Source organism: Hyla sarda, chromosome 9 (assembly GCF_029499605.1).
Source record: "Hyla sarda isolate aHylSar1 chromosome 9, aHylSar1.hap1, whole genome shotgun sequence".
NCBI lineage: Eukaryota > Metazoa > Chordata > Amphibia > Anura > Hylidae > Hyla > Hyla sarda.
In genome coordinates, this window is record NC_079197.1 from 76,948,699 (window position 1) to 77,020,787 (window position 72,089).

Consider the following 72,089-nt stretch of genomic DNA (forward strand, 5'->3'; position numbering starts at 1 on the left):
GGTGCGTGTGTGTGCATGTGTGTACCCCGATACACTGCTTCTCAACCCACAGAGCCCCCAGGAAAGGCAGGGGGAGAGAGGCCGTCGCTGCCTGCTTCTCTCCCCCTGCCTTTCCTGGGGTCTAGATCCCTGCTAACGCCGCTTCTCTCCCCCTGCTATCGGCGCCGCTGCCCCTTCTCTCCCCCTGGCTATCGGTGCCGCTGTACCATTGCCAGCGCCGATAGACAGGGGGAAAGAGGCGCCGGTAATGGGGCAACGGCACCGATAGCCAGGGGGGCATAAGGGGCAGCGGCACCTATTGCCGGCGCCGCTGCCCCGTTGCCTCCCCCATCCCTAGTTGTATAATTACCTGTTGCCGGGGTCGGGTCCGAGCTGCTTCAGGCCTCTGTTGTGCGTCCCCTGCATCATTGCTATAAGTTGCGAGACGCAATGACGAGTGACGTCTCTCGTCATTGCGCCGCGCCATGCAAAGCATAGCAATGACGCAGGGAATGCACACCGGAGGCCTGAAGCAGCGCTGACCCGACCCCAGCAACAGGTAATTATACAACCGGGGATGGGGGAGGCAACGGGGCAGAGGCGCCGGCAATGGGTGCCGCTGCCCCTTCTTTCCCCCTGTCTCCGACATCGCTGCCCCATTGCCGGCGCCGTTTCTCTCCCCTGGCTATCGGCGCCGGCAATGGGGCAGCGGCACTGATAGCCAGGGGGAGAGAAGGGGCAGCAGCGCCGATAGCAGGGGTAACCATCATACACTCATACTGTTTTCACTTTGCCAAGTTATCGGACAACCTGGCCCCAAAATTATGGATTATAAAAGCATAGCAGCATAAGGGAAAAATACACATTTTGAACCCAAAAACCCATTTGAGTTTTTAAGTTCAAAATACAGGCCTACCTCCTCCCCTACAGCCTGCCTGTCCATCTCCAAAAATACCCTTTTTAATAATTATACGCTCCTCCTTTGCATTGAAAAAAGCAAACAGTAAAGTTGCCAGATGCGGCCATCCTTTCATCCATTTGTCCTTCTGCATCTATTTTCCCAAACCATGCACTCATACTGTTATTATGTCGCCAAGTAATTAGACTACCTGGCCCAAAAATTATGGTTTATAAAAGGATAGCAGCATAAGGGAAAAATACATATTTTGAACCCAAAAACCCATTTGAGTTTTTAAGTTCAAAATACAGGCCTACCTCCTCCCCATCAGCCTGCCTGTCCATCTCCCAAAATACCCTTTTTTAATAATTATGCACTCTTCATTTGCTTTGGAAAAACAAACAGTTAAGTTGCCATATGCTGCTATCCTTTCATCGATTTGTGCTTCTACACCTATGTTCCCAAACCATCATACACTCATACTGTTTTCACTTTGCCAAGTTATCGGACAACCTGGCCCCAAAATTATGGATTATAAAAGGATAGCAGCATAAGGGAAAAATACACATTTTGAACCCAAAAACCCATTTGAGTTTTTAAGTTCAAAATTCAGGCCTACCTCCTCACCTACAGCCTGCCTGTCCATCTCCAAAAATAGCCTTGTAATAATTATACGCTCCTCCTTTGCATTGAAAAAAAGCAAACAGTAAAGTTGCCAGATGCGGCCATCCTTTCATCCATTTGTCCTTCTGCATCTATTTTCCCAAACCACGCACTCATACTGTTATTATGTCGCCAAGTAATTAGACTACCTGGCCCAAAAATTATGGATTATAAAAGGATAGCAGCATTAGGGAAAAATACACATTTTGAACACAAAAACCCATTTGAGTTTTTAAGTTCAAAATACAGGCCTACCTCCTCCCCTACAGCCTGCCTGTCCATCTCCAAAAATACCCTTTTTAATAATTAAACGCTCCTCCTTTGCATTGAAAAAAAGCAAACAGTAAAGTTGCCAGATGCGGCCATCCTTTCATCCATTTGTCCTTCTGCATCTATTTTCCCAAACCACGCACTCATACTGTTATTATGTCGCCAAGTAATTAGACTACCTGGCCCAAAAATTATGGATTATAAAAGGATAGCAGCATAAGGGAAAAATACACATTTTGAACCCAAAAACCCATTTGAGTTTTTAAGTTCAAAATACAGGCATACCTCCTCCCCTACAGCCTGCCTGTCCATCTCCAAAAATACCCTTTTTAATAATTAAACGCTCCTCCTTTGCATTGAAAAAAAGCAAACAGTAAAGTTGCCAGATGCGGCCATCCTTTCATCCATTTGTCCTTCTGCATCTATTTTCCCAAACCATGCACTCATACTGTTATTATGTCGCCAAGTAATTAGACTACCTGGCCCAAACATTATGAATTATAAAAGGATAGCAGCATTAGTGAAAAAAACACATTTTGAACCCAAAAACCCATCTGAGTTTTTAAGTTCAAAATACAGGCCTACCTCCTCCCCTACAGCCTGCCTGTCCATCTCCAAAAATAAATTTTTTAATAATTATACGCTCCTCCTTTGCATTGAAAAAAAGCAAACAGTAAAGTTGCCAGATGCAGCCATCCTTTCATCCATTTGTCCTTCTGCATCTATTTTCCCAAACCATGCACTCATACTGTTATTATGTCGCCAAGTAATTAGACTACCTGGCCCAAAAATTATGGTTTATAAAAGGATAGCAGCATTAGTGAAAAATACACATTTTGAACCCAAAAACCCATTTGAGTTTTTAAGTTCAAAATACAGGCCTACCTCCTCCCCTACAGCCTGCCTGTCCATCTCCAAAAATACCCTTTTTAATAATTATACGCTCCTCCTTTGCATTGAAAAAAAGCAAACAGTAAAGTTGCCAGATGCGGCCATCCTTTCATCCATTTGTCCTTCTGCATCTATTTTCCCAAACCATGCACTCATACTGTTATTATGTCGCCACGTAATTAGACTACCTGGCCCAAAAATTATGGATTATAAAAGGGTAGCAGCATAAGGGAACATTACCGTATTTATCGGGGTGTACCACGCATCCGCCTATAACACACACCCTCATTTTACCAAGGATATTTGGGTAAAATAATTTTTTTACCCAAATATCCTTCATAAAATGAGGGTGCGTGTGTGTGCATGTGTGTACCCCGATACACTGCTTCTCAACCCACAGAGCCCCCAGGAAAGGCAGGGGGAGAGAGGCCGTCGCTGCCTGCTTCTCTCCCCCTGCCTTTTCTGGGGTCTAGAGCCCTGCTACCGCCGCTTCTCTCCCCCTGCTATCGGCGCCGCTGCCCCTTCTCTCCCCCTGGCTATCGGTGCCGCTGTCCCATTGCCAGCGCCGATAGCCAGGGGGAGAGAAGCGGCGCCGGTAATGGGGCAACGGCACCGATAGCCAGGGGGGCATAAGGGGCAGCAGCACCCATTGCCGGCGCCGCTGCCCCGTTGCCTCCCCCATCCCTAGTTGTATAATTACCTGTTGCCGGGGTCGGGTCCGAGCTGCTTCAGGCCTCTGTTGTGCGTCCCCTGCATCATTGCTATAAGTTGCGAGACGCAATGACGAGTAACGTCTCTCATCATTGCGCCGCGCCATGCAAAGCATAGCAACGATGCAGGGAATGCACACCGGAGGCCTGAAGCAGCGCTGACCCGACCCCAGCAACAGGTAATTATACAACCGGGGATGGGGGAGGCAACGGGGCAGCGGCGCCGGCAATGGGTGCCGCTGCCCCTTCTTTCCCCCTGTCTGTCGACATCGCTGCCCCATTGCCGGCGCCGTTTCTCTCCCCCTGGCTATCGGCGCCGGCAATGGGGCAGCGGCACTGATAGCCAGGGGGAGATAAGGGGCAGCAGCGCCGATAGCAGGGGTAACCATCATACACTCATATTGTTTTCACTTTGCCAAGATATCGGACAACCTGGCCCCAAAATTATGGATTATAAAAGGATAGCAGCATAAGGGAAAAATACACATTTTGAACCCAAAAACCCATTTGAGTTTTTAAGTTCAAAATACAGGCCTACCTCCTCCCCTACAGCCTGCCTGTCCATCTCCAAAAATACCATTTTTAATAATTATACGCTCCTCCTTTGCATTGGAAAAAAGCAAACAGTAAAGTTGCCAGATGCGGCCATCCTTTCATCCATTTGTCCTTCTGCATCTATTTTCCCAAACCATGCACTCATACTGTTATTATGTCGCAAAGTAATTAGACTACCTGGCCCAAAAATTATGGTTTATAAAAGGATAGCAGCATTAGTGAAAAATACACATTTTGAACCCAAAAACCCATTTGAGTTTTTAAGTTCAAAATACAGGCCTACCTCCTCCCCTACAGCCTGCCTGTCCATCTCCAAAAATAGCGTTTTAATAATTATACGCTCCTCCTTTGCATTGAAAAAAAGCAAACAGTAAAGTTGCCAGATGCGGCCTTCCTTTCATCCATTTGTCCTTCTGCATCTATTTTCCCAAACCATGCACTCATACTGTTATTATGTCGCCAAGTATAGCAGCATTAGTGAAAAAAACACATTTTGAACCCAAAAACCCATTTGAGTTTTTAAGTTCAAAATACAGGCCTACCTCCTCCCCTACAGCCTGCCTGTCCATCTCCAAAAATATGATTTTTAATAATTATACGCTTCTCCTTTGCATTGAAAAAAAGCAAACAGTAAAGTTGCCAGATGCGGCCATCCTTTCATCCATTTGTCCTTCTGCATCTATTTTCCCAAACCATGCACTCATACTGTTATTATGTCGCCAAGTAATTAGACTACCTGGCCCAAAAATTATGGATTATAAAAGGGTAGCAGCATAAGGGAACATTACCGTATTTATCGGGGTGTACAACGCACCGGCCTATAACACGCACCCTCATTTTACCAAGGATATTTGGGTAAAAAAAGTTTTTACCCAAATATCCTTCATAAAATGAGGGTGCGTGTGTGTGCATGTGTGTACCCCGATACACTGCTTCTCAACCCACAGAGCCCCCAGGAAAGGCAGGGGGAGAGAGGCCATCGCTGCCTGCTTCTCTCCCCCTGCCTTTCCTGGGGTCTAGAGCCCTGCTACCGCCGCTTCTCTCCCCCTGCTATCGGCGCCGCTGCCCCTTCTCTCCCCCTGGCTATCGGTGCCGCTGTCCCATTGCCAGCGCCGATAGCCAGGGGGAGAGAAGCGGCGCCGGTAATGGGGCAACGGCACCGATAGCCAGGGGGGCTTAAGGGGCAGCAGCACCCATTGCCGTCGCCGCTGCCCCGTTGCCTCCCCCATCCCTAGTTGTATAATTACCTGTTGCCGGGGTCGGGTCCGCGCTGCTTCAGGCCTCCGGTGTGCGTCCCCTACATCATTGCTATGCGTTGCGAGACGCAATGACGAGTGTCTCTCGTCACTCGTCATTGCGCCGCGCCATGCAGCGCATAGCAACGACGCAGGGGATGCACCCCGGAGGCCTGAAGCAGCGCTGACCCGACCCCAGCAACAGGTAATTATACAACCGGGGATGGGGGAGGCAACAGGGAAGCGGCGCCGGCAATGGGTGCCGCTGCCCCTTCTTTCTTTCTTTCTACCTCCTCCCCTACAGCCTGCCTGTCCATCTCCAAAAATACCCTTTTTAATAATTATACGCTCCTCCTTTGCATTGAAAAAAAGCAAACAGTAAAGGTGCCAGATGCGGCCATCCTTTCATCCATTTGTCCTTCTGCATCTATTTTCCCAAACCATGCACTCATACTGTTATTATGTCGCCAAGTAATTAGACTACCTGGCCCAAAAATTATGGATTATAAAAGGATAGCAGCATAAGGGAAAAATACATATTTTGAACCCAAAAACCCATTTGAGTTTTTAAGTTCAAAATACAGGCCTACCTCCTCCCCATCAGCCTGCCTGTCCATCTCCCAAAATACCCTTTTTTAATAATTATGCACTCTTCATTTGCTTTGAAAAAACAAACAGTTAAGTTGCCATATGCTGCTATCCTTTCATCGATTTGTGCTTCTACACCTATGTTCCCAAACCATCATACACTCATACTGTTTTCACTTTGCCAAGTTATCGGACAACCTGGCCCCAAAATGATGGATTATAAAAGGATAGCAGCATAAGGGAAAAATACACATTTTGAACCCAAAAACCCATTTGAGTTTTTAAGTTCAAAATACAGGCCTACCTCCTCCCCTACAGCCTGCCTGTCCATCTCCAAAAATAGCCTTGTAATAATTATACGCTCCTCCTTTGCATTGAAAAAAAGCAAACAGTAAAGTTGCCAGATGCGGCCATCCTTTCATCCATTTGTCCTTCTGCATCTATTTTCCCAAACCACGCACTCATACTGTTATTATGTCGCCAAGTAATTAGACTACCTGGCCCAAAAATTATGGATTATAAAAGGATAGCAGCATAAGGGAAAAATACACATTTTGAACACAAAAACCCATTTGAGTTTTTAAGTTCAAAATACAGGCCTACCTCCTCCCCTACAGCCTGCCTGTCCATCTCCAAAAATACCCTTTTAATAATTATACTTTCCTCCTTTGCATTGAAAAAAAGCAAACAGTAAAGTTGCCAGATGCGGCCATCCATTCATCCATTTGTCCTTCTGCATCTATTTTCCCAAACCATGCACTCATACTGTTATTATGTCGCCAAGTAATTAGACTACCTTGCCCAAAAATTATGGATTATAAAAGGATAGCAGCATTAGTGAAAAAAACACATTTTGAACCCAAAAACCCGTTTGAGTTTTTAAGTTCAAAATACAGGCCTACCTCCTCCCCTACAGCCTGCCTGTCCATCTCCAAAAATAGCCTTTTAATAATTATACGCTCCTCCTTTGCATTGAAAAAAAGCAAACAGTAAAGTTGCCAGATGCGGCCATCCTTTCATCCATTTGTCCTTCTGCATCTATTTTCCCAAACCATGCACTCATACTGTTATTATGTCGCAAAGTAATTAGACTACCTGGCCCAAAAATTATGGTTTATAAAAGGATAGCAGCATTAGTGAAAAATACACATTTTGAACCACCCAAAAACCCATTTGAGTTTTTAAGTTCAAAATACAGGCCTACCTCCTCCCCTACAGCCTGCCTGTCCATCTCCAAAAATACCCTTTTAATAATTATACTTTCCTCCTTTGCATTGAAAAAAAGCAAACAGTAAAGTTGCCAGATGCGGCCATCCATTCATCCATTTGTCCTTCTGCATCTATTTTCCCAAACCATGCACTCATACTGTTATTATGTCGCCAAGTAATTAGACTACCTTGCCCAAAAATTATGGATTATAAAAGGATGGCAGCATTAGTGAAAAAAACACATTTTGAACCCAAAAACTCATTTGAGTTTTTAAGTTCAAAATACAGGCCTACCTCCTCCCCTACAGCCTGCCTGTCCATCTCCAAAAATACGATTTTTAATAATTATACGCTTCTCCTTTGCATTGAAAAAAAGCAAACAGTAAAGTTGCCAGATGCGGCCATCCTTTCATCCATTTGTCCTTCTGCATCTATTTTCCCAAACCATGCACTCATACTGTTATTATGTCGCAAAGTAATTAGACTACCTGGCCCAAAAAAATATGGTTTATAAAAGGATAGCAGCATTAGTGAAAAATACACATTTTGAACCCAAAAACCCATTTGAGTTTTTAAGTTCAAAATACAGGCCTACCTCCTCCCCTACAGCCTGCCTGTCCATCTCCAAAAATACCCTTTTAATAATTATACGCTCCTCCTTTGCATTGAAAAAAAGCAAACAGTAAAGTTGCCAGATGCGGCCATCCTTTCATCCATTTGTCCTTCTGCATCTATTTTCCCAAACAATGCACTCATACTGTTATTATGTCGCCAAGCAATTAGACTACCATGCCCAAAAATTATGGTTTATAAAAGGATAGCAGCATTAGTGAAAAATACACATTTTGAACCCAAAAACCCATTTGAGTTTTTAAGTTCAAAATACAGGCCTACCTCCTCCCCTACAGCCTGCCTGTCCATCTCCAAAAATACCCTTTTTAATAATTATACGCTCCTCCTTTGCATAGAAAAAAAGCAAACAGTAAAGTTGCCAGATGCGGCCATCCTTTCATCCATTTGTCCTTCTGCATCTATTTTCCCAAACCATGCACTCATACTGTTATTATGTCGCAAAGTAATTAGACTACCTGGCCCAAAAATTATGGTTTATAAAAGGATAGCAGCATTAGTGAAAAATACACATTTTGAACCCAAAATCCCATTTGAGTTTTTAAGTTAAAATACAGGCCTACCTCCTCCCCCTACAGCCTGCCTGTCCATCTCCAAAAATACCCTTTTAATAATTATACTTTCCTCCTTTGCATTGAAAAAAAGCAAACAGTAAAGTTGCCAGATGCGGCCATCCATTCATCCATTTGTCCTTCTGCATCTATTTTCCCAAACCATGCACTCATACTGTTATTATGTCGCCAAGTAATTAGACTACCTGGCCCAAAAATTATGGATTATAAAAGGATAGCAGCATTAGTGAAAAAAACACATTTTGAACCCAAAAACCCATTTGAGTTTTTAAGTTCAAAATACAGGCCTACCTCCTCCCCTACAGCCTGCCTGTCCATCTCCAAAAATACCCTTTTAATAATTATACGCTCCTCCTTTGCATTGAAAAAAAGCAAACAGTAAAGTTGCCAGATGCGGCCATCCTTTCATCCATTTGTCTTTCTGCATCTATTTTCCCAAACCATGCACTCATACTGTTATTATGTCGCCAAGTAATTAGACTACCTGGAACAAAAATTATGGTTTATAAAAGGATAGCAGCATTAGTGAAAAATACACATTTTGAACCCAAAAACCCATTTGAGTTTTTAAGTTCAAAATACAGGCCTACCTCCTCCCCTACAGCCTGCCTGTCCATCTCCAAAAATACGATTTTTAATAATTATACGCTTCTCCTTTGCATTGAAAAAAAGCAAACAGTAAAGTTGCCAGATGCGGCCATCCTTTCATCCATTTGTCCTTCTGCATCTATTTTCCCAAACCATGCACTCATACTGTTATTATGTCGCCAAGTAATTAGACTACCTGGCCCAAACATGAATTATAAAAGGATAGCAGCAATAGTGAAAAAAACACATTTTGAACCCAAAAACCCATTTGAGTTTTTAAGTTCAAAATACAGGCCTACCTCCTCCCCTACAGCCTGCCTGTCCATCTCCAAAATTACCCTTTTTAATAATTATAAGCTCCTCCTTTGCATTGAAAAAAAGCAAACAGTAAAGTTGCCAGATGCGGCCATCCTTTCATCCATTTGTCCTTCTGCATCTATTTTCCCAAACCATGCACTCATACTGTTTTTATGTCGCCAAGTAATTAGACTACCTGGCCCAAAAATTATGGATTATAAAAGGGTAGCAGCATAAAGGAACATTACCGTATTTATCGGGGTGTACAACGCACCGGCCTATAACACGCACCCTCATTTTACCAAGGATATTTGGGTAAAATAAGTTTTTACCCAAATATCCTTCATAAAATGAGGGTGCGTGTGTGTGCATGTGTGTACCCCGATACACTGCTTCTCAACCCACAGAGCCCCCAGGAAAGGCAGGGGGAGAGAGGCCATCGCTGCCTGCTTCTCTCCCCCTGCCTTTCCTGGGGTCTAGAGCCCTGCTACCGCTGCTTCTCTCCCCCTGCTATCGGCGCCGCTGCCCCTTCTCTCCCCCTGGCTATCGGTGCCGCTGTCCCATTGCCAGCGCCGATAGCCAGGGGGAGAGAAGCGGCGCCGGTAATGGGGCAACGGCACCGATAGCCAGGGGGACTTAAGGGGCAGCGGCACCCATTGCCGTCGCCGCTGCCCCGTTGCCTCCCCCATCCCTAGTTGTATAATTACCTGTTGCCAGGGTCGGGTCCGCGCTGCTTCAGGCCTCCGGTGTGCGTCCCCTACATCATTGCTATGCGTTGCGAGACGCAATGACGAGTGATGTCACTCGTCATTGCGCCGCGCCATGCAGCGCATAGCAACGACGCAGGGGATGCACCCCGGAGGCCTGAAGCAGCGCTGACACGACCCCAGCAACAGGTAATTATACAACCGGGGATGGGGGAGGCAACAGAGAAGCGGCGCCGGCAATGGGTGCCGCTGCCCCTTCTTTCTTTCTTTCTACCTCCTCCCCTACAGCCTGCCTGTCCATCTCCAAAAATACCCTTTTTAATAATTATACGCTCCTCCTTTGCATTGAAAAAAAGCAAACAGTAAATGTGCCAGATGCGGCCATCCTTTCATCCATTTGTCCTTCTGCATCTATTTTCCCAAACCATGCACTCATACTGTTATTATGTCGCCAAGTAATTACACTACCTGGCCCAAAAATTATGGATTATAAAAGGATAGCAGCATAAGGGAAAAATACATATTTTGAACCCAAAAACCCATTTGAGTTTTTAAGTTCAAAATACAGGCCTACCTCCTCCCCATCAGCCTGCCTGTCCATCTCCAAAAATACCCTTTTTTAATAATTAAGCACTCTTCATTTGCTTTGGAAAAACAAACAGTTAAGTTGCCAAATGCTGCTATCCTTTCATCGATTTGTGCTTCTACACCTATGTTCCCAAACCATCATACACTCATACTGTTTTCACTTTGCCAAGTTATCGGACAACCTGGCCGCAAAATTATGGATTATAAAAGGATAGCAGCATAAGGGAAAAATACACATTTTGAACCCAAAAACCCATTTGACTTTTTAAGTTCAAAATACAGGCCTACCTCCTCCCCTACAGCCTGCCTGTCCATCTCCAAAAATAGCCTTTTAATAATTATACGCTCCTCCTTTGCATTGAAAAAAAGCAAACAGTAAAGTTGCCAGATGCGGCCATCCTTTCATCCATTTGTCCTTCTGCATCTATTTTCCCAAACCACGCACTCATACTGTTATTATGTCGCCAAGTAATTAGACTACCTGGCCCTAAAATTATGGATTATAAAAGGATAGCAGCATAAGGGAAAAATACACATTTTGAACCCAAAAACCCATTTGAGTTTTTAAGTTCAAAATACAGGCCTACCTCCTCCCCTACAGCCTGCCTGTCCATCTCCAAAAATACCCTTTTTAATAATTATACGCTCCTCCTTTGCATTGAAAAAAAGCAAACAGTAAAGTTGCCAGATGCGGCCATCCTTTCATCCATTTGTCCTTCTGCATCTATTTTCCCAAACCATGCACTCATACTGTTATTATGTCGCCAAGTAATTAGACTACCTGGCCCAAACATTATGAATTGTAAAAGGATAGCAGCATTAGTGAAAAAAACACATTTTGAGCCCAAAAACCCATTTGAGTTTTTAAGTTCAAAATACAGGCCTACCTCCTCCCCTACAGCCTGCCTGTCCATCTCCAAAGATACCCTTTTTAATAATTATACGCTCCTCCTTTGCATTGAAAAAAAGCAAACAGTAAAGTTGCCAGATGCGGCCATCCTTTCATCCATTTGTCCTTCTTCATCTATTTTCCCAAACCATGCACTCATACTGTTATTATGTCGCCAAGTAATTAGACTACCTGGCCCAAAAATTATGGATTATAAAAGGGTAGCAGCATAAGGGAACATTACTGTATTTATCGGGGTGTACATCGCACCGGCCTATAACACGCACCCTCATTTTACCAAGGATATTTGGGTAAAAAAAGTTTTTACCCAAATATCCTTCATAAAATGAGGGTGCGTGTGTGTGCATGTGTGTGTACCCCGAAACACTGCTTCTCAACCCACAGAGCCCCCAGGAAAGGCAGGGGGAGAGAGGCCGTCGCTGCCTACTCCTCTCCCCCTGCCTTTCCTGGGGTCTAGAGCCCTGCTACCGCCGCTTCTCTCCCCCTGCTATCGGCGCCGCTGCCCCTTCTCTCCCCCTGGCTATCGGTGCCGCTGTCCCATTGCCAGCGCCGATAGCCAGGGGGAGAGAAGCGGCGCCAGTAATGGGGCAACGGCACCGATAGCCAGGGGGGCATAAGGGGCAGCGGCACCCATTGCCGGCGCCGCTGCCCCGTTGCCTCCCCCATCCCTAGTTGTATAATTACCTGTTGCCGGGGTCGGGTCCGAGCTGCTTCAGGCCTCTGTTGTGCGTCCCCTGCATCATTGCTATAAGTTGCGAGACGCAATGACGAGTGACGTCTCTCATCATTGCGCCGCGCCATGCAAAGCATAGCAACAATGCAGGGAATGCACACCGGAGGCCTGAAGCAGCGCTGACCCGACCCCAGCAACAGGTAATTATACAACCGGGGATGGGGGAGGCAAAGGGGCAGCGGCGCCGGCAATGGGTGCCGCTGCCCCTTCTTTCCCCCTGTCTGTCGACATCGCTGCCCCATTGCCGGCGCCGTTTCTCTCCCCCTGGCTATCGGCGCCGGCAATGGGGCAGCGGCACTGATAGCCAGGGGGAGATAAGGGGCAGCAGCGCCGATAGCAGGGGTAACCATCATACACTCATACTGTTTTCACTTTGCCAAGTTATCGGACAACCTGGCCCAAAAATTATGGATTATAAAAGGATAGCAGCATAAGGGAAAAATACACATTTTGAACCCAAAAACCCATTTGAGTTTTTAAGTTCAAAATACAGGCCTACCTCCTCCCCTACAGCCTGCCTGTCCATCTCCAAAAATACCCTTTTTAATAATTATACGCTCCTCCTTTGCATTGAAAAAAAGCAAACAGTAAAGTTGCCAGATGCGGCCATCCTTTCATCCATTTGTCCTTCTGCATCTATTTTCCCAAACCATGCACTCATACTGTTATTATGTCGCCAAGTAATTAGACTACCTGGCCCAAAAATTATGGTTTATAAAAGGATAGCAGCATTAGTGAAAAATACACATTTTGAACCCAAAAACCCATTTGAGTTTTAAGTTCAAAATACAGGCCTACCTCCTCCCCTACAGCCTGCCTGTCCATCTCCAAAAATACCCTTTTAATAATTATACTTTCCTCCTTTGCATTGAAAAAAAGCAAACAGTAAAGTTGACAGATGCGGCCATCCATTCATCCATTTGTCCTTCTGCATCTATTTTCCCAAACCATGCACTCATACTGTTATGTCGCCAAGTAATTAGACTACCTTGCCCAAAAATTATGGATTATAAAAGGATAGCAGCATTAGTGAAAAAAACACATTTTGAACCCAAAAACCCATTTGAGTTTTTAAGTTCAAAATACAGGCCTACCTCCTCCCCTACAGCCTGCCTGTCCATCTCCAAAAATACCATTTTTAATAATTATACGCTCCTCCTTTGCATTGAAAAAAAGCAAACAGTAAAGTTGCCAGATGCGGCCATCCTTTCATCCATTTGTCCTTCTGCATCTATTTTCCCAAACCATGCACTCATACTGTTATTATGTCGCCAAGTAATTAGACTACCTGGCCCAAAAATTATGGTTTATAAAAGGATAGCAGCATTAGTGAAAAATACACATTTTGAACCCAAAAACCCATTTGAGTTTTTAAGTTCAAAATACAGGCCTACCTCCTCCCCTACAGCCTGCCTGTCCATCTCCAAAAATACCCTTTTTAATAATTATACGCTCCTCCTTTGCATTGAAAAAAAGCAAACAGTAAAGTTGCCAGATGCGGCCATCCTTTCATCCATTTGTCCTTCTGCATCTATTTTCCCAAACAATGCACTCATACTGTTATTATGTCGCCAAGCAATTAGACTACCATGCCCAAAAATTATGGATTATAAAAGGATAGCAGCATTAGTGAAAAAAACACATTTTGAACCCAAAAACCCATTTGAGTTTTTAAGTTCAAAATACAGGCCTACCTCCTCCCCTACAGCCTGCCTGTCCATCTCCAAAAATACCATTTTTAATAATTATACGCTCCTCCTTTGCATTGAAAAAAGCAAACAGTAAAGTTGCCAGATGCGGCCATCCTTTCATCCATTTGTCCTTCTGCATCTATTTTCCCAAACCATGCACTCATACTGTTATTATGTCGCCAAGTAATTAGACTACCTGGCCCAAAAATTATGGTTTATAAAAGGATAGCAGCATTAGTGAAAAATACACATTTTGAACCCAAAAACCCATTTGAGTTTTTAAGTTCAAAATACAGGCCTACCTCCTCCCCTACAGCCTGCCTGTCCATCTCCAAAAATACCCTTTTTAATAATTATACGCTCCTCCTTTGCATAGAAAAAAAGCAAACAGTAAAGTTGCCAGATGCGGCCATCCTTTCATCCATTTGTCCTTCTGCATCTATTTTCCCAAACCATGCACTCATACTGTTATTATGTCGCAAAGTAATTAGACTACCTGGCCCAAAAATTATGGTTTATAAAAGGATAGCAGCATTAGTGAAAAATACACATTTTGAACCCAAAATCCCATTTGAGTTTTTAAGTTAAAATACAGGCCTACCTCCTCCCCTACAGCCTGCCTGTCCATCTCCAAAAATACCCTTTTAATAATTATACTTTCCTCCTTTGCATTGAAAAAAAGCAAACAGTAAAGTTGCCAGATGCGGCCATCCATTCATCCATTTGTCCTTCTGCATCTATTTTCCCAAACCATGCACTCATACTGTTATTATGTCGCCAAGTAATTAGACTACCTTGCCCAAAAATTATGGATTATAAAAGGATAACAGCATTAGTGAAAAAAACACATTTTGAACCCAAAAACCCATTTGAGTTTTTAAGTTCAAAATACAGGCCTACCTCCTCCCCTACAGCCTGCCTGTCCATCTCCAAAAATACAATTTTTAATAATTATATGCTCCTCCTTTGCATTGAAAAAAAGCAAACAGTAAAGTTGCCAGATGCGGCCATCCTTTCATCCATTTGTCCTTCTGCATCTATTTTCCCAAACCATGCACTCATACTGTTATTATGTCGCCAAGTAATTAGACTACCTGGAACAAAAATTATGGTTTATAAAAGGATAGCAGCATTAGTGAAAAATACACATTTTGAACCCAAAAACCCATTTGAGTTTTTAAGTTCAAAATACAGGCCTACCTCCTCCCCTACAGCCTGCCTGTCCATCTCCAAAAATACGATTTTTAATAATTATACGCTTCTCCTTTGCATTGAAAAAAAGCAAACAGTAAAGTTGCCAGATGCGGCCATCCTTTCATCCATTTGTCCTTCTGCATCTATTTTCCCAAACCATGCACTCATACTGTTATTATGTCGCCAAGTAATTAGACTACCTGGCCCAAACATGAATTATAAAAGGATAGCAGCAATAGTGAAAAAAACACATTTTGAACCCAAAAACCCATTTGAGTTTTTAAGTTCAAAATACAGGCCTACCTCCTCCCCTACAGCCTGCCTGTCCATCTCCAAAATTACCCTTTTTAATAATTATAAGCTCCTCCTTTGCATTGAAAAAAAGCAAACAGTAAAGTTGCCAGATGCGGCCATCCTTTCATCCATTTGTCCTTCTGCATCTATTTTCCCAAACCATGCACTCATACTGTTTTTATGTCGCCAAGTAATTAGACTACCTGGCCCAAAAATTATGGATTATAAAAGGGTAGCAGCATAAAGGAACATTACCGTATTTATCGGGGTGAACAACGCACCGGCCTATAACATGCACCCTCATTTTACCAAGGATATTTGGGTAAAATAAGTTTTTACCCAAATATCCTTCATAAAATGAGGGTGCGTGTGTGTGCATGTGTGTACCCCGATACACTGCTTCTCAACCCACAGAGCCCCCAGGAAAGGCAGGGGGAGAGAGGCCATCGCTGCCTGCTTCTCTCCCCCTGCCTTTCCTGGGGTCTAGAGCCCTGCTACCGCTGCTTCTCTCCCCCTGCTATCGGCGCCGCTGCCCCTTCTCTCCCCCTGGCTATCGGTGCCGCTGTCCCATTGCCAGCGCCGATAGCCAGGGGGAGAGAAGCGGCGCCGGTAATGGGGCAACGGCACCGATAGCCAGGGGGGCTTAAGGGGCAGCGGCACCCATTGCCGTCGCCGCTGCCCCGTTGCCTCCCCCATCCCTAGTTGTATAATTACCTGTTGCCAGGGTCGGGTCCGCGCTGCTTCAGGCCTCCGGTGTGCGTCCCCTACATCATTGCTATGCGTTGCGAGACGCAATGACGAGTGATGTCACTCGTCATTGCGCCGCGCCATGCAGCGCATAGCAACGACGCAGGGGATGCACCCCGGAGGCCTGAAGCAGCGCTGACACGACCCCAGCAACAGGTAATTATACAACCGGGGATGGGGGAGGCAACAGGGAAGCGGCGCCGGCAATGGGTGCCGCTGCCCCTTCTTTCTTTCTTTCTACCTCCTCCCCTACAGCCTGCCTGTCCATCTCCAAAAATACCCTTTTTAATAATTATACGCTCCTCCTTTGCATTGAAAAAAAGCAAACAGTAAATGTGCCAGATGCGGCCATCCTTTCATCCATTTGTCCTTCTGCATCTATTTTCCCAAACCATGCACTCATACTGTTATTATGTCGCCAAGTAATTACACTACCTGGCCCAAAAATTATGGATTATAAAAGGATAGCAGCATAAGGGAAAAATACATATTTTGAACCCAAAAACCCATTTGAGTTTTTAAGTTCAAAATACAGGCCTACCTCCTCCCCATCAGCCTGCCTGTCCATCTCCAAAAATACCCTTTTTTAATAATTAAGCACTCTTCATTTGCTTTGGAAAAACAAACAGTTAAGTTGCCAAATGCTGCTATCCTTTCATCGATTTGTGCTTCTACACCTATGTTCCCAAACCATCATACACTCATACTGTTTTCACTTTGCCAAGTTATCGGACAACCTGGCCCCAAAATTATGGATTATAAAAGGATAGCAGCATAAGGGAAAAATACACATTTTGAACCCAAAAACCCATTTGAGTTTTTAAGTTCAAAATACAGGCCTACCTCCTCCCCTACAGCCTGCCTGTCCATCTCCAAAAATACCATTTTTAATAATTATACGCTCCTCCTTTGCATTGAAAAAAAGCAAACAGTAAAGTTGCCAGATGCGGCCATCCTTTCATCCATTTGTCCTTCTGCATCTATTTTCCCAAACCACGCACTCATACTGTTATTATGTCGCCAAGTAATTAGACTACCTGGCCCAAAAATTATGGATTATAAAAGGATAGCAGCATAAGGGGAAAATACACATTTTGAACCCAAAAACCCATTTGAGTTTTTAAGTTCAAAATACAGGCCTACCTCCTCCCCTACAGCCTGCCTGTCCATCTCCAAAAATACCCTTTTTAATAATTATACGCTCCTCCTTTGCATTGAAAAAAAGCAAACAGTAAAGTTGCCAGATGCGGCCATCCTTTCATCCATTTGTCCTTCTGCATCTATTTTCCCAAACCATGCACTCATACTGTTATTATGTCGCCAAGTAATTAGACTACCTGGCCCAAAAATTATGGATTATAAAAGGGTAGCAGCATAAGGGAACATTACCGTATTTATCGGGGTGTACAACGCACCGGCCTATAACACGCACCCTCATTTTACCAAGGATATTTGGGTAAAAAAAGTTTTTACCCAAATATCCTTCATAAAATGAGGGTGCGTGTGTGTGCATGTGTGTACCCCGATACACTGCTTCTCAACCCACAGAGCCCCCAGGAAAGGCAGGGGGAGAGAGGCCATAGCTGCCTGCTTCTCTCCCCCTGCCTTTCCTGGGGTCTAGAGCCCTGCTACCGCCGCTTCTCTCCCCCTGCTATCGGCGCCGCTGCCCCTTCTCTCCCCCTGGCTATCGGTGCCGCTGTCCCATTGCCAGCGCCGATAGCCGGGGGGAGAGAAGCGGCGCCGGTAATGGGGCAACGGCACCGATAGCCAGGGGGGCTTAAGGGGCAGCGGCACCCATTGCCGTCGCCGCTGCCCCGTTGCCTCCCCCATCCCTAGTTGTATAATTACCTGTTGCCGGGGTCGGGTCCGCGCTGCTTCAGGCCTCCGGTGTGCGTCCCCTACATCATTGCTATGCGTTGCGAGACGCAATGACGAGTGATGTCACTCGTCATTGCGCCGCGCCATGCAGCGCACAGCAACGACGCAGGGGATGCACCCCGGAGGCCTGAAGCAGCGCTGACCCGACCCCAGCAACAGGTAATTATACAACCGGGGATGGGGGAGGCAACAGGGAAGCGGCGCCGGCAATGGGTGCCGCTGCCCCTTCTTTCTTTCTTTCTACCTCCTCCCCTACAGCCTGCCTGTCCATCTCCAAAAATACCTTTTTTAATAATTATACGCTCCTCCTTTGCATTGAAAAAAAGCAAACAGTAAAGGTGCCAGATGCGGCCATCCTTTCATCCATTTGTCCTTCTGCATCTATTTTCCCAAACCATGCACTCATACTGTTATTATGTCGCCAAGTAATTACACTACCTGGCCCAAAAATTATGGATTATAAAAGGATAGCAGCATAAGGGAAAAATACATATTTTAAACCCAAAAACCCATTTGAGTTTTTAAGTTCAAAATACAGGCCTACCTCCTCCCCATCAGCCTGCCTGTCCATCTCCAAAAATAGCCTTTTAATAATTATACGCTCCTCCTTTGCATTGAAAAAAAGCAAACAGTAAAGTTGCCAGATGCGGCCATCCTTTCATCCATTTGTCCTTCTGCATCTATTTTCCCAAACCATGCACTCATACTGTTATTATGTCGCCAAGTAATTAGACTACCTGGCCCAAACATTATGAATTATAAAAGGATAGCAGCATTAGTGAAAAAAACACATTTTGAGCCCAAAAACCCATTTGAGTTTTTAAGTTCAAAATACAGGCCTACCTCCTCCCCTACAGCCTGCCTGTCCATCTCCAAAAATACCCTTTTTAATAATTATACGCTCCTCCTTTGCATTGAAAAAAAGCAAACAGTAAAGTTGCCAGATGCGGCCATCCTTTCATCCATTTGTCCTTCTGCATCTATTTTCCCAAACCATGCACTCATACTGTTATTATGTCGCCAAGTAATTAGACTACCTGGCCCAAAAATTATGGATTATAAAAGGGTAGCAGCATAAGGGAACATTACCGTATTTATCGGGGTGTACATCGCACCGGCCTATAACACGCACCCTCATTTTACCAAGGATATTTGGGTAAAAAAAGTTTTTACCCAAATATCCTTCATAAAATGAGGGTGCGTGTGTGTGCATGTGTGTGTACCCCGAAACACTGCTTCTCAACCCACAGAGCCCCCAGGAAAGGCAGGGGGAGAGAGGCCGTCGCTGCCTACTTCTCTCCCCCTGCCTTTCCTGGGGTCTAGAGCCCTGCTACCGCCGCTTCTCTCCCCCTGCTATCGGCGTCGCTGCCCCTTCTCTCCCCCTGGCTATCGGTGCCGCTGTCCCATTGCCAGCGCCGATAGCCAGGGGGAGAGAAGCGGCGCCAGTAATGGGGCAACGGCACCGATAGCCAGGGGGGCATAAGGGGCAGCGGCACCCATTGCCGGCGCCGCTGCCCCGTTGCCTCCCCCATCCCTAGTTGTATAATTACCTGTTGCCGGGGTCGGGTCCGAGCTGCTTCAGGCCTCTGTTGTGCGTCCCCTGCATCATTGCTATAAGTTGCGAGACGCAATGACGAGTGACGTCTCTCATCATTGCGCCGCGCCATGCAAAGCATAGCAACAATGCAGGGAATGCACACCGGAGGCCTGAAGCAGCGCTGACCCGACCCCAGCAACAGGTAATTATACAACCGGGGATGGGGGAGGCAAAGGGGCAGCGGCGCCGGCAATGGGTGCCGCTGCCCCTTCTTTCCCCCTGTCTGTCGACATCGCTGCCCCATTGCCGGCGCCGTTTCTCTCCCCCTGGCTACCGGCGCCGGCAATGGGGCAGCGGCACTGATAGCCAGGGGGAGATAAGGGGCAGCAGCGCCGATAGCAGGGGTAACCATCATACACTCATACTGTTTTCACTTTGCCAAGTTATCGGACAACCTGGCCCAAAAATTATGGATTATAAAAGGATAGCAGCATAAGGGAAAAATACACATTTTGAACCCAAAAACCCATTTGAGTTTTTAAGTTCAAAATACAGGCCTACCTCCTCCCCTACAGCCTGCCTGTCCATCTCCAAAAATAGCCTTTTAATAATTATACGCTCCTCCTTTGCATTGAAAAAAAGCAAACAGTAAAGTTGCCAGATGCGGCCATCCTTTCATCCATTTGTCCTTCTGCATCTATTTTCCCAAACCACGCACTCATACTGTTATTATGTCGCCAAGTAATTAGACTACCTGGCCCAAAAATTATGGATTATAAAAGGATAGCAGCATAAGGGAAAAATACACATTTTGAACCCAAAAACCCATTTGAGTTTTTAAGTTCAAAATACAGGCCTACCTCCTCCCCTACAGCCTGCCTGTCCATCTCCAGAAAATACTCTTTTTAATAATCATACGCTCCTCCTTTGCATTGAAAAAAAGCAAACAGTAAAGTTGCCAGATGCGGCCATCCTTTCATCCATTTGTCCTTCTGCATCTATTTTCCCAAACCATGCACTCATTTTGTTATTATGTCGCCAAGTAATTAGACTACCATGCCCAAAAATTATGGATTATAAAAGGATAGCAGCATTAGTGAAAAATACACATTTTGAACCCAAAAACCCATTTGAGTTTTTAAGTTCAAAATACAGGCCTACCTCCTCCCCTACAGCCTGCCTGTCCATCTCCAAAAATACCCTTTTTAATAATTATACGCTCCTCCTTTGCATTGAAAAAAAGCAAACAGTAAAGTTGCCAGATGCGGCCATCCTTTCATCCATTTGTCCTTCTTCATCTATTTTCCCAAACCATGCACTCATACTGTTATTATGTCGCCAAGTAATTAGACTACCTGGCCCAAAAATTATGGATTATAAAAGGGTAGCAGCATAAGGGAACATTACTGTATTTATCGGGGTGTACATCGCACCGGCCTATAACACGCACCCTCATTTTACCAAGGATATTTGGGTAAAAAAAGTTTTTACCCAAATATCCTTCATAAAATGAGGGTGCGTGTGTGTGCATGTGTGTGTACCCCGAAACACTGCTTCTCAACCCACAGAGCCCCCAGGAAAGGCAGGGGGAGAGAGGCCGTCGCTGCCTACTCCTCTCCCCCTGCCTTTCCTGGGGTCTAGAGCCCTGCTACCGCCGCTTCTCTCCCCCTGCTATCGGCGCCGCTGCCCCTTCTCTCCCCCTGGCTATCGGTGCCGCTGTCCCATTGCCAGCGCCGATAGCCAGGGGGAGAGAAGCGGCGCCAGTAATGGGGCAACGGCACCGATAGCCAGGGGGGCATAAGGGGCAGCGGCACCCATTGCCGGCGCCGCTGCCCCGTTGCCTCCCCCATCCCTAGTTGTATAATTACCTGTTGCCGGGGTCGGGTCCGAGCTGCTTCAGGCCTCTGTTGTGCGTCCCCTGCATCATTGCTATAAGTTGCGAGACGCAATGACGAGTGACGTCTCTCATCATTGCGCCGCGCCATGCAAAGCATAGCAACAATGCAGGGAATGCACACCGGAGGCCTGAAGCAGCGCTGACCCGACCCCAGCAACAGGTAATTATACAACCGGGGATGGGGGAGGCAAAGGGGCAGCGGCGCCGGCAATGGGTGCCGCTGCCCCTTCTTTCCCCCTGTCTGTCGACATCGCTGCCCCATTGCCGGCGCCGTTTCTCTCCCCCTGGCTATCGGCGCCGGCAATGGGGCAGCGGCACTGATAGCCAGGGGGAGATAAGGGGCAGCAGCGCCGATAGCAGGGGTAACCATCATACACTCATACTGTTTTCACTTTGCCAAGTTATCGGACAACCTGGCCCAAAAATTATGGATTATAAAAGGATAGCAGCATAAGGGAAAAATACACATTTTGAACCCAAAAACCCATTTGAGTTTTTAAGTTCAAAATACAGGCCTACCTCCTCCCCTACAGCCTGCCTGTCCATCTCCAAAAATACCCTTTTTAATAATTATACGCTCCTCCTTTGCATTGAAAAAAAGCAAACAGTAAAGTTGCCAGATGCGGCCATCCTTTCATCCATTTGTCCTTCTGCATCTATTTTCCCAAACCATGCACTCATACTGTTATTATGTCGCCAAGTAATTAGACTACCTGGCCCAAAAATTATGGTTTATAAAAGGATAGCAGCATTAGTGAAAAATACACATTTTGAACCCAAAAACCCATTTGAGTTTTAAGTTCAAAATACAGGCCTACCTCCTCCCCTACAGCCTGCCTGTCCATCTCCAAAAATACCCTTTTAATAATTATACTTTCCTCCTTTGCATTGAAAAAAAGCAAACAGTAAAGTTGACAGATGCGGCCATCCATTCATCCATTTGTCCTTCTGCATCTATTTTCCCAAACCATGCACTCATACTGTTATGTCGCCAAGTAATTAGACTACCTTGCCCAAAAATTATGGATTATAAAAGGATAGCAGCATTAGTGAAAAAAACACATTTTGAACCCAAAAACCCATTTGAGTTTTTAAGTTCAAAATACAGGCCTACCTCCTCCCCTACAGCCTGCCTGTCCATCTCCAAAAATACCATTTTTAATAATTATACGCTCCTCCTTTGCATTGAAAAAAAGCAAACAGTAAAGTTGCCAGATGCGGCCATCCTTTCATCCATTTGTCCTTCTGCATCTATTTTCCCAAACCATGCACTCATACTGTTATTATGTCGCCAAGTAATTAGACTACCTGGCCCAAAAATTATGGTTTATAAAAGGATAGCAGCATTAGTGAAAAATACACATTTTGAACCCAAAAACCCATTTGAGTTTTTAAGTTCAAAATACAGGCCTACCTCCTCCCCTACAGCCTGCCTGTCCATCTCCAAAAATACCCTTTTTAATAATTATACGCTCCTCCTTTGCATTGAAAAAAAGCAAACAGTAAAGTTGCCAGATGCGGCCATCCTTTCATCCATTTGTCCTTCTGCATCTATTTTCCCAAACAATGCACTCATACTGTTATTATGTCGCCAAGCAATTAGACTACCATGCCCAAAAATTATGGATTATAAAAGGATAGCAGCATTAGTGAAAAAAACACATTTTGAACCCAAAAACCCATTTGAGTTTTTAAGTTCAAAATACAGGCCTACCTCCTCCCCTACAGCCTGCCTGTCCATCTCCAAAAATACCCTTTTTAATAATTATACGCTCCTCCTTTGCATAGAAAAAAAGCAAACAGTAAAGTTGCCAGATGCGGCCATCCTTTCATCCATTTGTCCTTCTGCATCTATTTTCCCAAACCATGCACTCATACTGTTATTATGTCGCAAAGTAATTAGACTACCTGGCCCAAAAATTATGGTTTATAAAAGGATAGCAGCATTAGTGAAAAATACACATTTTGAACCCAAAATCCCATTTGAGTTTTTAAGTTAAAATACAGGCCTACCTCCTCCCCTACAGCCTGCCTGTCCATCTCCAAAAATACCCTTTTAATAATTATACTTTCCTCCTTTGCATTGAAAAAAAGCAAACAGTAAAGTTGCCAGATGCGGCCATCCATTCATCCATTTGTCCTTCTGCATCTATTTTCCCAAACCATGCACTCATACTGTTATTATGTCGCCAAGTAATTAGACTACCTTGCCCAAAAATTATGGATTATAAAAGGATAACAGCATTAGTGAAAAAAACACATTTTGAACCCAAAAACCCATTTGAGTTTTTAAGTTCAAAATACAGGCCTACCTCCTCCCCTACAGCCTGCCTGTCCATCTCCAAAAATACAATTTTTAATAATTATATGCTCCTCCTTTGCATTGAAAAAAAGCAAACAGTAAAGTTGCCAGATGCGGCCATCCTTTCATCCATTTGTCCTTCTGCATCTATTTTCCCAAACCATGCACTCATACTGTTATTATGTCGCCAAGTAATTAGACTACCTGGAACAAAAATTATGGTTTATAAAAGGATAGCAGCATTAGTGAAAAATACACATTTTGAACCCAAAAACCCATTTGAGTTTTTAAGTTCAAAATACAGGCCTACCTCCTCCCCTACAGCCTGCCTGTCCATCTCCAAAAATACGATTTTTAATAATTATACGCTTCTCCTTTGCATTGAAAAAAAGCAAACAGTAAAGTTGCCAGATGCGGCCATCCTTTCATCCATTTGTCCTTCTGCATCTATTTTCCCAAACCATGCACTCATACTGTTATTATGTCGCCAAGTAATTAGACTACCTGGCCCAAACATGAATTATAAAAGGATAGCAGCAATAGTGAAAAAAACACATTTTGAACCCAAAAACCCATTTGAGTTTTTAAGTTCAAAATACAGGCCTACCTCCTCCCCTACAGCCTGCCTGTCCATCTCCAAAATTACCCTTTTTAATAATTATAAGCTCCTCCTTTGCATTGAAAAAAAGCAAACAGTAAAGTTGCCAGATGCGGCCATCCTTTCATCCATTTGTCCTTCTGCATCTATTTTCCCAAACCATGCACTCATACTGTTTTTATGTCGCCAAGTAATTAGACTACCTGGCCCAAAAATTATGGATTATAAAAGGGTAGCAGCATAAAGGAACATTACCGTATTTATCGGGGTGAACAACGCACCGGCCTATAACATGCACCCTCATTTTACCAAGGATATTTGGGTAAAATAAGTTTTTACCCAAATATCCTTCATAAAATGAGGGTGCGTGTGTGTGCATGTGTGTACCCCGATACACTGCTTCTCAACCCACAGAGCCCCCAGGAAAGGCAGGGGGAGAGAGGCCATCGCTGCCTGCTTCTCTCCCCCTGCCTTTCCTGGGGTCTAGAGCCCTGCTACCGCTGCTTCTCTCCCCCTGCTATCGGCGCCGCTGCCCCTTCTCTCCCCCTGGCTATCGGTGCCGCTGTCCCATTGCCAGCGCCGATAGCCAGGGGGAGAGAAGCGGCGCCGGTAATGGGGCAACGGCACCGATAGCCAGGGGGGCTTAAGGGGCAGCGGCACCCATTGCCGTCGCCGCTGCCCCGTTGCCTCCCCCATCCCTAGTTGTATAATTACCTGTTGCCAGGGTCGGGTCCGCGCTGCTTCAGGCCTCCGGTGTGCGTCCCCTACATCATTGCTATGCGTTGCGAGACGCAATGACGAGTGATGTCACTCGTCATTGCGCCGCGCCATGCAGCGCATAGCAACGACGCAGGGGATGCACCCCGGAGGCCTGAAGCAGCGCTGACACGACCCCAGCAACAGGTAATTATACAACCGGGGATGGGGGAGGCAACAGGGAAGCGGCGCCGGCAATGGGTGCCGCTGCCCCTTCTTTCTTTCTTTCTACCTCCTCCCCTACAGCCTGCCTGTCCATCTCCAAAAATACCCTTTTTAATAATTATACGCTCCTCCTTTGCATTGAAAAAAAGCAAACAGTAAATGTGCCAGATGCGGCCATCCTTTCATCCATTTGTCCTTCTGCATCTATTTTCCCAAACCATGCACTCATACTGTTATTATGTCGCCAAGTAATTACACTACCTGGCCCAAAAATTATGGATTATAAAAGGATAGCAGCATAAGGGAAAAATACATATTTTGAACCCAAAAACCCATTTGAGTTTTTAAGTTCAAAATACAGGCCTACCTCCTCCCCATCAGCCTGCCTGTCCATCTCCAAAAATACCCTTTTTTAATAATTAAGCACTCTTCATTTGCTTTGGAAAAACAAACAGTTAAGTTGCCAAATGCTGCTATCCTTTCATCGATTTGTGCTTCTATACCTATGTTCCCAAACCATCATACACTCATACTGTTTTCACTTTGCCAAGTTATCGGACAACCTGGCCCCAAAATTATGGATTATAAAAGGATAGCAGCATAAGGGAAAAATACACATTTTGAACCCAAAAACCCATTTGAGTTTTTAAGTTCAAAATACAGGCCTACCTCCTCCCCTACAGCCTGCCTGTCCATCTCCAAAAATACCATTTTTAATAATTATACGCTCCTCCTTTGCATTGAAAAAAAGCAAACAGTAAAGTTGCCAGATGCGGCCATCCTTTCATCCATTTGTCCTTCTGCATCTATTTTCCCAAACCACGCACTCATACTGTTATTATGTCGCCAAGTAATTAGACTACCTGGCCCAAAAATTATGGATTATAAAAGGATAGCAGCATAAGGGGAAAATACACATTTTGAACCCAAAAACCCATTTGAGTTTTTAAGTTCAAAATACAGGCCTACCTCCTCCCCTACAGCCTGCCTGTCCATCTCCAAAAATACCCTTTTTAATAATTATACGCTCCTCCTTTGCATTGAAAAAAAGCAAACAGTAAAGTTGCCAGATGCGGCCATCCTTTCATCCATTTGTCCTTCTGCATCTATTTTCCCAAACCATGCACTCATACTGTTATTATGTCGCCAAGTAATTAGACTACCTGGCCCAAAAATTATGGATTATAAAAGGGTAGCAGCATAAGGGAACATTACCGTATTTATCGGGGTGTACAACGCACCGGCCTATAACACGCACCCTCATTTTACCAAGGATATTTGGGTAAAAAAAGTTTTTACCCAAATATCCTTCATAAAATGAGGGTGCGTGTGTGTGCATGTGTGTACCCCGATACACTGCTTCTCAACCCACAGAGCCCCCAGGAAAGGCAGGGGGAGAGAGGCCATAGCTGCCTGCTTCTCTCCCCCTGCCTTTCCTGGGGTCTAGAGCCCTGCTACCGCCGCTTCTCTCCCCCTGCTATCGGCGCCGCTGCCCCTTCTCTCCCCCTGGCTATCGGTGCCGCTGTCCCATTGCCAGCGCCGATAGCCGGGGGGAGAGAAGCGGCGCCGGTAATGGGGCAACGGCACCGATAGCCAGGGGGGCTTAAGGGGCAGCGGCACCCATTGCCGTCGCCGCTGCCCCGTTGCCTCCCCCATCCCTAGTTGTATAATTACCTGTTGCCGGGGTCGGGTCCGCGCTGCTTCAGGCCTCCGGTGTGCGTCCCCTACATCATTGCTATGCGTTGCGAGACGCAATGACGAGTGATGTCACTCGTCATTGCGCCGCGCCATGCAGCGCACAGCAACGACGCAGGGGATGCACCCCGGAGGCCTGAAGCAGCGCTGACCCGACCCCAGCAACAGGTAATTATACAACCGGGGATGGGGGAGGCAACAGGGAAGCGGCGCCGGCAATGGGTGCCGCTGCCCCTTCTTTCTTTCTTTCTACCTCCTCCCCTACAGCCTGCCTGTCCATCTCCAAAAATACCTTTTTTAATAATTATACGCTCCTCCTTTGCATTGAAAAAAAGCAAACAGTAAAGGTGCCAGATGCGGCCATCCTTTCATCCATTTGTCCTTCTGCATCTATTTTCCCAAACCATGCACTCATACTGTTATTATGTCGCCAAGTAATTACACTACCTGGCCCAAAAATTATGGATTATAAAAGGATAGCAGCATAAGGGAAAAATACATATTTTAAACCCAAAAACCCATTTGAGTTTTTAAGTTCAAAATACAGGCCTACCTCCTCCCCATCAGCCTGCCTGTCCATCTCCAAAAATAGCCTTTTAATAATTATACGCTCCTCCTTTGCATTGAAAAAAAGCAAACAGTAAAGTTGCCAGATGCGGCCATCCTTTCATCCATTTGTCCTTCTGCATCTATTTTCCCAAACCATGCACTCATACTGTTATTATGTCGCCAAGTAATTAGACTACCTGGCCCAAACATTATGAATTATAAAAGGATAGCAGCATTAGTGAAAAAAACACATTTTGAGCCCAAAAACCCATTTGAGTTTTTAAGTTCAAAATACAGGCCTACCTCCTCCCCTACAGCCTGCCTGTCCATCTCCAAAAATACCCTTTTTAATAATTATACGCTCCTCCTTTGCATTGAAAAAAAGCAAACAGTAAAGTTGCCAGATGCGGCCATCCTTTCATCCATTTGTCCTTCTGCATCTATTTTCCCAAACCATGCACTCATACTGTTATTATGTCGCCAAGTAATTAGACTACCTGGCCCAAAAATTATGGATTATAAAAGGGTAGCAGCATAAGGGAACATTACCGTATTTATCGGGGTGTACATCGCACCGGCCTATAACACGCACCCTCATTTTACCAAGGATATTTGGGTAAAAAAAGTTTTTACCCAAATATCCTTCATAAAATGAGGGTGCGTGTGTGTGCATGTGTGTGTACCCCGAAACACTGCTTCTCAACCCACAGAGCCCCCAGGAAAGGCAGGGGGAGAGAGGCCGTCGCTGCCTACTTCTCTCCCCCTGCCTTTCCTGGGGTCTAGAGCCCTGCTACCGCCGCTTCTCTCCCCCTGCTATCGGCGTCGCTGCCCCTTCTCTCCCCCTGGCTATCGGTGCCGCTGTCCCATTGCCAGCGCCGATAGCCAGGGGGAGAGAAGCGGCGCCAGTAATGGGGCAACGGCACCGATAGCCAGGGGGGCATAAGGGGCAGCGGCACCCATTGCCGGCGCCGCTGCCCCGTTGCCTCCCCCATCCCTAGTTGTATAATTACCTGTTGCCGGGGTCGGGTCCGAGCTGCTTCAGGCCTCTGTTGTGCGTCCCCTGCATCATTGCTATAAGTTGCGAGACGCAATGACGAGTGACGTCTCTCATCATTGCGCCGCGCCATGCAAAGCATAGCAACAATGCAGGGAATGCACACCGGAGGCCTGAAGCAGCGCTGACCCGACCCCAGCAACAGGTAATTATACAACCGGGGATGGGGGAGGCAAAGGGGCAGCGGCGCCGGCAATGGGTGCCGCTGCCCCTTCTTTCCCCCTGTCTGTCGACATCGCTGCCCCATTGCCGGCGCCGTTTCTCTCCCCCTGGCTACCGGCGCCGGCAATGGGGCAGCGGCACTGATAGCCAGGGGGAGATAAGGGGCAGCAGCGCCGATAGCAGGGGTAACCATCATACACTCATACTGTTTTCACTTTGCCAAGTTATCGGACAACCTGGCCCAAAAATTATGGATTATAAAAGGATAGCAGCATAAGGGAAAAATACACATTTTGAACCCAAAAACCCATTTGAGTTTTTAAGTTCAAAATACAGGCCTACCTCCTCCCCTACAGCCTGCCTGTCCATCTCCAAAAATAGCCTTTTAATAATTATACGCTCCTCCTTTGCATTGAAAAAAAGCAAACAGTAAAGTTGCCAGATGCGGCCATCCTTTCATCCATTTGTCCTTCTGCATCTATTTTCCCAAACCACGCACTCATACTGTTATTATGTCGCCAAGTAATTAGACTACCTGGCCCAAAAATTATGGATTATAAAAGGATAGCAGCATAAGGGAAAAATACACATTTTGAACCCAAAAACCCATTTGAGTTTTTAAGTTCAAAATACAGGCCTACCTCCTCCCCTACAGCCTGCCTGTCCATCTCCAGAAAATACTCTTTTTAATAATCATACGCTCCTCCTTTGCATTGAAAAAAAGCAAACAGTAAAGTTGCCAGATGCGGCCATCCTTTCATCCATTTGTCCTTCTGCATCTATTTTCCCAAACCATGCACTCATTTTGTTATTATGTCGCCAAGTAATTAGACTACCATGCCCAAAAATTATGGATTATAAAAGGATAGCAGCATTAGTGAAAAATACACATTTTGAACCCAAAAACCCATTTGAGTTTTTAAGTTCAAAATACAGGCCTACCTCCTCCCCTACAGCCTGCCTGTCCATCTCCAAAAATACCCTTTTTAATAATTATACGCTCCTCCTTTGCATTGAAAAAAGCAAACAGTAAAGTTGCCAGATGCGGCCATCCTTTCATCCATTTGTCCTTCTGCATCTATTTTCCCAAACCATGCACTCATACTGTTATTATGTCGCCAAGTAATTAGACTACCTGGCCCAAAAATTATGATTTATAAAAGGATAGCAGCATTAGTGAAAAATACACATTTTGAACCCAAAAACCCATTTGAGTTTTAAGTTCAAAATACAGGCCTACCTCCTCCCCTACAGCCTGCCTGTCCATCTTCAAAAATACCCTTTTAATAATTATACTTTTCTCCTTTGCATTGAAAAAAAGCAAACAGTAAAGTTGCCAGATGCGGCCATCCATTCATCCATTTGTCCTTCTGCATCTATTTTCCCAAACCATGCACTCATACTGTTATTATGTCGCCAAGTAATTAGACTACCTTGCCCAAAAATTATGGATTATAAAAGGATAGCAGCATTAGTGAAAAAAATACATTTTGAACCCAAAAACCCATTTGAGTTTTTAAGTTCAAAATACAGGCCTACCTCCTCCCCTACAGCCTGCCTGTCCATCTCCAAAAATACCATTTTTAATAATTATACGCTCCTCCTTTGCATTGAAAAAAAGCAAACAGTAAAGTTGCCAGATGCGGCCATCCTTTCATCCATTTGTCCTTCTGCATCTATTTTCCCAAACCATGCACTCATACTGTTATTATGTCGCCAAGTAATTAGACTACCTGGCCCAAAAATTATGGTTTATAAAAGGATAGCAGCATTAGTGAAAAATACACATTTTGAACCCAAAAACCCATTTGAGTTTTTAAGTTCAAAATACAGGCCTACCTCCTCCCCTACAGCCTGCCTGTCCATCTCCAAAAATACCCTTTTTAATAATTATACGCTCCTCCTTTGCATTGAAAAAAAGCAAACAGTAAAGTTGCCAGATGCGGCCATCCTTTCATCCATTTGTCCTTCTGCATCTATTTTCCCAAACCATGCACTCATACTGTTATTATGTTGCCAAGTAATTAGACTACCTGGCCCAAAAATTATGGTTTATAAAAGGATAGCAGCATTAGTGAAAAATACACATTTTGAACCCAAAAACCCATTTGAGTTTTTAAGTTCAAAATACAGGCCTACCTCCTCCCCTACAGCCTGCCTGTCCATCTCCAAAAATACCCTTTTTAATAATTATACGCTCCTCCTTTGCATTGAAAAAAAGCAAACAGTAAAGTTGCCAGATGCGGCCATCCTTTCATCCATTTGTCCTTCTGCATCTATTTTCCCAAACCATGCACTCATACTGTTATTATGTCGCCAAGTAATTAGACTACCTGGCCCAAAAATTATGGTTTATAAAAGGATAGCAGCATTAGTGAAAAATACACATTTTGAACCCAAAAACCCATTTGAGTTTTTAAGTTCAAAATACAGGCCTACCTCCTCCCCTACAGCCTGCCTGTCCATCTCCAAAAATACCCTTTTAATAATTATACTTTCCTCCTTTGCATTGAAAAAAAGCAAACAGTAAAGTTGCCAGATGCGGCCATCCATTCATCCATTTGTCCTTCTGCATCTATTTTCCCAAACCATGCACTCATACTGTTATTATGTCGCCAAGTAATTAGACTACCTTGCCCAAAAATTATGGATTATAAAAGGATAGCAGCATTAGTGAAAAAAAAACACATTTTGAACCCAAAAACCCATTTGAGTTTTTAAGTTCAAAATACAGGCCTACCTCCTCCCCTACAGCCTGCCTGTCCATCTCCAAAAATACCCTTTTTAATAATTATACGCTCCTCCTTTGCATTGAAAAAAAGCAAACAGTAAAGTTGCCAGATGCGGCCATCCTTTCATCCATTTGTCCTTCTGCATCTATTTTCCCAAACCATGCACTCATACTGTTATTATGTCGCCAAGTAATTAGACTACCTGGCCCAAACATTATGAATTATAAAAGGATAGCAGCATTAGTGAAAAAAACACATTTTGAGCCCAAAAACCCATTTGAGTTTTTAAGTTCAAAATACAGGCCTACCTCCTCCCCTACAGCCTGCCTGTCCATCTCCAAAAATACCCTTTTTAATAATTATACGCTCCTCCTTTGCATTGAAAAAAAGCAAACAGTAAAGTTGCCAGATGCGGCCATCCTTTCATCCATTTGTCCTTCTGCATCTATTTTCCCAAACCATGCACTCATACTGTTATTATGTCGCCAAGTAATTAGACTACCTGGCCCAAAAATTATGGATTATAAAAGGGTAGCAGCATAAGGGAACATTACCGTATTTATCGGGGTGTACATCGCACCGGCCTATAACACGCACCCTCATTTTACCAAGGATATTTGGGTAAAAAAAGTTTTTACCCAAATATCCTTCATAAAATGAGGGTGCGTGTGTGTGCATGTGTGTGTACCCCGAAACACTGCTTCTCAACCCACAGAGCCCCCAGGAAAGGCAGGGGGAGAGAGGCCGTCGCTGCCTACTTCGCTCCCCCTGCCTTTCCTGGGGTCTAGAGCCCTGCTACCGCCGCTTCTCTCCCCCTGCTATCGGCGCCGCTGCCCCTTCTCTCCCCCTGGCTATCGGTGCCGCTGTCCCATTGCCAGCGCCGATAGCCAGGGGGAGAGAAGCGGCGCCAGTAATGGGGCAACGGCACCGATAGCCAGGGGGGCATAAGGGGCAGCGGCACCCATTGCCGGCGCCGCTGCCCCGTTGCCTCCCCCATCCCTAGTTGTATAATTACCTGTTGCCGGGGTCGGGTCCGAGCTGCTTCAGGCCTCTGTTGTGCGTCCCCTGCATCATTGCTATAAGTTGCGAGACGCAATGACGAGTGACGTCTCTCGTCATTGCGCCGCGCCATGCAAAGCATAGCAACAATGCAGGGAATGCACACCGGAGGCCTGAAGCAGCGCTGACCCGACCCCAGCAACAGGTAATTATACAACCGGGGATGGGGGAGGCAAAGGGGCAGCGGCGCCGGCAATGGGTGCCGCTGCCCCTTCTTTCCCCCTGTCTGTCGACATCGCTGCCCCATTGCCGGCGCCGTTTCTCTCCCCCTGGCTATCGGCGCCGGCAATGGGGCAGCGGCACTGATAGCCAGGGGGAGATAAGGGGCAGCAGCGCCGATAGCAGGGGTAACCATCATACACTCATACTGTTTTCACTTTGCCAAGTTATCGGACAACCTGGCCCAAAAATTATGGATTATAAAAGGATAGCAGCATAAGGGAAAAATACACATTTTGAACCCAAAAACCCATTTGAGTTTTTAAGTTCAAAATACAGGCCTACCTCCTCCCCTACAGCCTGCCTGTCCATCTCCAAAAATAGCCTTTTAATAATTATACGCTCCTCCTTTGCATTGAAAAAAAGCAAACAGTAAAGTTGCCAGATGCGGCCATCCTTTCATCCATTTGTCCTTCTGCATCTATTTTCCCAAACCACGCACTCATACTGTTATTATGTCGCCAAGTAATTAGACTACCTGGCCCAAAAATTATGGATTATAAAAGGATAGCAGCATAAGGGAAAAATACACATTTTGAACCCAAAAACCCATTTGAGTTTTTAAGTTCAAAATACAGGCCTACCTCCTCCCCTACAGCCTGCCTGTCCATCTCCAGAAAATACTCTTTTTAATAATCATACGCTCCTCCTTTGCATTGAAAAAAAGCAAACAGTAAAGTTGCCAGATGCGGCCATCCTTTTATCCATTTGTCCTTCTGCATCTATTTTCCCAAACCATGCACTCATTTTGTTATTATGTCGCCAAGTAATTAGACTACCATGCCCAAAAATTATGGATTATAAAAGGATAGCAGCATTAGTGAAAAATACACATTTTGAACCCAAAAACCCATTTGAGTTTTTAAGTTCAAAATACAGGCCTACCTCCTCCCCTACAGCCTGCCTGTCCATCTCCAAAAATACCCTTTTTAATAATTATACGCTCCTCCTTTGCATTGAAAAAAAGCAAACAGTAAAGTTGCCAGATGCGGCCATCCTTTCATCCATTTGTCCTTCTGCATCTATTTTCCCAAACCATGCACTCATACTGTTATTATGTCGCCAAGTAATTAGACTACCTGGCCCAAAAATTATGGTTTATAAAAGGATAGCAGCATTAGTGAAAAATACACATTTTGAACCCAAAAACCCATTTGAGTTTTAAGTTCAAAATACAGGCCTACATCCTCCCCTACAGCCTGCCTGTCCATCTTCAAAAATACCCTTTTAATAATTATACTTTCCTCCTTTGCATTGAAAAAAAGCAAACAGTAAAGTTGCCAGATGCGGCCATCCATTCATCCATTTGTCCTTCTGCATCTATTTTCCCAAACCATGCACTCATACTGTTATTATGTCGCCAAGTAATTAGACTACCTTGACCAAAAATTATGGATTATAAAAGGATAGCAGCATTAGTGAAAAAAACACATTTTGAACGCAAAAACCCATTTGAGTTTTTAAGTTCAAAATACAGGCCTACCTCCTCCCCTACAGCCTGCCTGTCCATCTCCAAAAATACCATTTTTAATAATTATACGCTCCTCCTTTGCATTGAAAAAAAGCAAACAGTAAAGTTGCCAGATGCGGCCATCCTTTCATCCATTTGTCCTTCTGCATCTATTTTCCCAAACCATGCACTCATACTGTTATTATGTCGCCAAGTAATTAGACTACCTGGCCCAAAAATTATGGTTTATAAAAGGATAGCAGCATTAGTGAAAAATACACATTTTGAACCCAAAAACCCATTTGAGTTTTTAAGTTCAAAATACAGGCCTACCTCCTCCCCTACAGCCTGCCTGTCCATCTCCAAAAATACCCTTTTTAATAATTATACGCTCCTCCTTTGCATTGAAAAAAAGCAAACAGTAAAGTTGCCAGATGCGGCCATCCTTTCATCCATTTGTCCTTCTGCATCTATTTTCCCAAACCATGCACTCATACTGTTATTATGTCGCCAAGTAATTAGACTACCTGGCCCAAAAATTATGGATTATAAAAGGGTAGCAGCATAAGGGAACATTACCGTATTTATCGGGGTGTACATCGCACCGGCCTATAACACGCCCCCTCATTTTACCAAGGATATTTGGGTAAAAAAAGTTTTTACCCAAATATCCTTCATAAAATGAGGGTGCGTGTGTGTGCATGTGTGTGTACCCCGATACACTGCTTCTCAACCCACAGAGCCCCCAGGAAAGGCAGGGGGAGAGAGGCCGTCGCTGCCTGCTTCTCTCCCCCTGCCTTTCCTGGGGTCTAGAGCCCTGCTACCGCCGCTTCTCTCCCCCTGCTATCGGCGCCGCTGCCCCTTCTCTCCCCCTGGCTATCGGTGCCTCTGTCCCATTGCCAGCGCCGATAGCCAGGGGGAGAGAAGCGGCGCCGGTAATGGGGCAACGGCACCGATAGCCAGGGGGGCATAAGGGGCAGCGGCACCCATTGCCGGCACCGCTGCCCCGTTGCCTCCCCCATCCCTAGTTGTATAATTACCTGTTGCCGGGGTCGGGTCCGAGCTGCTTCAGGCCTCTGTTGTGCGTCCCCTGCATCATTGCTATAAGTTGCGAGACACAATGACGAGTGACGTCTCTCATCATTGCGCCGCGCCATGCAAAGCATAGCAACGATGCAGGGAATGCACACCGGAGGCCTGAAGCAGGGCTGACCCGACCCCAGCAACAGGTAATTATACAACCGGGGATGGGGGAGGCAACGGGGCAGCGGCGCCGGCAATGGGTGCCGCTGCCCCTTCTTTCCCCCTGTCTGTCGACATCGCTGCCCCATTGCCGGCGCCGTTTCTCTCCCCCTGGCTATCGGCGCCGGCAATGGGAGAGCGGCACTGATAGCCAGGGGGAGATAAGGGGCAGCAGCGCCGATAGCAGGGGTAACCATCATACACTCATACTGTTTTCACTTTGCCAAGATATCGGACAACCTGGCCCCAAAATTATGGATTATAAAAGGATAGCAGCATAAGGGAAAAATACACATTTTGAACGCAAAAACCCATTTGAGTTTTTAAGTTCAAAATACAGGCCTACCTCCTCCCCTACAGCCTGCCTGTCCATCTCCAAAAATACCATTTTTAATAATTATACGCTCCTCCTTTGCATTGAAAAAAAGCAAACAGTAAAGTTGCCAGATGCGGCCATCCTTTCATCCATTTGTCCTTCTGCATCTATTTTCCCAAACCATGCACTCATACTGTTATTATGTCGCCAAGTAATTAGACTACCTGGCCCAAAAATTATGGTTTATAAAAGGATAGCAGCATTAGTGAAAAATACACATTTTGAACCCAAAAACCCATTTGAGTTTTTAAGTTCAAAATACAGGCCTACCTCCTCCCCTACAGCCTGCCTGTCCATCTCCAAAAATACCCTTTTTAATAATTATACGCTCCTCCTTTGCATTGAAAAAAAGCAAACAGTAAAGTTGCCAGATGCGGCCATCCTTTCATCCATTTGTCCTTCTGCATCTATTTTCCCAAACCATGCACTCATACTGTTATTATGTCGCCAAGTAATTAGACTACCTGGCCCAAAAATTATGGATTATAAAAGGGTAGCAGCATAAGGGAACATTACCGTATTTATCGGGGTGTACATCGCACCGGCCTATAACACGCCCCCTCATTTTACCAAGGATATTTGGGTAAAAAAAGTTTTTACCCAAATATCCTTCATAAAATGAGGGTGCGTGTGTGTGCATGTGTGTGTACCCCGATACACTGCTTCTCAACCCACAGAGCCCCCAGGAAAGGCAGGGGGAGAGAGGCCGTCGCTGCCTGCTTCTCTCCCCCTGCCTTTCCTGGGGTCTAGAGCCCTGCTACCGCCGCTTCTCTCCCCCTGCTATCGGCGCCGCTGCCCCTTCTCTCCCCCTGGCTATCGGTGCCTCTGTCCCATTGCCAGCGCCGATAGCCAGGGGGAGAGAAGCGGCGCCGGTAATGGGGCAACGGCACCGATAGCCAGGGGGGCATAAGGGGCAGCGGCACCCATTGCCGGCGCCGCTGCCCCGTTGCCTCCCCCATCCCTAGTTGTATAATTACCTGTTGCCGGGGTCGGGTCCGAGCTGCTTCAGGCCTCTGTTGTGCGTCCCCTGCATCATTGCTATAAGTTGCGAGACACAATGACGAGTGACGTCTCTCATCATTGCGCCGCGCCATGCAAAGCATAGCAACGATGCAGGGAATGCACACCGGAGGCCTGAAGCAGCGCTGACCCGACCCCAGCAACAGGTAATTATACAACCGGGGATGGGGGAGGCAACGGGGCAGCGGCGCCGGCAATGGGTGCCGCTGCCCCTTCTTTCCCCCTGTCTGTCGACATCGCTGCCCCATTGCCGGCGCCGTTTCTCTCCCCCTGGCTATCGGCGCCGGCAATGGGAGAGCGGCACTGATAGCCAGGGGGAGATAAGGGGCAGCAGCGCCGATAGCAGGGGTAACCATCATACACTCATACTGTTTTCACTTTGCCAAGATATCGGACAACCTGGCCCCAAAATTATGGATTATAAAAGGATAGCAGCATAAGGGAAAAATACACATTTTGAACGCAAAAACCCATTTGAGTTTTTAAGTTCAAAATACAGGCCTACCTCCTCCCCTACAGCCTGCCTGTCCATCTCCAAAAATACCATTTTTAATAATTATACGCTCCTCCTTTGCATTGAAAAAAAGCAAACAGTAAAGTTGCCAGATGCGGCCATCCTTTCATCCCTTTGTCCTTCTGCATTTATTTTCCCAAACCATGCACTCATACTGTTATTATGTCGCCAAGTAATTAGACTACCTGGCCCAAAAATTATGGTTTATAAAAGGATAGCAGCATTAGTGAAAAATACACATTTTGAACCCAAAAACCCATTTGAGTTTTTAAGTTCAAAATACAGGCCTACCTCCTCCCCTACAGCCTGCCTGTCCATCTCCAAAAATACCCTTTTAATAATTATACTTTCCTCCTTTGCATTGAAAAAAAGCAAACAGTAAAGTTGCCAGATGCGGCCATCCATTCATCCATTTGTCCTTCTGCATCTATTTTCCCAAACCATGCACTCATACTGTTATTATGTCGCCAAGTAATTAGACTACCTTGCCCAAAAATTATGGATTATAAAAGGATAGCAGCATTAGTGAAAAAAACACATTTTGAACTCAAAAACCCATTTGAGTTTTTAAGTTCAAAATACAGGCCTACCTCCTCCCCTACAGCCTGCCTGTCCATCTCCAAAAATACCATTTTTAATAATTATACGCTCCTCCTTTGCATTGAAAAAAAGCAAACAGTAAAGTTGCCAGATGCGGCCATCCTTTCATCCATTTGTCCTTCTGCATCTATTTTCCCAAACCATGCACTCATACTGTTATTATGTCGCCAAGTAATTAGACTACCTGGCCCAAAAATTATGGATTATAAAAGGGTAGCAGCATAAGGGAACATTACCGTATTTATCGGGGTGTACATCGCACCGGCCTATAACACGCCCCCTCATTTTACCAAGGATATTTGGGTAAAAAAAGTTTTTACCCAAATATCCTTCATAAAATGAGGGTGCGTGTGTGTGCATGTGTGTGTACCCCGATACACTGCTTCTCAACCCACAGAGCCCCCAGGAAAGGCAGGGGGAGAGAGGCCGTCGCTGCCTGCTTCTCTCCCCCTGCCTTTCCTGGGGTCTAGAGCCCTGCTACCGCCGCTTCTCTCCCCCTGCTATCGGCGCCGCTGCCCCTTCTCTCCCCCTGGCTATCGGTGCCTCTGTCCCATTGCCAGCGCCGATAGCCAGGGGGAGAGAAGCGGCGCCGGTAATGGGGCAACGGCACCGATAGCCAGGGGGGCATAAGGGGCAGCGGCACCCATTGCCGGCGCCGCTGCCCCGTTGCCTCCCCCATCCCTAGTTGTATAATTACCTGTTTCCGGGGTCGGGTCCGAGCTGCTTCAGGCCTCTGTTGTGCGTCCCCTGCATCATTGCTATAAGTTGCGAGACGCAATGACGAGTGACGTCTCTCATCATTGCGCCGCGCCATGCAAAGCATAGCAACGATGCAGGGAATGCACACCGGAGGCCTGAAGCAGCGCTGACCCGACCCCAGCAACAGGTAATTATACAACCGGGGATGGGGGAGGCAACGGGGCAGCGGCGCCGGCAATGGGTGCCGCTGCCCCTTCTTTCCCCCTGTCTGTCGACATCGCTGCCCCATTGCCGGCGCCGTTTCTCTCCCCCTGGCTATCGGCGCCGGCAATGGGGCAGCGGCACTGATAGCCAGGGGGAGATAAGGGGCAGCAGCGCCGATAGCAGGGGTAACCATCATACACTCATACTGTTTTCACTTTGCCAAGATATCGGACAACCTGGCCCCAAAATTATGGATTATAAAAGGATAGCAGCATAAGGGAAAAATACACATTTTGAACCCAAAAACCCATTTCAAAATACAGGCCTACCTCCTCCCCTACAGCCTTCCTGTCCATCTCCAAAAATACCCTTTTAATAATTATACTTTCCTCCTTTGCATTGAAAAAAAGCAAACAGTAAAGTTGCCAGATGCGGCCATCCATTCATCCATTTGTCCTTCTGCATCTATTTTCCCAAACCATGCACTCATACTGTTATTATGTCGCCAAGTAATTAGACTACCTTGCCCAAAAATTATGGATTATAAAAGGATAGCAGCATTAGTGAAAAATACACATTTTGAACCCAAAAACCCATTTGAGTTTTAAGTTCAAAATACAGGCCTACCTCCTCCCCTACAGCCTGCCTGTCCATCTCCAAAAATACCCTTTTTAATAATTATACGCTCCTCCTTTGCATTGAAAAAAATTAAACAGTAAAGTTGCCAGATGCGGCCATCCTTTCATCCATTTGTCCTTCTGCATCTATTTTCCCAAACCATGCACTCATACTGTTATTATGTCGCCAAGTAATTAGACTACCTGGCCCAAAAATTATGGTTTATAAAAGGATAGCAGCATTAGTGAAAAATACACATTTTGAACCCAAAAACCCATTTGAGTTTTTAAGTTCAAAATACAGGCCTACCTCCTCCCCTACAGCCTGCCTGTCCATCTCCAAAAATACCCTTTTTAATAATTATACGCTCCTCCTTTGCATTGAAAAAAAGCAAACAGTAAAGTTGCCAGATGCGGCCATCCTTTCATCCATTTGTCCTTCTGCATCTATTTTCCCAAACCATGCACTCATACTGTTATTATGTCGCCAAGTAATTAGACTACCTGGCCCAAAAATTATGGTTTATAAAAGGATAGCAGCATTAGTAAAAAATACACATTTTGAACCCAAAAACCCATTTGAGTTTTTAAGTTCAAAATACAGGCCTACCTCCTCCCCTACAGCCTGCCTGTCCATCTCCAAAAATACCCTTTTAATAATTATACTTTCCTCCTTTGCATTGAAAAAAAGCAAACAGTAAAGATGCCAGATGCGGCCATCCATTCATCCATTTGTCCTTCTGCATCTATTTTCCCAAACCATGCACTCATACTGTTATTATGTCGCCAAGTAATTAGACTACCTTGCCCAAAAATTATGGATTATAAAAGGATAGCAGCATTAGTGAAAAATACACATTTTGAACCCAAAAACCCATTTGAGTTTTAAGTTCAAAATACAGGCCTACCTCCTCCCCTACAGCCTGCCTGTCCATCTCCAAAAATACCCTTTTTAATAATTATACGCTCCTCCTTTGCATTGAAAAAAAGAAAACAGTAAAGTTGCCAGATGCGGCCATCCTTTCATCCATTTGTCCTTCTGCATCAATTTTCCCAAACCATGCACTCATACTGTTATTATGTCGCCAAGTAATTAGACTACCTGGCCCAAAAATTATGGTTTATAAAAGGATAGCAGCATTAGTGAAAAATACACATTTTGAACCCAAAAACCCATTTGAGTTTTTAAGTTCAAAATACAGGCCTACCTCCTCCCCTACAGCCTGCCTGTCCATCTCCAAAAATACCCTTTTTAATAATTATACGCTCCTCCTTTCCATTGAAAAAAAGCAAACAGTAAAGTTGCCAGATGCGGCCATCCTTTCATCCATTTGTCCTTCTGCATCTATTTTCCCAAACCATGCACTCATACTGTTATTATGTCGCAAAGTAATTAGACTACCTGGCCCAAAAATTATGGTTTATAAAAGGATAGCAGCATTAGTAAAAAATACACATTTTGAACCCAAAAACCCATTTGAGTTTTTAAGTTCAAAATACAGGCCTACCTCCTCCCCTACAGCCTGCCTGTCCATCTCCAAAAATACCCTTTTAATAATTATACTTTCCTCCTTTGCATTGAAAAAAAGCAAACAGTAAAGTTGCCAGATGCGGCCATCCATTCATCCATTTGTCCTTCTGCATCTATTTTCCCAAACCATGCACTCATACTGTTATTATGTCGCCAAGTAATTACACTACCTGGCCCAAAAATTATGGATTATAAAAGGATAGCAGCATAAGGGAAAAATACATATTTTAAACCCAAAAACCCATTTGAGTTTTTAAGTTCAAAATACAGGCCTACCTCCTCCCCATCAGCCTGCCTGTCCATCTCCAAAAATACCCTTTTTTTAATAATTATGCACTCTTCATTTGCTTTGGAAAAACAAACAGTTAAGTTGCCATATGCTGCTATCCTTTCATCGATTTGTGCTTCTACACCTATGTTCCCAAACCATCATACACTCATACTGTTTTCACTTTGCCAAGTTATCGGACAACCTGGCCGCAAAATTATGGATTATAAAAGGATAGCAGCATAAGGGAAAAATACACATTTTGAACCCAAAAACCCATTTGAGTTTTTAAGTTCAAAATACAGGCCTACCTCCTCCCCTACAGCCTGCCTGTCCATCTCCAAAAATAGCCTTTTAATAATTATACGCTCCTCCTTTGCATTGAAAAAAAGCAAACAGTAAAGTTGCCAGATGCGGCCATCCTTTCATCCATTTGTCCTTCTGCATCTATTTTCCCAAACCACGCACTCATACTGTTATTATGTCGCCAAGTAATTAGACTACCTGGCCCTAAAATTATGGATTATAAAAGGATAGCAGCATAAGGGAAAAATACACATTTTGAACCCAAAAACCCATTTGAGTTTTTAAGTTCAAAATACAGGCCTACCTCCTCCCCTACAGCCTGCCTGTCCATCTCCAAAAATACCCTTTTTAATAATTATACGCTCCTCCTTTGCATTGAAAAAAAGCAAACAGTAAAGTTGCCAGATGCGGCCATCCTTTCATCCATTTGTCCTTCTGCATCTATTTTCCCAAACCATGCACTCATACTGTTATTATGTCGCCAAGTAATTAGACTACCTGGCCCAAACATTATGAATTATAAAAGGATAGCAGCATTAGTGAAAAAAACACATTTTGAGCCTAAAAACCCATTTGAGTTTTTAAGTTCAAAATACAGGCCTACCTCCTCCCCTACAGCCTGCCTGTCCATCTCCAAAAATACCCTTTTTAATAATTATACGCTCCTCCTTTGCATTGAAAAAAAGCAAACAGTAAAGTTGCCAGATGCGGCCATCCTTTCATCCATTTGTCCTTCTGCATCTATTTTCCCAAACCATGCACTCATACTGTTATTATGTCGCCAAGTAATTAGACTACCTGGCCCAAAAATTATGGATTATAAAAGGGTAGCAGCATAAGGGAACATTACCGTATTTATCGGGGTGTACATCGCACCGGCCTATAACACGCACCCTCATTTTACCAAGGATATTTGGGTAAAAAAAGTTTTTACCCAAATATCCTTCATAAAATGAGGGTGCGTGTGTGTGCATGTGTGTGTACCCCGAAACACTGCTTCTCAACCCACAGAGCCCCCAGGAAAGGCAGGGGGAGAGAGGCCGTCGCTGCCTACTTCTCTCCCCCTGCCTTTCCTGGGGTCTAGAGCCCTGCTACCGCCGCTTCTCTCCCCCTGCTATCGGCGCCGCTGCCCCTTCTCTCCCCCTGGCTATCGGTGCCGCTGTCCCATTGCCAGCGCCGATAGCCAGGGGGAGAGAAGCGGCGCCAGTAATGGGGCAACGGCACCGATAGCCAGGGGGGCATAAGGGGCAGCGGCACCCATTGCCGGCGCCGCTGCCCCGTTGCCTCCCCCATCCCTAGTTGTATAATTACCTGTTGCCGGGGTCGGGTCCGAGCTGCTTCAGGCCTCTGTTGTGCGTCCCCTGCATCATTGCTATAAGTTGCGAGACGCAATGACGAGTGACGTCTCTCATCATTGCGCCGCGCCATGCAAAGCATAGCAACAATGCAGGGAATGCACACCGGAGGCCTGAAGCAGCGCTGACCCGACCCCAGCAACAGGTAATTATACAACCGGGGATGGGGGAGGCAAAGGGGCAGCGGCGCCGGCAATGGGTGCCGCTGCCCCTTCTTTCCCCCTGTCTGTCGACATCGCTGCCCCATTGCCGGCGCCGTTTCTCTCCCCCTGGCTATCGGCGCCGGCAATGGGGCAGCGGCACTGATAGCCAGGGGGAGATAAGGGGCAGCAGCGCCGATAGCAGGGGTAACCATCATACACTCATACTGTTTTCACTTTGCCAAGTTATCGGACAACCTGGCCCAAAAATTATGGATTATAAAAGGACAGCAGCATAAGGGAAAAATACACATTTTGAACCCAAAAACCCATTTGAGTTTTTAAGTTCAAAATACAGGCCTACCTCCTCCCCTACAGCCTGCCTGTCCATCTCCAAAAATAGCCTTTTAATAATTATACGCTCCTCCTTTGCATTGAAAAAAAGCAAACAGTAAAGTTGCCAGATGCGGCCATCCTTTCATCCATTTGTCCTTCTGCATCTATTTTCCCAAACCACGCACTCATACTGTTATTATGTCGCCAAGTAATTAGACTACCTGGCCCAAAAATTATGGATTATAAAAGGATAGCAGCATAAGGGAAAAATACACATTTTGAACCCAAAAACCCATTTGAGTTTTTAAGTTCAAAATACAGGCCTACCTCCTCCCCTACAGCCTGCCTGTCCATCTCCAGAAAATACTCTTTTTAATAATCATACGCTCCTCCTTTGCATTGAAAAAAAGCAAACAGTAAAGTTGCCAGATGCGGCCATCCTTTCATCCATTTGTCCTTCTGCATCTATTTTCCCAAACCATGCACTCATTTTGTTATTATGTCGCCAAGTAATTAGACTACCATGCCCAAAAATTATGGATTATAAAAGGATAGCAGCATTAGTGAAAAATACACATTTTGAACCCAAAAACCCATTTGAGTTTTTAAGTTCAAAATACAGGCCTACCTCCTCCCCTACAGCCTGCCTGTCCATCTCCAAAAATACCCTTTTTAATAATTATACGCTCCTCCTTTGCATTGAAAAAAAGCAAACAGTAAAGTTGCCAGATGCGGCCATCCTTTCATCCATTTGTCCTTCTGCATCTATTTTCCCAAACCATGCACTCATACTGTTATTATGTCGCCAAGTAATTAGACTACCTGGCCCAAAAATTATGGTTTATAAAAGGATAGCAGCATTAGTGAAAAATACACATTTTGAACCCAAAAACCCATTTGAGTTTTAAGTTCAAAATACAGGCCTACCTCCTCCCCTACAGCCTGCCTGTCCATCTTCAAAAATACCCTTTTAATAATTATACTTTCCTCCTTTGCATTGAAAAAAAGCAAACAGTAAAGTTGCCAGATGCGGCCATCCATTCATCCATTTGTCCTTCTGCATCTATTTTCCCAAACCATGCACTCATACTGTTATTATGTCGCCAAGTAATTAGACTACCTTGCCCAAAAATTATGGATTATAAAAGGATAGCAGCATTAGTGAAAAAAACACATTTTGAACCCAAAAACCCATTTGAGTTTTTAAGTTCAAAATACAGGCCTACCTCCTCCCCTACAGCCTGCCTGTCCATCTCCAAAAATACCATTTTTAATAATTATACGCTCCTCCTTTGCATTGAAAAAAAGCAAACAGTAAAGTTGCCAGATGCGGCCATCCTTTCATCCATTTGTCCTTCTGCATCTATTTTCCCAAACCATGCACTCATACTGTTATTATGTCGCCAAGTAATTAGACTACCTGGCCCAAAAATTATGGTTTATAAAAGGATAGCAGCATTAGTGAAAAATACACATTTTGAACCCAAAAACCCATTTGAGTTTTTAAGTTCAAAATACAGGCCTACCTCCTCCCCTACAGCCTGCCTGTCCATCTCCAAAAATACCCTTTTTAATAATTATACGCTCCTCCTTTGCATTGAAAAAAAGCAAACAGTAAAGTTGCCAGATGCGGCCATCCTTTCATCCATTTGTCCTTCTGCATCTATTTTCCCAAACCATGCACTCATACTGTTATTATGTTGCCAAGTAATTAGACTACCTGGCCCAAAAATTATGGTTTATAAAAGGATAGCAGCATTAGTGAAAAATACACATTTTGAACCCAAAAACCCATTTGAGTTTTTAAGTTCAAAATACAGGCCTACCTCCTCCCCTACAGCCTGCCTGTCCATCTCCAAAAATACCCTTTTTAATAATTATACGCTCCTCCTTTGCATTGAAAAAAAGCAAACAGTAAAGTTGCCAGATGCGGCCATCCTTTCATCCATTTGTCCTTCTGCATCTATTTTCCCAAACCATGCACTCATACTGTTATTATGTCGCCAAGTAATTAGACTACCTGGCCCAAAAATTATGGTTTATAAAAGGATAGCAGCATTAGTGAAAAATACACATTTTGAACCCAAAAGCCCATTTGAGTTTTTAAGTTCAAAATACAGGCCTACCTCCTCCCCTACAGCCTGCCTGTCCATCTCCAAAAATACCCTTTTAATAATTATACTTTCCTCCTTTGCATTGAAAAAAAGCAAACAGTAAAGTTGCCAGATGCGGCCATCCATTCATCCATTTGTCCTTCTGCATCTATTTTCCCAAACCATGCACTCATACTGTTATTATGTCGCCAAGTAATTAGACTACCTTGCCCAAAAATTATGGATTATAAAAGGATAGCAGCATTAGTGAAAATAAAACACATTTTGAACCCAAAAACCCATTTGAGTTTTTAAGTTCAAAATACAGGCCTACCTCCTCCCCTACAGCCTGCCTGTCCATCTCCAAAAATACCCTTTTTAATAATTATACGCTCCTCCTTTGCATTGAAAAAAAGCAAACAGTAAAGTTGCCAGATGCGGCCATCCTTTCATCCATTTGTCCTTCTGCATCTATTTTCCCAAACCATGCACTCATACTGTTATTATGTCGCCAAGTAATTAGACTACCTGGCCCAAACATTATGAATTATAAAAGGATAGCAGCATTAGTGAAAAAAACACATTTTGAGCCCAAAAACCCATTTGAGTTTTTAAGTTCAAAATACAGGCCTACCTCCTCCCCTACAGCCTGCCTGTCCATCTCCAAAAATACCCTTTTTAATAATTATACGCTCCTCCTTTGCATTGAAAAAAAGCAAACAGTAAAGTTGCCAGATGCGGCCATCCTTTCATCCATTTGTCCTTCTGCATCTATTTTCCCAAACCATGCACTCATACTGTTATTATGTCGCCAAGTAATTAGACTACCTGGCCCAAAAATTATGGATTATAAAAGGGTAGCAGCATAAGGGAACATTACCGTATTTATCGGGGTGTACATCGCACCGGCCTATAACACGCACCCTCATTTTACCAAGGATATTTGGGTAAAAAAAGTTTTTACCCAAATATCCTTCATAAAATGAGGGTGCGTGTGTGTGCATGTGTGTGTACCCCGAAACACTGCTTCTCAACCCACAGAGCCCCCAGGAAAGGCAGGGGGAGAGAGGCCGTCGCTGCCTACTTCGCTCCCCCTGCCTTTCCTGGGGTCTAGAGCCCTGCTACCGCCGCTTCTCTCCCCCTGCTATCGGCGCCGCTGCCCCTTCTCTCCCCCTGGCTATCGGTGCCGCTGTCCCATTGCCAGCGCCGATAGCCAGGGGGAGAGAAGCGGCGCCAGTAATGGGGCAACGGCACCGATAGCCAGGGGGGCATAAGGGGCAGCGGCACCCATTGCCGGCGCCGCTGCCCCGTTGCCTCCCCCATCCCTAGTTGTATAATTACCTGTTGCCGGGGTCGGGTCCGAGCTGCTTCAGGCCTCTGTTGTGCGTCCCCTGCATCATTGCTATAAGTTGCGAGACGCAATGACGAGTGACGTCTCTCGTCATTGCGCCGCGCCATGCAAAGCATAGCAACAATGCAGGGAATGCACACCGGAGGCCTGAAGCAGCGCTGACCCGACCCCAGCAACAGGTAATTATACAACCGGGGATGGGGGAGGCAAAGGGGCAGCGGCGCCGGCAATAGGTGCCGCTGCCCCTTCTTTCCCCCTGTCTGTCGACATCGCTGCCCCATTGCCGGCGCCGTTTCTCTCCCCCTGGCTATCGGCGCCGGCAATGGGGCAGCGGCACTGATAGCCAGGGGGAGATAAGGGGCAGCAGCGCCGATAGCAGGGGTAACCATCATACACTCATACTGTTTTCACTTTGCCAAGTTATCGGACAACCTGGCCCAAAAATTATGGATTATAAAAGGATAGCAGCATAAGGGAAAAATACACATTTTGAACCCAAAAACCCATTTGAGTTTTTAAGTTCAAAATACAGGCCTACCTCCTCCCCTACAGCCTGCCTGTCCATCTCCAAAAATAGCCTTTTAATAATTATACGCTCCTCCTTTGCATTGAAAAAAAGCAAACAGTAAAGTTGCCAGATGCGGCCATCCTTTCATCCATTTGTCCTTCTGCATCTATTTTCCCAAACCACGCACTCATACTGTTATTATGTCGCCAAGTAATTAGACTACCTGGCCCAAAAATTATGGATTATAAAAGGATAGCAGCATAAGGGAAAAATACACATTTTGAACCCAAAAACCCATTTGAGTTTTTAAGTTCAAAATACAGGCCTACCTCCTCCCCTACAGCCTGCCTGTCCATCTCCAGAAAATACTCTTTTTAATAATCATACGCTCCTCCTTTGCATTGAAAAAAAGCAAACAGTAAAGTTGCCAGATGCGGCCATCCTTTTATCCATTTGTCCTTCTGCATCTATTTTCCCAAACCATGCACTCATTTTGTTATTATGTCGCCAAGTAATTAGACTACCATGCCCAAAAATTATGGATTATAAAAGGATAGCAGCATTAGTGAAAAATACACATTTTGAACCCAAAAACCCATTTGAGTTTTTAAGTTCAAAATACAGGCCTACCTCCTCCCCTACAGCCTGCCTGTCCATCTCCAAAAATACCCTTTTTAATAATTATACGCTCCTCCTTTGCATTGAAAAAAAGCAAACAGTAAAGTTGCCAGATGCGGCCATCCTTTCATCCATTTGTCCTTCTGCATCTCTTTTCCCAAACCATGCACTCATACTGTTATTATGTCGCCAATAAATTAGACTACCTGGCCCAAAAATTATGGTTTATAAAAGGATAGCAGCATTAGTGAAAAATACACATTTTGAACCCAAAAACCCATTTGAGTTTTAAGTTCAAAATACAGGCCTACCTCCTCCCCTACAGCCTGCCTGTCCATCTTCAAAAATACCCTTTTAATAATTATACTTTCCTCCTTTGCATTGAAAAAAAGCAAACAGTAAAGTTGCCAGATGCGGCCATCCATTCATCCATTTGTCCTTCTGCATCTATTTTCCCAAACCATGCACTCATACTGTTATTATGTCGCCAAGTAATTAGACTACCTTGACCAAAAATTATGGATTATAAAAGGATAGCAGCATTAGTGAAAAAAACACATTTTGAACCCAAAAACCCATTTGAGTTTTTAAGTTCAAAATACAGGCCTACCTCCTCCCCTACAGCCTGCCTGTCCATCTCCAAAAATACCATTTTTAATAATTATACGCTCCTCCTTTGCATTGAAAAAAAGCAAACAGTAAAGTTGCCAGATGCGGCCATCCTTTCATCCATTTGTCCTTCTGCATCTATTTTCCCAAACCATGCACTCATACTGTTATTATGTCGCCAAGTAATTAGACTACCTGGCCCAAAAATTATGGTTTATAAAAGGATAGCAGCATTAGTGAAAAATACACATTTTGAACCCAAAAACCCATTTGAGTTTTTAAATTCAAAATACAGGCCTACCTCCTCCCCTACAGCCTGCCTGTCCATCTCCAAAAATACCCTTTTTAATAATTATACGCTCCTCCTTTGCATTGAAAAAAAGCAAACAGTAAAGTTGCCAGATGCGGCCATCCTTTCATCCATTTGTCCTTCTGCATCTATTTTCCCAAACCATGCACTCATACTGTTATTATGTTGCCAAGTAATTAGACTACCTGGCCCAAAAATTATGGTTTATAAAAGGATAGCAGCATTAGTGAAAAATACACATTTTGAACCCAAAAACCCATTTGAGTTTTTAAGTTCAAAATACAGGCCTACCTCCTCCCCTACAGCCTGCCTGTCCATCTCCAAAAATACCCTTTTTAATAATTATACGCTCCTCCTTTGCATTGAAAAAAAGCAAACAGTAAAGTTGCCAGATGCGGCCATCCTTTCATCCATTTGTCCTTCTGCATCTATTTTCCCAAACCATGCACTCATACTGTTATTATGTCGCCAAGTAATTAGACTACCTGGCCCAAAAATTATGGTTTATAAAAGGATAGCAGCATTAGTGAAAAATACACATTTTGAACCCAAAAACCCATTTGAGTTTTTAAGTTCAAAATACAGGCCTACCTCCTCCCCTACAGCCTGCCTGTCCATCTCCAAAAATACCCTTTTAATAATTATACTTTCCTCCTTTGCATTGAAAAAAAGCAAACAGTAAAGTTGCCAGATGCGGCCATCCATTCATCCATTTGTCCTTCTGCATCTATTTTCCCAAACCATGCACTCATACTGTTATTATGTCGCCAAGTAATTAGACTACCTTGCCCAAAAATTATGGATTATAAAAGGATAGCAGCATTAGTGAAAAAAAAACACATTTTGAACCCAAAAACCCATTTGAGTTTTTAAGTTCAAAATACAGGCCTACCTCCTCCCCTACAGCCTGCCTGTCCATCTCCAAAAATACCATTTTTAATAATTATACGCTCCTCCTTTGCATTGAAAAAAAGCAAACAGTAAAGTTGCCAGATGCGGCCATCCTTTCATCCATTTGTCCTTCTGCATCTATTTTCCCAAACAATGCACTCATACTGTTATTATGTCGCCAAGTAATTAGACTACCTGGCCCAAAAATTATGGTTTATAAAAGGGTAGCAGCATAAGGGAACATTACCGTATTTATCGGGGTGTACATCGCACCGGCCTATAACACGCCCCCTCATTTTACCAAGGATATTTGGGTAAAAAAAGTTTTTACCCAAATATCCTTCATAAAATGAGGGTGCGTGTGTGTGCATGTGTGTGTACCCCGATACACTGCTTCTCAACCCACAGAGCCCCCAGGAAAGGCAGGGGGAGAGAGGCCGTCGCTGCCTGCTTCTCTCCCCCTGCCTTTCCTGGGGTCTAGAGCCCTGCTACCGCCGCTTCTCTCCCCCTGCTATCGGCGCCGCTGCCCCTTCTCTCCCCCTGGCTATCGGTGCCTCTGTCCCATTGCCAGCGCCGATAGCCAGGGGGAGAGAAGCGGCGCCGGTAATGGGGCAACGGCACCGATAGCCAGGGGGGCATAAGGGGCAGCGGCACCCATTGCCGGCGCCGCTGCCCCGTTGCCTCCCCCATCCCTAGTTGTATAATTACCTGTTTCCGGGGTCGGGTCCGAGCTGCTTCAGGCCTCTGTTGTGCGTCCCCTGCATCATTGCTATAAGTTGCGAGACGCAATGACGAGTGACGTCTCTCATCATTGCGCCGCGCCATGCAAAGCATAGCAACGATGCAGGGAATGCACACCGGAGGCCTGAAGCAGCGCTGACCCGACCCCAGCAACAGGTAATTATACAACCGGGGATGGGGGAGGCAACGGGGCAGCGGCGCCGGCAATGGGTGCCGCTGCCCCTTCTTTCCCCCTGTCTGTCGACATCGCTGCCCCATTGCCGGCGCCGTTTCTCTCCCCCTGGCTATCGGCGCCGGCAATGGGGCAGCGGCACTGATAGCCAGGGGGAGATAAGGGGCAGCAGCGCCGATAGCAGGGGTAACCATCATACACTCATACTGTTTTCACTTTGCCAAGATATCGGACAACCTGGCCCCAAAATTATGGATTATAAAAGGATAGCAGCATAAGGGAAAAATACACATTTTGAACCCAAAAACCCATTTGAGTTTTTAAGTTCAAAATACAGGCCTACCTCCTCCCCTACAGCCTGCCTGTCCATCTCCAAAAATACCATTTTTAATAATTATACGCTCCTCCTTTGCATTGAAAAAAAGCAAACAGTAAAGTTGCCAGATGCGGCTATCCTTTCATCCATTTGTCCTTCTGCATCAATTTTCCCAAACCATGCACTCATACTGTTATTATGTCGCCAAGTAATTAGACTACCTGGCCCAAAAATTATGGTTTATAAAAGGATAGCAGCATTAGTGAAAAATACACATTTTGAACCCAAAAACCCATTTGAGTTTTTAAGTTCAAAATACAGGCCTACCTCCTCCCCTACAGCCTGCCTGTCCATCTCCAAAAATACCCTTTTTAATAATTATACGCTCCTCCTTTCCATTGAAAAAAAGCAAACAGTAAAGTTGCCAGATGCGGCCATCCTTTCATCCATTTGTCCTTCTGCATCTATTTTCCCAAACCATGCACTCATACTGTTATTATGTCGCAAAGTAATTAGACTACCTGGCCCAAAAATTATGGTTTATAAAAGGATAGCAGCATTAGTAAAAAATACACATTTTGAACCCAAAAACCCATTTGAGTTTTTAAGTTCAAAATACAGGCCTACCTCCTCCCCTACAGCCTGCCTGTCCATCTCCAAAAATACCCTTTTAATAATTATACTTTCCTCCTTTGCATTGAAAAAAAGCAAACAGTAAAGTTGCCAGATGCGGCCATCCATTCATCCATTTGTCCTTCTGCATCTATTTTCCCAAACCATGCACTCATACTGTTATTATGTCGCCAAGTAATTAGACTACCTTGCCCAAAAATTATGGGTTATAAAAGGATAGCAGCATTAGTGAAAAATACACATTTTGAACCCAAAAACCCATTTGAGTTTTAAGTTCAAAATACAGGCCTACCTCCTCCCCTACAGCCTGCCTGTCCATCTCCAAAAATACCCTTTTTAATAATTATACGCTCCTCCTTTGCATTGAAAAAAAGCAAACAGTAAAGTTGCCAGATGCGGCCATCCTTTCATCCATTTGTCCTTCTGCATCTATTTTCCCAAACCATGCACTCATACTGTTATTATGTCGCCAAGTAATTAGACTACCTGGCCCAAAAATTATGGTTTATAAAAGGATAGCAGCATTAGTGAAAAATACACATTTTGAACCCAAAAACCCATTTGAGTTTTTAAGTTCAAAATACAGGCCTACCTCCTCCCCTACAGCCTGCCTGTCCATCTCCAAAAATACCCTTTTTAATAATTATACGCTCCTCCTTTGCATTGAAAAAAAGCAAACAGTAAAGTTGCCAGATGCGGCCATCCTTTCATCCATTTGTCCTTCTGCATCTATTTTCCCAAACCATGCACTCATACTGTTATTATGTCGCCAAGTAATTAGACTACCTGGCCCAAAAATTATGGTTTATAAAAGGATAGCAGCATTAGTGAAAAATACACATTTTGAACCCAAAAACCCATTTGAGTTTTTAAGTTCAAAATACAGGCCTACCTCCTCCCCTACAGCCTGCCTGTCCATCTCCAAAAATACCCTTTTTAATAATTATACGCTCCTCCTTTGCATTGAAAAAAAGCAAACAGTAAAGTTGCCAGATGCGGCCATCCTTTCATCCATTTGTCCTTCTGCATCTATTTTCCCAAACCATGCACTCATACTGTTATTATGTCGCCAAGTAATTAGACTACCTGGCCCAAAAATTATGGTTTATAAAAGGATAGCAGCATTAGTGAAAAATACACATTTTGAACCCAAAAACCCATTTGAGTTTTTAAGTTCAAAATACAGGCCTACCTCCTCCCCTACAGCCTGCCTGTCCATCTCCAAAAATACCCTTTTAATAATTATACTTTCCTCCTTTGCATTGAAAAAAAGCAAACAGTAAAGTTGCCAGATGCGGCCATCCATTCATCCATTTGTCCTTCTGCATCTATTTTCCCAAACCATGCACTCATACTGTTATTATGTCGCCAAGTAATTAGACTACCTTGCCCAAAAATTATGGATTATAAAAGGATAGCAGCATTAGTGAAAAAAACACATTTTGAACCCAAAAACCCATTTGAGTTTTTAAGTTCAAAATACAGGCCTACCTCCTCCCCTACAGCCTGCCTGTCCATCTCCAAAAATACCATTTTTAATAATTATACGCTCCTCCTTTGCACTGAAAAAAAGCAAACAGTAAAGTTGCCAGATGCGGCCATCCTTTCATCCATTTGTCCTTCTGCATCTATTTTCCCAAACCATGCACTCATACTGTTATTATGTCGCAAAGTAATTAGACTACCTGGCCCAAAAATTATGGTTTATAAAAGGATAGCAGCATTAGTGAAAAATACACATTTTGAACCCAAAAACCCATTTGAGTTTTTAAGTTCAAAATACAGGCCTACCTCCTCCCCTACAGCCTGCCTGTCCATCTCCAAAAATACCCTTTTAATAATTATACTTTCCTCCTTTGCATTGAAAAAAAGCAAACAGTAAAGTTGCCAGATGCGGCCATCCATTCATCCATTTGTCCTTCTGCATCTATTTTCCCAAACCATGCACTCATACTGTTATTATGTCGCCAAGTAATTAGACTACCTTGCCCAAAAATTATGGATTATAAAAGGATAGCAGCATTAGTGAAAAAACACATTTTGAACCCAAAAACCCATTTGAGTTTTTAAGTTCAAAATACAGGCCTACCTCCTCCCCTACAGCCTGCCTGTCCATCTCCAAAAATACCATTTTTAATAATTATACGCTCCTCCTTTGCATTGAAAAAAAGCAAACAGTAAAGTTGCCAGATGCGGCCATCCTTTCATCCATTTGTCCTTCTGCATCTATTTTCCCAAACCATGCACTCATACTGTTATTATGTCGCCAAGTAATTAGACTACCTGGCCCAAAAATTATGGTTTATAAAAGGATAGCAGCATTAGTGAAAAATACACATTTTGAACCCAAAAACCCATTTGAGTTTTTAAGTTCAAAATACAGGCCTACCTCCTCCCCTACAGCCTGCCTGTCCATCTCCAAAAATACCCTTTTTAATAATTATACGCTCCTCCTTTGCATTGAAAAAAAGCAAACAGTAAAGTTGCCAGATGCGGCCATCCTTTCATCCATTTGTCCTTCTGCATCTATTTTCCCAAACCATGCACTCATACTGTTATTATGTCGCCAAGTAATTAGACTACCTGGCCCAAAAATTATGGATTATAAAAGGGTAGCAGCATAAGGGAACATTACCGTATTTATCGGGGTGTACATCGCACCGGCCTATAACACGCACCCTCATTTTACCAAGGATATTTGGGTAAAAAAAATTTTTACCCAAATATCCTTCATAAAATGAGGGTGCGTGTGTGTGCATGTGTGTGTACCCCGATACACTGCTTCTCAACCCACAGAGCCCCCAGGAAAGGCAGGGGGAGAGAGGCCGTCGCTGCCTGCTTCTCTCCCCCTGCCTTTCCTGGGGTCTAGAGCCCTGCTACCGCCGCTTCTCTCCCCCTGCTATCGGCGCCGCTGCCCCTTCTCTCCCCCTGGCTATCGGTGCCTCTGTCCCATTGCCAGCGCCGATAGCCAGGGGGAGAGAAGCGGCGCCGGTAATGGGGCAACGGCACCGATAGCCAGGGGGGCATAAGGGGCAGCGGCACCCATTGCCGGCGCCGCTGCCCCGTTGCCTCCCCCATCCCTAGTTGTATAATTACCTGTTGCCGGGGTCGGGTCCGAGCTGCTTCAGGCCTCTGTTGTGCGTCCCCTGCATCATTGCTATAAGTTGCGAGACGCAATGACGAGTGACGTCTCTCATCATTGCGCCGCGCCATGCAAAGCATAGCAACGATGCAGGGAATGCACACCGGAGGCCTGAAGCAGCGCTGACCCGACCCCAGCAACAGGTAATTATACAACCGGGGATGGGGGAGGCAACGGGGCAGCGGCGCCGGCAATGGGTGCCGCTGCCCCTTCTTTCCCCCTGTCTGTCGACATCGCTGCCCCATTGCCGGCGCCGTTTCTCTCCCCCTGGCTATCGGCGCCGGCAATGGGAGAGCGGCACTGATAGCCAGGGGGAGATAAGGGGCAGCAGCGCCGATAGCAGGGGTAACCATCATACACTCATACTGTTTTCACTTTGCCAAGATATCGGACAACCTGGCCCCAAAATTATGGATTATAAAAGGATAGCAGCATAAGGGAAAAATACTCATTTTGAACGCAAAAACCCATTTGAGTTTTTAAGTTCAAAATACAGGCCTACCTCCTCCCCTACAGCCTGCCTGTCCATCTCCAAAAATACCATTTTTAATAATTATACGCTCCTTCTTTGCATTGAAAAAAAGCAAACAGTAAAGTTGCCAGATGCGGCCATCCTTTCATCCCTTTGTCCTTCTGCATTTATTTTCCCAAACCATGCACTCATACTGTTATTATGTCGCCAAGTAATTAGACTACCTGGCCCAAAAATTATGGTTTATAAAAGGATAGCAGCATTAGTGAAAAATACACATTTTGAACCCAAAAACCCATTTGAGTTTTTAAGTTCAAAATACAGGCCTACCTCCTCCCCTACAGCCTGCCTGTCCATCTCCAAAAATACCATTTTTAATAATTATACGCTCCTCCTTTGCACTGAAAAAAAGCAAACAGTAAAGTTGCCAGATGCGGCCATCCTTTCATCCATTTGTCCTTCTGCATCTATTTTCCCAAACCATGCACTCATACTGTTATTATGTCGCAAAGTAATTAGACTACCTGGCCCAAAAATTATGGTTTATAAAAGGATAGCAGCATTAGTGAAAAATACACATTTTGAACCCAAAAACCCATTTGAGTTTTTAAGTTCAAAATACAGGCCTACCTCCTCCCCTACAGCCTGCCTGTCCATCTCCAAAAATACCCTTTTAATAATTATACTTTCCTCCTTTGCATTGAAAAAAAGCAAACAGTAAAGTTGCCAGATGCGGCCATCCATTCATCCATTTGTCCTTCTGCATCTATTTTCCCAAACCATGCACTCATACTGTTATTATGTCGCCAAGTAATTAGACTACCTTGCCCAAAAATTATGGATTATAAAAGGATAGCAGCATTAGTGAAAAAACACATTTTGAACCCAAAAACCCATTTGAGTTTTTAAGTTCAAAATACAGGCCTACCTCCTCCCCTACAGCCTGCCTGTCCATCTCCAAAAATACCATTTTTAATAATTATACGCTCCTCCTTTGCATTGAAAAAAAGCAAACAGTAAAGTTGCCAGATGCGGCCATCCTTTCATCCATTTGTCCTTCTGCATCTATTTTCCCAAACCATGCACTCATACTGTTATTATGTCGCCAAGTAATTAGACTACCTGGCCCAAAAATTATGGTTTATAAAAGGATAGCAGCATTAGTGAAAAATACACATTTTGAACCCAAAAACCCATTTGAGTTTTTAAGTTCAAAATACAGGCCTACCTCCTCCCCTACAGCCTGCCTGTCCATCTCCAAAAATACCCTTTTTAATAATTATACGCTCCTCCTTTGCATTGAAAAAAAGCAAACAGTAAAGTTGCCAGATGCGGCCATCCTTTCATCCATTTGTCCTTCTGCATCTATTTTCCCAAACCATGCACTCATACTGTTATTATGTCGCCAAGTAATTAGACTACCTGGCCCAAAAATTATGGATTATAAAAGGGTAGCAGCATAAGGGAACATTACCGTATTTATCGGGGTGTACATCGCACCGGCCTATAACACGCACCCTCATTTTACCAAGGATATTTGGGTAAAAAAAGTTTTTACCCAAATATCCTTCATAAAATGAGGGTGCGTGTGTGTGCATGTGTGTGTACCCCGATACACTGCTTCTCAACCCACAGAGCCCCCAGGAAAGGCAGGGGGAGAGAGGCCGTCGCTGCCTGCTTCTCTCCCCCTGCCTTTCCTGGGGTCTAGAGCCCTGCTACCGCCGCTTCTCTCCCCCTGCTATCGGCGCCGCTGCCCCTTCTCTCCCCCTGGCTATCGGTGCCTCTGTCCCATTGCCAGCGCCGATAGCCAGGGGGAGAGAAGCGGCGCCGGTAATGGGGCAACGGCACCGATAGCCAGGGGGGCATAAGGGGCAGCGGCACCCATTGCCGGCGCCGCTGCCCCGTTGCCTCCCCCATCCCTAGTTGTATAATTACCTGTTGCCGGGGTCGGGTCCGAGCTGCTTCAGGCCTCTGTTGTGCGTCCCCTGCATCATTGCTATAAGTTGCGAGACGCAATGACGAGTGACGTCTCTCATCATTGCGCCGCGCCATGCAAAGCATAGCAACGATGCAGGGAATGCACACCGGAGGCCTGAAGCAGCGCTGACCCGACCCCAGCAACAGGTAATTATACAACCGGGGATGGGGGAGGCAACGGGGCAGCGGCGCCGGCAATGGGTGCCGCTGCCCCTTCTTTCCCCCTGTCTGTCGACATCGCTGCCCCATTGCCGGCGCCGTTTCTCTCCCCCTGGCTATCGGCGCCGGCAATGGGAGAGCGGCACTGATAGCCAGGGGGAGATAAGGGGCAGCAGCGCCGATAGCAGGGGTAACCATCATACACTCATACTGTTTTCACTTTGCCAAGATATCGGACAACCTGGCCCCAAAATTATGGATTATAAAAGGATAGCAGCATAAGGGAAAAATACTCATTTTGAACGCAAAAACCCATTTGAGTTTTTAAGTTCAAAATACAGGCCTACCTCCTCCCCTACAGCCTGCCTGTCCATCTCCAAAAATACCATTTTTAATAATTATACGCTCCTTCTTTGCATTGAAAAAAAGCAAACAGTAAAGTTGCCAGATGCGGCCATCCTTTCATCCCTTTGTCCTTCTGCATTTATTTTCCCAAACCATGCACTCATACTGTTATTATGTCGCCAAGTAATTAGACTACCTGGCCCAAAAATTATGGTTTATAAAAGGATAGCAGCATTAGTGAAAAATACACATTTTGAACCCAAAAACCCATTTGAGTTTTTAAGTTCAAAATACAGGCCTACCTCCTCCCCTACAGCCTGCCTGTCCATCTCCAAAAATACCCTTTTTAATAATTATACGCTCCTCCTTTCCATTGAAAAAAAGCAAACAGTAAAGTTGCCAGATGCGGCCATCCTTTCATCCATTTGTCCTTCTGCATCTATTTTACCAAACCATGCACTCATACTGTTATTATGTCGCAAAGTAATTAGACTACCTGGCCCAAAAATTATGGTTTATAAAAGGATAGCAGCATTAGTGAAAAATACACATTTTGAACCCAAAAACCCATTTGAGTTTTTAAGTTCAAAATACAGGCCTACCTCCTCCCCTAGAGCCTGCCTGTCCATCTCCAAAAATACCCTTTTAATAATTATACTTTCCTCCTTTGCATTGAAAAAAAGCAAACAGTAAAGTTGCCAGATGCGGCCATCCATTCATCCATTTGTCCTTCTGCATCTATTTTCCCAAACCATGCACTCATACTGTTATTATGTCGCCAAGTAATTAGACTACCTTGCCCAAAAATTATGGATTATAAAAGGATAGCAGCATTAGTGAAAAAAACACATTTTGAACCCAAAAACCCATTTGAGTTTTTAAGTTCAAAATACAGGCCTACCTCCTCCCCTACAGCCTGCCTGTCCATCTCCAAAAATACCATTTTTAATAATTATACGCTCCTCCTTTGCATTGAAAAAAAGCAAACAGTAAAGTTGCCAGATGCGGCCATCCTTTCATCCATTTGTCCTTCTGCATCTATTTTCCCAAACCATGCACTCATACTGTTATTATGTCGCCAAGTAATTAGACTACCTGGCCCAAAAATTATGGTTTATAAAAGGATAGCAGCATTAGTGAAAAATACACATTTTGAACCCAAAAACCCATTTGAGTTTTTAAGTTCAAAATACAGGCCTACCTCCTCCCCTACAGCCTGCCTGTCCATCTCCAAAAATACCCTTTTTAATAATTATACGCTCCTCCTTTGCATTGAAAAAAAGCAAACAGTAAAGTTGCCAGATGCGGCCATCCTTTCATCCATTTGTCCTTCTGCATCTATTTTCCCAAACCATGCACTCATACTGTTATTATGTCGCCAAGTAATTAGACTACCTGGCCCAAAAATTATGGATTATAAAAGGGTAGCAGCATAAGGGAACATTACCGTATTTATCGGGGTGTACATCGCACCGGCCTATAACACGCACCCTCATTTTACCAAGGATATTTGGGTAAAAAAAGTTTTTACCCAAATATCCTTCATAAAATGAGGGTGCGTGTGTGTGCATGTGTGTGTACCCCGATACACTGCTTCTCAACCCACAGAGCCCCCAGGAAAGGCAGGGGGAGAGAGGCCGTCGCTGCCTGCTTCTCTCCCCCTGCCTTTCCTGGGGTCTAGAGCCCTGCTACCGCCGCTTCTCTCCCCCTGCTATCGGCGCCGCTGCCCCTTCTCTCCCCCTGGCTATCGGTGCCTCTGTCCCATTGCCAGCGCCGATAGCCAGGGGGAGAGAAGCGGCGCCGGTAATGGGGCAACGGCACCGATAGCCAGGGGGGCATAAGGGGCAGCAGCACCCATTGCCGGCGCCGCTGCCCCGTTGCCTCCCCCATCCCTAGTTGTATAATTACCTGTTGCCGGGGTCGGGTCCGAGCTGCTTCAGGCCTCTGTTGTGCGTCCCCTGCATCATTGCTATAAGTTGCGAGACGCAATGATGAGTGACGTCTCTCATCATTGCGCCGCGCCATGCAAAGCATAGCAACGATGCAGGGAATGCACACCGGAGGCCTGAAGCAGCGCTGACCCGACCCCAGCAACAGGTAATTATACAACCGGGGATGGGGGAGGCAACGGGGCAGCGGCGCCGGCAATGGGTGCCGCTGCCCCTTCTTTCCCCCTGTCTGTCGACATCGCTGCCCCATTGCCGGCGCCGTTTCTCTCCCCCTGGCTATCGGCGCCGGCAATGGGGCAGCGGCACTGATAGCCAGGGGGAGATAAGGGGCAGCAGCGCCGATAGCAGGGGTAACCATCATACACTCATACTGTTTTCACTTTGCCAAGATATCGGACAACTAGGCCCCAAAATTATGGATTATAAAAGGATAGCAGCATAAGGGAAAAATACACATTTTGAACCCAAAAACCCATTTGAGTTTTTAAGTTCAAAATACAGGCCTACCTCCTCCCCTACAGCCTGCCTGTCCATCTCCAAAAATACCATTTTTAATAATTATACGCTCCTCCTTTGCATTGAAAAAAAGCAAACAGTAAAGTTGCCAGATGCGGCCATCCTTTCATCCATTTGTCCTTCTGCATCTATTTTCCCAAACCATGCACTCATACTGTTATTATGTCGCCAAGTAATTAGACTACCTGGCCCAAAAATTATGGTTTATAAAAGGATAGCAGCATTAGTGAAAAATACACATTTTGAACCCAAAAACCCATTTGAGTTTTTAAGTTCAAAATACAGGCCTACCTCCTCCCCTACAGCCTGCCTGTCCATCTCCAAAAATACCCTTTTTAATAATTATACGCTCCTCCTTTGCATTGAAAAAAAGCAAACAGTAAAGTTGCCAGATGCGGCCATCCTTTCATCCATTTGTCCTTCTGCATCTATTTTCCCAAACCATGCACTCATACTGTTATTATGTTGCCAAGTAATTAGACTACCTGGCCCAAAAATTATGGATTATAAAAGGGTAGCAGCATAAGGGAACATTACCGTATTTATCGGGGTGTACATCGCACCGGCCTATAACACGCACCCTCATTTTACCAAGGATATTTGGGTAAAAAAAGTTTTTACCCAAATATCCTTCATAAAATGAGGGTGCGTGTGTGTGCATGTGTGTGTACCCCGATACACTGCTTCTCAACCCACAGAGCCCCCAGGAAAGGCAGGGGGAGAGAGGCCGTCGCTGCCTGCCTCTCTCCCCCTGCCTTTCCTGGGGTCTAGAGCCCTGCTACCGCCGCTTCTCTCCCCCTGCTATCGGCGCCGCTGCCCCTTCTCTCCCCCTGGCTATCGGTGCCTCTGTCCCATTGCCAGCGCCGATAGCCAGGGGGAGAGAAGCGGCGCCGGTAATGGGGCAACGGCACCGATAGCCAGGGGGGCATAAGGGGCAGCAGCACCCATTGCCGGCGCCGCTGCCCCGTTGCCTCCCCCATCCCTAGTTGTATAATTACCTGTTGCCGGGGTCGGGTCCGAGCTGCTTCAGGCCTCTGTTGTGCGTCCCCTGCATCATTGCTATAAGTTGCGAGACGCAATGACGAGTGACGTCTCTCATCATTGCGCCGCGCCATGCAAAGCATAGCAACGATGCAGGGAATGCACACCGGAGGCCTGAAGCAGCGCTGACCCGACCCCAGCAACAGGTAATTATACAACCGGGGATGGGGGAGGCAACGGGGCAGCGGCGCCGGCAATGGGTGCCGCTGCCCCTTCTTTCCCCCTGTCTGTCGACATCGCTGCCCCATTGCCGGCGCCGTTTCTCTCCCCCTGGCTATCGGCGCCGGCAATGGGGCAGCGGCACTGATAGCCAGGGGGAGATAAGGGGCAGCAGCGCCGATAGCAGGGGTAACCATCATACACTCATACTGTTTTCACTTTGCCAAGATATCGGACAACTAGGCCCCAAAATTATGGATTATAAAAGGATAGCAGCATAAGGGAAAAATACACATTTTGAACCCAAAAACCCATTTGAGTTTTTAAGTTCAAAATACAGGCCTACCTCCTCCCCTACAGCCTGCCTGTCCATCTCCAAAAATACCATTTTTAATAATTATACGCTCCTCCTTTGCATTGAAAAAAAGCAAACAGTAAAGTTGCCAGATGCGGCCATCCTTTCATCCATTTGTCCTTCTGCATCTATTTTCCCAAACCATGCACTCATACTGTTATTATGTCGCCAAGTAATTAGACTACCTGGCCCAAAAATTATGGTTTATAAAAGGATAGCAGCATTAGTAAAAAATACACATTTTGAACCCAAAAACCCATTTGAGTTTTTAAGTTCAAAATACAGGCCTACCTCCTCCCCTACAGCCTGCCTGTCCATCTCCAAAAATACCCTTTTTAATAATTATTCGCTCCTCCTTTCCATTGAAAAAAAGCAAACAGTAAAGTTGCCAGATGCGGCCATCCTTTCATCCATTTGTCCTTCTGCATCTATTTTCCCAAACCATGCACTCATACTGTTATTATGTCGCAAAGTAATTAGACTACCTGGCCCAAAAATTATGGTTTATAAAAGGATAGCAGCATTAGTGAAAAATACACATTTTGAACCCAAAAACCCATTTGAGTTTTTAAGTTCAAAATACAGGCCTACCTCCTCCCCTACAGCCTGCCTGTCCATCTCCAAAAATACCCTTTTAATAATTATACTTTCCTCCTTTGCATTGAAAAAAAGCAAACAGTAAAGTTGCCAGATGCGGCCATCCATTCATCCATTTGTCCTTCTGCATCTATTTTCCCAAACCATGCACTCATACTGTTATTATGTCGCCAAGTAATTAGACTACCTTGCCCAAAAATTATGGATTATAAAAGGATAGCAGCATTAGTGAAAAAAACACATTTTGAACCCAAAAACCCATTTGAGTTTTTAAGTTCAAAATACAGGCCTACCTCCTCCCCTACAGCCTGCCTGTCCATCTCCAAAAATACCATTTTTAATAATTATACGCTCCTCCTTTGCATTGAAAAAAAGCAAACAGTAAAGTTGCCAGATGCGGCCATCCTTTCATCCATTTGTCCTTCTGCATCTATTTTCCCAAACCATGCACTCATACTGTTATTATGTCACCAAGTAATTAGACTACCTGGCCCAAAAATTATGGTTTATAAAAGGATAGCAGCATTAGTGAAAAATACACATTTTGAACCCAAAAACCCATTTGAGTTTTTAAGTTCAAAATACAGGCCTACCTCCTCCCCTACAGCCTGCCTGTCCATCTCCAAAAATACCCTTTTTAATAATTATACGCTCTTCCTTTGCATTGAAAAAAAGCAAACAGTAAAGTTGCCAGATGCGGCCATCCTTTCATCCATTTGTCCTTCTGCATCTATTTTCCCAAACCATGCACTCATACTGTTATTATGTCGCCAAGTAATTAGACTACCTGGCCCAAAAATTATGGATTATAAAAGGGTAGCAGCATAAGGGAACATTACCGTATTTATCGGGGTGTACATCGCACCGGCCTATAACACGCACCCTCATTTTAGCAAGGATATTTGGGTAAAAAAGTTTTTACCCAAATATCCTTCATAAAATGAGGGTGCGTGTGTGTGCATGTGTGTGTACCCCGATACACTGCTTCTCAACCCACAGAGCCCCCAGGAAAGGCAGGGGGAGAGAGGCCGTCGCTGCCTGCTTCTCTCCCCCTGCCTTTCCTGGGGTCTAGAGCCCTGCTACCGCCGCTTCTCTCCCCCTGCTATCGGCGCCGCTGCCCCTTCTCTCCCCCTGGCTATCGGTGCCTCTGTCCCATTGCCAGCGCCGATAGCCAGGGGGAGAGAAGCGGCGCCGGTAATGGGGCAACGGCACCGATAGCCAGGGGGGCATAAGGGGCAGCGGCACCCATTGCCGACGCCGCTGCCCCGTTGCCTCCCCCATTCCTAGTTGTATGATTACCTGTTGCCGGGGTCGGGTCCGAGCTGCTTCAGGCCTCTGTTGTGCGTCCCCTGCATCATTGCTATAAGTTGCGAGACGCAATGACGAGTGACGTCTCTCATCATTGCGCCGCGCCATGCAAAGCATAGCAACGATGCAGGGAATGCACACCGGAGGCCTGAAGCAGCGCTGACCCGACCCCAGCAACAGGTAATTATACAACCGGGGATGGGGGAGGCAACGGGGCAGCGGCGCCGGCAATGGGTGCCGCTGCCCCTTCTTTCCCCCTGTCTGTCGACATCGCTGCCCCATTGCCGGCGCCGTTTCTCTCCCCCTGGCTATCGGCGCCGGCAATGGGGCAGCGGCACTGATAGCCAGGGGGAGATAAGGGGCAGCAGCGCCGATAGCAGGGGTAACCATCATACACTCATACTGTTTTCACTTTGCCAAGATATCGGACAACCTGGCCCCAAAATTATGGATTATAAAAGGATAGCTGCATAAGGGAAAAATACACATTTTGAACCCAAAAACCCATTTGAGTTTTTAAGTTCAAAATACAGGACTACCTCCTCCCCTACAGCCTGCCTGTCCATCTCCAAAAATACCATTTTTAATAATTATACGCTCCTCCTTTGCATTGAAAAAAAGCAAACAGTAAAGTTGCCAGATGCGGCCATCCTTTCATCCATTTGTCCTTCTGCATCTATTTTCCCAAACCATGCACTCATACTGTTATTATGTCGCCAAGTAATTAGACTACCTGGCCCAAAAATTATGGTTTATAAAAGGATAGCAGCATTAGTGAAAAATACACATTTTGAACCCAAAAACCCATTTGAGTTTTTAAGTTCAAAATACAGGCCTACCTCCTCCCCTACAGCCTGCCTGTCCATCTCCAAAAATACCCTTTTTAATAATTATACGCTCCTCCTTTCCATTGAAAAAAAGCAAACAGTAAAGTTGCCAGATGCGGCCATCCTTTCATCCATTTGTCCTTCTGCATCTATTTTCCCAAACCATGCACTCATACTGTTATTATGTCGCAAAGTAATTAGACTACCTGGCCCAAAAATTATGGTTTATAAAAGGATAGCAGCATTAGTAAAAAATACACATTTTGAACCCAAAAACCCATTTGAGTTTTTAAGTTCAAAATACAGGCCTACCTCCTCCCCTACAGCCTGCCTGTCCATCTCCAAAAATACCCTTTTAATAATTATACTTTCCTCCTTTGCATTGAAAAAAAGCAAACAGTAAAGTTGCCAGATGCGGCCATCCATTCATCCATTTGTCCTTCTGCATCTATTTTCCCAAACCATGCACTCATACTGTTATTATGTCGCCAAGTAATTAGACTACCTTGCCCAAAAATTATGGATTATAAAAGGATAGCAGCATTAGTGAAAAAAACACATTTTGAACCCAAAAACCCATTTGAGTTTTTAAGTTCAAAATACAGGCCTACCTCCTCCCCTACAGCCTGCCTGTCCATCTCCAAAAATACCATTTTTAATAATTATACGCTCCTCCTTTGCATTGAAAAAAAGCAAACAGTAAAGTTGCCAGATGCGGCCATCCTTTCATCCATTTGTCCTTCTGCATCTATTTTCCCAAACCATGCACTCATACTGTTATTATGTCGCAAAGTAATTAGATTTCTGGCCCAAAAATTATGGATTATAAAAGGATAGCAGCATTAGTGAAAAATACACATTTTGAACCCAAAAACCCATTTGAGTTTTTAAGTTCAAAATACAGGCCTACCTCCTCCCCTACAGCCTGCCTGTCCATCTCCAAAAATACCCTTTTAATAATTATACTTTCCTCCTTTGCATTGAAAAAAAGCAAACAGTAAAGTTGCCAGATGCGGCCATCCATTCATCCATTTGTCCTTCTGCATCTATTTTCCCAAACCATGCACTCATACTGTTATTATGTCGCCAAGTAATTAGACTACCTTGCCCAAAAATTATGGATTATAAAAGGATAGCAGCATTAGTGAAAAAAACACATTTTGAACCCAAAAACCCATTTGAGTTTTTAAGTTCAAAATACAGGCCTACCTCCTCCCCTACAGCCTGCCTGTCCATCTCCAAAAATACCATTTTTAATAATTATACGCTCCTCCTTTGCATTGAAAAAAAGCAAACAGTAAAGTTGCCAGATGCGGCCATCCTTTCATCCATTTGTCCTTCTGCATCTATTTTCCCAAACCATGCACTCATACTGTTATTATGTCGCCAAGTAATTAGACTACCTGGCCCAAAAATTATGGATTATAAAAGGATAGCAGCATTAGTGAAAAATACATATTTTGAACCCAAAAACCCATTTGAGTTTTTAAGTTCAAAATACAGGCCTACCTCCTCCCCTACAGCCTGCCTGTCCATCTCCAAAAATACCCTTTTTAATAATTATACGCTCCTCCTTTGCATTGAAAAAAAGCAAACAGTAAAGTTGCCAGATGCGGCCATCCTTTCATCCATTTGTCCTTCTGCATCTATTTTCCCAAACCATGCACTCATACTGTTATTATGTCGCCAAGTAATTAGACTACCTGGCCCAAAAATTATGGATTATAAAAGGGTAGCAGCATAAGGGAACATTACCGTATTTATCGGGGTGTACATCGCACCGGCCTATAACACGCACCCTCATTTTACCAAGGATATTTGGGTAAAAAAAGTTTTTACCCAAATATCCTTCATAAAATGAGGGTGCGTGTGTGTGCATGTGTGTGTACCCCGATACACTGCTTCTCAACCCACAGAGCCCCCAGGAAAGGCAGGGGGAGAGAGACCATCGCTGCCTGCTTCTCTCCTCCTGCCTTTCCTGGGGTCTAGAGCCCTGCTACCGCCGCTTCTCTCCCCCTGCTATCGGCGCCGCTGCCCCTTCTCTCCCCCTGGCTATCGGTGCCGCTGTCCCATTGCCAGCGCCGATAGCCAGGGGGAGAGAAGCGGCGCCGGTAATGGGGCAACGGCACCGATAGCCAGGGGGGCATAAGGGGCAGCGGCACCCATTGCCGGCGCCGCTGCCCCGTTGCCTCCCCCATCCCTAGTTGTATAATTACCTGTTGCCGGGGTCGGGTCCGAGCTGCTTCAGGCCTCTGTTGTGCGTCCCCTGCATCATTGCTATAAGTTGCGAGACGCAATGACGAGTGACGTCTCTCATCATTGCGCCGCGCCATGCAAAGCATAGCAAAGATGCAGGGAATGCACACCGGAGGCCTGAAGCAGCGCTGACCCGACCCCAGCAACAGGTAATTATACAACCGGGGATGGGGGAGGCAACGGGGCAGCGGCGCCGGCAATGGGTGCCGCTGCCCCTTCTTTCCCCCTGTCTGTCGACATCGCTGCCCCATTGCCGGCGCCGTTTCTCTCCCCCTGGCTATCGGCGCCGGCAATGGGGCAGCGGCACTGATAGCCAGGGGGAGATAAGGGGCAGCAGCGCCGATAGCAGGGGTAACCATCATACACTCATACTGTTTTCACTTTGCCAAGTTATCGGACAACCTGGCCCAAAAATTATGGATTATAAAAGGATAGCAGCATAAGGGAAAAATACACATTTTGAACCCAAAAACCCATTTGAGTTTTTAAGTTCAAAATACAGGCCTACCTCCTCCCCTACAGCCTGCCTGTCCATCTCCAAAAATAGCCTTTTAATAATTATACGCTCCTCCTTTGCATTGAAAAAAAGCAAACAGTAAAGTTGCCAGATGCGGCCATCCTTTTATCCATTTGTCCTTCTGCATCTATTTTCCCAAACCATGCACTCATTTTGTTATTATGTCGCCAAGTAATTAGACTACCATGCCCAAAAATTATGGATTATAAAAGGATAGCAGCATTAGTGAAAAATACACATTTTGAACCCAAAAACCCATTTGAGTTTTTAAGTTCAAAATACAGGCCTACCTCCTCCCCTACAGCCTGCCTGTCCATCTCCAAAAATACCCTTTTTAATAATTATACGCTCCTCCTTTGCATTGAAAAAAAGCAAACAGTAAAGTTGCCAGATGCGGCCATCCTTTCATCCATTTGTCCTTCTGCATCTATTTTCCCAAACCATGCACTCATACTGTTATTATGTCGCCAAGTAATTAGACTACCTGGCCCAAACATTATGAATTATAAAAGGATAGCAGCATTAGTGAAAAAAAACACATTTTGAACCCAAAAACCCATTTGAGTTTTTAAGTTCAAAATACAGGCCTACCTCCTCCCCTACAGCCTGCCCGTCCATCTCCAAAAATACAATTTTTAATAATTATACGCTCCTCCTTTGCATTGAAAAAAAGCAAACAGTAAAGTTGCCAGATGCGGCCATCCTTTCATCCATTTGTCCTTCTGCATCTATTTTCCCAAACCATGCACTCATACTGTTATTATGTCGCCAAGTAATTAGACTACCTGGAACAAAAATTATGGTTTATAAAAGGATAGCAGCATTAGTGAAAAATACACATTTTGAACCCAAAAACACATTTGAGTTTTTAAGTTCAAAATACAGGCCTACCTCCTCCCCTACAGCCTGCCTGTCCATCTCCAAAAATACGATTTTTAATAATTATACGCTTCTCCTTTGCATTGAAAAAAAGCAAACAGTAAAGTTGCCAGATGCGGCCATCCTTTCATCCATTTGTCCTTCTGCATCTATTTTCCCAAACCATGCACTCATACTGTTATTATGTCGCAAAGTAATTAGACTACCTGGCCCAAAAATTATGGTTTATAAAAGGATAGCAGCATTAGTGAAAAATACACATTTTGAACCCAAAAACCCATTTGAGTTTTTAAGTTCAAAATACAGGCCTACCTCCTCCCCTACAGCCTGCCTGTCCATCTCCAAAAATACGATTTTTAATAATTATACGCTTCTCCTTTGCATTGAAAAAAAGCAAACAGTAAAGTTGCCAGATGCGGCCATCCTTTCATCCATTTGTCCTTCTGCATCTATTTTCCCAAACCATGCACTCATACTGTTATTATGTCGCCAAGTAATTAGACTACCTGGCCCAAAAATTATGGTTTATAAAAGGATAACAGCATTAGTGAAAAATACACATTTTGAACCCAAAAACCCATTTGAGTTTTTAAGTTCAAAATACAGGCCTACCTCCTCCCCTACAGCCTGCCTGTCCATCTCCAAAAATACCCTTTTTAATAATTATACGCTCCTCCTTTGCATTGAAAAAAAGCAAACAGTAAAGTTGCCAGATGCGGCCATCCTTTCATCCATTTGTCCTTCTGCATCTATTTTCCCAAACCATGCACTCATACTGTTATTATGTCGCCAAGTAATTAGACTACCTGGCCCAAAATTTATGGATTATAAAAGGGTAGCAGCATAAGGGAACATTACCGTATTTATCGGGGTGTACATCGCACCGGCCTATAACACGCACCCTCATTTTACCAAGGATATTTGGGTAAAAAAAGTTTTTACCCAAATATCCTTCATAAAATGAGGGTGCGTGTGTGTGCATGTGTGTGTACCCCGATACACTGCTTCTCAACCCACAGAGCCCCCAGGAAAGGCAGGGGGAGAGAGGCCGTCGCTGCCTGCTTCTCTCCCCCTGCCTTTCCTGGGGTCTAGAGCCCTGCTACCGCCGCTTCTCTCCCCCTGCTATCGGCGCCGCTGCCCCTTCTCTCCCCCTGGCTATCGGTGCCTCTGTCCCATTGCCAGCGCCGATAGCCAGGGGGAGAGAAGCGGCGCCGGTAATGGGGCAACGGCACCGATAGCCAGGGGGGCATAAGGGGCAGCGGCACCCATTGCCGGCGCCGCTGCCCCGTTGCCTCCCCCATCCCTAGTTGTATAATTACCTGTTTCCGGGGTCGGGTCCGAGCTGCTTCAGGCCTCTGTTGTGCGTCCCCTGCATCATTGCTATAAGTTGCGAGACGCAATGACGAGTGACGTCTCTCATCATTGCGCCGCGCCATGCAAAGCATAGCAACGATGCAGGGAATGCACACCGGAGGCCTGAAGCAGCGCTGACCCGACCCCAGCAACAGGTAATTATACAACCGGGGATGGGGGAGGCAACGGGGCAGCGGCGCCGGCAATGGGTGCCGCTGCCCCTTCTTTCCCCCTGTCTGTCGACATCGCTGCCCCATTGCCGGCGCCGTTTCTCTCCCCCTGGCTATCGGCGCCGGCAATGGGGCAGCGGCACTGATAGCCAGGGGGAGATAAGGGGCAGCAGCGCCGATAGCAGGGGTAACCATCATACACTCATACTGTTTTCACTTTGCCAAGATATCGGACAACCTGGCCCCAAAATTATGGATTATAAAAGGATAGCAGCATAAGGGAAAAATACACATTTTGAACCCAAAAACCCATTTGAGTTTTTAAGTTCAAAATACAGGCCTACCTCCTCCCCTACAGCCTGCCTGTCCATCTCCAAAAATACCATTTTTAATAATTATACGCTCCTCCTTTGCATTGAAAAAAAGCAAACAGTAAAGTTGCCAGATGCGGCCATCCTTTCATCCATTTGTCCTTCTGCATCTATTTTCCCAAACCATGCACTCATACTGTTATTATGTCGCAAAGTAATTAGACTACCTGGCCCAAAAATTATGGTTTATAAAAGGATAGCAGCATTAGTGAAAAATACACATTTTGAACCCAAAAACCCATTTGAGTTTTTAAGTTCAAAATACAGGCCTACCTCCTCCCCTACAGCCTGCCTGTCCATCTCCAAAAATACCCTTTTTAATAATTATACGCTCCTCCTTTGCATTGAAAAAAAGCAAACAGTAAAGTTGCCAGATGCGGCCATCCTTTCATCCATTTGTCCTTCTGCATCTATTTTCCCAAACCATGCACTCATTTTGTTATTATGTCGCCAAGTAATTAGACTACCATGCCCAAAAATTATGGATTATAAAAGGATAGCAGCATTAGTGAAAAATACACATTTTGAACCCAAAAACCCATTTGAGTTTTTAAGTTCAAAATACAGGCCTACCTCCTCCCCTACAGCCTGCCTGTCCATCTCCAAAAATACGATTTTTAATAATTATACGCTTCTCCTTTGCATTGAAAAAAAGCAAACAGTAAAGTTGCCAGATGCGGCCATCCTTTCATCCATTTGTCCTTCTGCATCTATTTTCCCAAACCATGCACTCATACTGTTATTATGTCGCCAAGTAATTAGACTACCTTGCCCAAAAATTATGGATTATAAAAGGATAGCAGCATTAGTGAAAAAAACACATTTTGAACCCAAAAACCCATTTGAGTTTTTAAGTTCAAAATACAGGCCTACCTCCTCCCCTACAGCCTGCCTGTCCATCTCCAAAAATACCATTTTTAATAATTATACGCTCCTCCTTTGCATTGAAAAAAAGCAAACAGTAAAGTTGCCAGATGCGGCCATCCATTCATCCATTTGTCCTTCTGCATCTATTTTCCCAAACCATGCACTCATACTGTTATTATGTCGCCAAGTAATTAGACTACCTTGCCCAAAAATTATGGATTATAAAAGGATAGCAGCATTAGTGAAAAAAACACATTTTGAACCCAAAAACCCATTTGAGTTTTTAAGTTCAAAATACAGGCCTACCTCCTCCCCTACAGCCTGCCTGTCCATCTCCAAAAATACCATTTTTAATAATTATACGCTCCTCCTTTGCATTGAAAAAAAGCAAACAGTAAAGTTGCCAGATGCGGCCATCCTTTCATCCATTTGTCCTTCTGCATCTATTTTCCCAAACCATGCACTCATACTGTTATTATGTCGCCAAGTAATTAGACTACCTGGCCCAAAAATTATGGTTTATAAAAGGATAACAGCATTAGTGAAAAATACACATTTTGAACCCAAAAACCCATTTGAGTTTTTAAGTTCAAAATACAGGCCTACCTCCTCCCCTACAGCCTGCCTGTCCATCTCCAAAAATACCCTTTTTAATAATTATACGCTCCTCCTTTGCATTGAAAAAAAGCAAACAGTAAAGTTGCCAGATGCGGCCATCCTTTCATCCATTTGTCCTTCTGCATCTATTTTCCCAAACCATGCACTCATACTGTTATTATGTCGCCAAGTAATTAGACTACCTGGCCCAAAAATTATGGATTATAAAAGGGTAGCAGCATAAGGGAACATTACCGTATTTATCGGGGTGTACATCGCACCGGCCTATAACACGCACCCTCATTTTACCAAGGATATTTGGGTAAAAAAAGTTTTTACCCAAATATCCTTCATAAAATGAGGGTGCGTGTGTGTGCATGTGTGTGTACCCCGATACACTGCTTCTCAACCCACAGAGCCCCCAGGAAAGGCAGGGGGAGAGAGGCCGTCGCTGCCTGCTTCTCTCCCCCTGCCTTTCCTGGGGTCTAGAGCCCTGCTACCGCCGCTTCTCTCCCCCTGCTATCGGCGCCGCTGCCCCTTCTCTCCCCCTGGCTATCGGTGCCTCTGTCCCATTGCCAGCGCCGATAGCCAGGGGGAGAGAAGCGGCGCCGGTAATGGGGCAACGGCACCAATAGCCAGGGGGGCATAAGGGGCAGCGGCACCCATTGCCGGCGCCGCTGCCCCGTTGCCTCCCCCATCCCTAGTTGTATAATTACCTGTTTCCGGGGTCGGGTCCGAGCTGCTTCAGGCCTCTGTTGTGCGTCCCCTGCATCATTGCTA